Source organism: Malus sylvestris, chromosome 7, assembly GCF_916048215.2.
Source record: "Malus sylvestris chromosome 7, drMalSylv7.2, whole genome shotgun sequence".
Lineage (NCBI taxonomy): Eukaryota > Viridiplantae > Streptophyta > Magnoliopsida > Rosales > Rosaceae > Malus > Malus sylvestris.
In genome coordinates this window covers 5,407,024-5,479,112 of record NC_062266.1, presented here as the reverse complement: position 1 = coordinate 5,479,112, position 72,089 = coordinate 5,407,024, and the positions used below count along the sequence as shown (strand labels likewise).

Here is a 72,089-nt window from a genome sequence, read left to right as displayed (position 1 = left end):
TATTCATCCATTTCTCACTTATAACTCATAAAGACAATATGTTTTTTTGTACATGTAAACACGGAAATTCCTGAAACGAAAGAGACAAGAACACGTGTCCAAAATAATATTTGTATTAATGATTTAGGGGTTACAATCTCTTCTACAAATTTATCCTCTGATTCTATCTTTGAAACGTGTAGATGTAGTGTTGTTGATCCAAGGGCCGTCGAGGCTTGATCTTGGACGAACAGTTGATGAATGATGAACACCTTCTTCAAGGGCCGTCGGGGCTTGATCTTGAATGGGTGGAAGTTCTTCAAGGGGCGTTGGAGCTTGATCTTGAAGGAGGATTTCACGAAGAACAGATAGGGCTTTCTTGATCCTTCGGGATTTGCTTGAGAGCTTCAGAGTTTCGAGGCTTCAAGGCTTTGGTGTGGTGTGATTTCTCTTCCAATTTGGGAGTAGAGAAAGTGTATCTAAAATCCTCCCTTGATTCTTTGATGGAGGAGCCTATTTATAGGCTTTGGGAATGAACCACCACCATCCATTTGTTTTGGTGGATGTTGTAGGTGAATTGGTGGATTGTTGTAGGTGAATTTGGGTGGAGGTTGTAGGTGAATTTGGGTAGGTGAATTTGGGTGGAGGTTGTAGGTGAATTTGGGTGGATTGTTGTAGGTGAATTTGGGTGTATGTTGTAGGTGAATTTGGGTGAAGGTTGTAGGTGAATTTGGATGGATTGTTGTAGGTGAATTTGGGTGTATGTTGTAGGTGAATTTGGGTGAAGGTTGTAGTTTTAATGCAATGGTCAACATTTATTTCACTAAAATTTCAATGTTTACAAATGTAATTTTAATGTGATGGCTAACATTTATTTCAACGAAATTTCAATGTCTACAAATGCCCCCACTTCAAGGCGCGTAGTATACATGTGCTTGTCACGTGTAGAAGATGCGTTTTGAAGTCCCTTAATGTAGATGTCGATCCAAGGGCCGTTGAGGCTTGATCTTGAACTGGTCTGGGAGTTTCTTCAAGTGCCGTTAAAGCTTGTTCTTGAATTTTGTTTGAAATTTCTTCAAGGGCCGTTGAGGCTTGATCTTGGATGAAATTGGACCACAAGGAGCTTCACGTAGTAGACGATCCTTGGCTTTGATAATGGATGAATCGGCACGTATTTTGTTGTGCTTGTTGACTTTCCACAGCTTTGATCTTGAACTAGGCTGGATGAGTTTTCTGGTTTCCTCCAAAGGACTTTCCACAGACTTAATCTTGAACTGGATTTGACTCAAGGGTGGTGGACACTTGATCTTGAGTCAGGGTCGTTGAGGCTTGATTTCGAACTTAAACATGACCACGAGCAGTTTCAGGACATGCATGCTTTGAAAGATCAAGGAAGTTCGCAGCATTTTCATATGAACCCTGAGCAGTTTTGTCAACAGTATGATCTTCAAGATTGATGGGCTCTTCTTCCAGTTGGTGACTTGATCTTTAAGGATTATCGAGGCTTTGCTCTTCGGTGACGGTGCCAGCGAAGGGTTGTTAAAGCTTCTCGAGCCTTTTGGTTAGAGCAACGCTGTCCAGCTTGGATCTTTACTTGAACTCCTCCGTCTGGATTGTGTGGTTATGCAGGGAAGGGCTTCATGCTTCATGATTTATTCCAGCTCGTTGTATTGCATTCTTCTCTGCTTGTTTCTTTTGCATAGCTGAAGCGGTGTGCAACCTTTTGCCTTTAAATGGTTCTTCGGAGCACAATCTCTCAGCGACTCACCCATGCTTGGCAGCTTCAGTGCAAAGCGCCGATGTTAACAGATCCACACTCCTGAAGCATTTGCTGAGGGAATTCGAGACATATCAGCAGTTGAAGATGAGCACTCGAGAGCAACGCTAGGTAAGTAACCAAGCAAAGGTTCCGGGCAATCAGTTCCTGGTTGGACATTTAATTTCAGGTTCCGACTGATTGCATCCTTTCTCCTTGTTCAGCAGGCAAGAGCAAGGGCAAAGGAGAAGATGGGGGAAGAGCATGATATGAGATACCTTTGCTTTCGACCCCAGTGATATGAGATACTTTTGCTTTTGAAGAAGTAGCGGACGATCAGCACATGCATTCGTCGTGCTTGTCTCCATATGCTTCGATGCATCATCTTCATCTGCATCATCTTCACCTGCATCATCTGTTTTCCAGGCAGACGTGGTATACGAAGAGGAAGCAAAAGATGTTGAGGATGAGTACTCGAGAGCACGGCTAGGTGAGCAATCAGGCAAGGTTCCAAGCAGTCGGTTTCTTACCAGGAGCTTGAGTGGAGGTTCCGACATATTGCTTTCTTTATCCTTGTCTTCGCAGTGAAGAGGGAGGACAAAGAAAAGGATAGGGAGAAAGCATGCTATGAGATACTCTTGCTCTCAACCCCAATGATATGGATACCTTTACTCTGGTGTGGCTTGGTTGAAGAGGCGTTTCTAGGGAGGAAGAAAACTGAGTTTTGGTTGCAGATGCCCTCGGCGAGGAAGAAAGGTCAGGCTGGATGTGTTTTCAGGGAGGAAGAAACTGAGTTTTGGTAGCAGATGTCTTCGGCAAGGAAGAAAGGGGTCAGGCTGGATGTGTGTCTTGCTATGGGATGGAGGTCGAATTATATGGTGAGCTCTCAACATCAAGTGGCAGGGTGAGCGTGGCCTTGTCACCCACGCTTGTCGGCAGAAGTGCGGTAGTTGGCATAATGGACCTCACGCGTTTTCAACTTTGTCAGTGATATCTGACAAAGTTGCACGTGATAGCCGAAAGCTGAGATTGTGTCTGAAAAGTGTCGACGGACTTTACGCAGGAAAATCCGGGTTTTGAAATTCGGAGAGTGGTGTCTCTTCGATTTACGAACGAATGGTTGTGCTGCCTCTCATTTTTAAGAGGTGTCAATTGTATTCAACACGCACAATTTGAAGATTGCCTGCCCGTGAAAAATTATCTCTGCTACTCTTTGCTTCATCCAACCTTTTTTCTTTTAGTATTTTTTGAAAATGGCTTCCCCTTTTAACATTTGCTTAGATTTGAGTCTTAGCAGTGACACAGGTGCACCGCGTCAGGGTAATGTATGGCGCCCGTCTTTTTTTTCTTCTAATGGCCCTCTTACAGTTGAGGACTCTGTGATGAGGGATGCAACCACGGCTACGGTTGTAGCTAGAAACCTCATCACTCCTAAAGATAATAGGATACTTTCACGACGGTCCGATGAGTTAGCTGTTCAAGAGTCTCAGGCTCTCAGTGTCCAGTGTGCGAACTCTGTTTCCAACATGGGCCAACGCTTACTTGCTCGAACTCGCCAGGTTGAATCATTGACAGCCGAGGTGGCGGCTCTTAGTCAAGAGATTAGGCAGCTCAAGCGTGAGAATAGAGAGTTGCATGTGCTTGCAAATAGTTATTCGACGAGCATGAAGAGGAAGCTTGATCAGCTGACGAACTCCGAAGGTCGAATTCAAAGTGACCATCGGAAGTTTGTGGATGTATTCCGGAGGCACTTTTTGCCTTCGTCATCTGGAATTCGACCAAGTATTGAGGCTCCGAATAAGCTATCTTCAGTGCCTCCCTCCTTTAGGGTTCCACCGAGTACCAAGGCTCCAAGTACTGAGGCTTCACACAAGTGACATTCGTGAAGGCTTTTTTTTTTTTTTTTTTTTTTTTTTCGTGTAATTTCTCGGAGATATTAATGGACATGCCTTATTTTATTCAGTATGTTGTGTTGAAACGCAAACAAAACGCATATCTGACTAAGATGCATTACTTTCCTATGCACCCACTTCCTTTTAGATGGTGACTAGTGCACCCATTTCTTTTTAGATGGTGACTGGAAGCATCATTTTGTCATCACCACCCATTTCCTTTTCCATTATTGACTTGCGAATAGTAATACACACTCGTGAGTGGCTTGACGATAACACAGTTGGTTTTTTTTTTTTTTTTTTTTTTTTTTTTGTGGCCTTCCTCACTGCATTGCGTTCTTCTCGCATGCGGACCATCTTTTCACTTGCACAATCACCTTATCACAATCTTCATTGGATGCGGATTGCTTTTTTACACAGTCACTGTATCGCATGCGGATCACTGTTTGCACAGTCACTGCACTACATGCAAACCGGTTTTATTTGCAGCCTGATGAGACCAATATATATATACACACGCATTCATACACACATGCATACATACATAGGGCATTGCGTAGTCTTTACATAGACACTGCACCAGCTTACTGCCCTGAATCTTAACTGCACTATCCTGTTTCTTTGCTGCGACGTGCTCTTCTCGTCTGCCGTGTGCAGTTTAGGCTTATGCAGGCAAGGAGTCTGGTCGTCGCTTTTTAGGGGTAGTAACGCTTCAAGAATCTGCCATTGATGGGACCGATCTTCAAGCCGTCCTCTGCCATGATTAAGTAGGCGCCGCTTATGTAGACCTCTTGTATTACGTACGGTCCATCCCACTTTGATGTGAACTTGCTTTTTGTCTTGTGAGTTATGATGATAGGCCTTCGTAATGCAAGGACGAGATCTCCAGTTTGGAAAGACCTTGGGCGGACCTTCTTGTTGAATGCCTTGGATAGCCGTGCTTGGTAGCATTCCAGGTGTTGTTGAGCTTCGAGCCTTCTTTCGTCAAGTGATTCCAACTCTTGAAGGCGCAACTTTGCATTCTCTTCATCAGTCAAACCTTCTTGTATAGCCATCCTAAGTGAGGGGATTTGACTTTCTAGCGGTAAAACAGCTTCCACGCCATATACGAGAGAATAAGGGGTAGCTTGGGTAGGAGTCCTATGCGTCGTCCTATATGCCCAAAGTGCTTCGCTTATTCTTTCATGCCAGTCCCTCTTTGTTCGGCCGATCACCTTCTTTAAGAGGTTGCACAATGTTTTGTTGAATGCTTCCGCTAGACCGTTGGCCGGAGCATGATACATGGAAGACTTATGCTGCTTGAACTTGTATTTCTCACAAAGCTCGTCTACAAGTCGGTTGGAGAACTGTTTTCCATTGTCCGTGATAATGTAACGAGGCACACCATATCTGTGGATGATATGTTCTTTGATGAAACGGACAACAGTTTCCTTTTTTACTTCCCTTAGGGGTATGGCTTCAGCCCACTTGGAAAAGTAATCTGTTGCAGCTAGGATGTAGGCTTCTCCTGCAGATGACTTTGGAGTAATTGGTCCCACGACGTCCAGTCCCCATGCATCGAATGGCCACGAAGCAGTTGTAGGGTGTAATGGTTCAGGTGGTTGATGTATGAAGTTGGCGTGGAATTGGCAAGCTTGGCACCTTTTGGCATGTTCCAGGCAATCCTTCACCATACTTGGCCAGTAGTAACCCATTCTTTTGAGCTGGAAATGTAGCTTTGGTCCAGATTGATGCGCCCCGCACACGCCTGAGTGCGCTTCTTCCATGGCTTGATTGGCTTCTTCCTCACCTAGGCATCTCAGAAGTACTCCTTCGAAAGAGCGCCGGTAGAGTGTTTCTTTGTAGTAGAGGAAGCGAGGTGCTCGTCGACGTATTTCAGAGCGGTGTCTAGGATCATTTGGAAGTTTTCCATACTCTAAGTAGTCAATCAATGGTTGTCTCCATTCTTCAACATCGACTGGAAGTACCGAGATGACATTTGTATCATCTAGTAGCATTTCGGTGGCGAGGGGGATGACCCATCTTTGGCAAACTGGCACGTCTGCCGCTTCGTCTTCTCCTAGTGTCATACTCGAGGCTAGGTTAGCGAGAGCGTCTGCCATTTGATTTTCTTTTCTCGGCACATGTTCTAGTGTTACGGCCTCGAACTTTTGTAGCAGCTGAGTTGCCAGTCGGAAGTACGGGACGAGATCGTCTTTTCTCACCTCATATTCAGTCAAGAGTTGACTAATTATGAGCTTGGAGTCGCCATATACCTCGAGGGTTGTGATTTCCATGTTGATCGCCATTTGGAGCCCGATGATTAGTGCTTGGTACTCAGCGACGTTGTTGGAGCACAATTCGCTTAGTTGGAATGAATAAGGTAGTATTTGCCTTTGTGGCGACATGAATACTACTCCTGCCCCCGCTCCGTCTGCTCGTGCAGATCCGTCGAAGAACATCGTCCATCTCGGGAATATGTCAATGTAGAATACCTCCTCGTCAGGCAAGTCGTCTGAGATTTTCCAATCGGCTGGGATTGGATGATCGGCAAGGAAGTCTGCTAATGCTTGTCCCTTGACGGCTTTAGCTGGGACGTAAATGATCTCGTATTGATTGAGAATCAACGCCCATTTAGCTAGTCGCCCTGTCAAAACTGGCTTGGACATGACGTATTTAACCGGGTCAGCTTTAGCAACCAAGTGGATGGTGTAAGCATGCATGTAATGTCTAAGCTTCTGGATGGCAAACACCAAGGCAAGGCACATTTTTTCTATTGGGGAGTAGTTCAACTCAGCGCCGGTGAGTGTTCGACTCAAGTAGTAAAGCGCTCCTTCTTTCTGGAATTCATTTTCCTGTGCCAAGAGTGCTCCCACTGAACTTTCCTGAGCGGCGATGTACAATATGAGTGGTTTCCCGGGCACAGGCGCCCCCAGGACAGGTGGACTTGATAAATATTTTTTTATGCTTTCAAAAGCGTTGTGGCACGCTTCGTCCCATACGAACGGGACATCCTTTTTCATGAGTCGACTAAACGGTTGACAACGCCCTGCAAGGTTGGAGATGAAGCGTCTGATGAAGGCTAGTCGTCCTTGTAGACTTTTCAGCTCGTGCAGGTTTCTTGGCTCGGGCATGTTTCGAATGGCCTTGATCTTTGATTGGTCCACTTCAATGCCACGGTGCTTGACAACGAAGCCGAGAAACTTTCCTGAGGTGACGCCAAATGCACATTTTAACGGGTTCATCTTGAGGTTGTATTTTCGCAGCCTTTCGAACACTACTCGCAAATCCTTCAAGTGATCTGATCTTTTCTTTGTTTTGACCACCACATCGTCTACATAACATTCTACGTTTTTGTGTAGCATGTCATTGAAGATTTTCTGCATTGCTCGCTGATATGTGGCTCCAGCGTTCTTTAGACCAAAGGGCATCACCTTGTAGCAGTAGATACCTTTTGGAGTGCGGAATGCTGTTAGTTCCTCATCTTCGAGAGCCATACGAATTTGATTGTATCCAGAAGAGCCGTCCATAAATGACAGTGCCTCATGGCCAGTGGTCGCGTCCACCATGATTTCGATGATCGGCAAGGGAAAGTCATCTTTCGGGCAAGCGTCATTGAGGTCCCGAAAGTCTACACAAACACGTATTTGTCCAGATTTCTTAAGGACGATGACGATGTTGGAGATCCACTTAGGGTATTGCACCTCTCGAATGAAGCCTGCTTCGATTAGCTTGTCAATCTCTACCTCAATTTGTGGAATGAGCTCGGATCGATAGCGCCTTTGAGTTTGCTTTATTGGTCTCGTTCCGGGCTTAACTGCAAGATGATGTACAGCGATGACAGGGTCAAGGCCGGGCATTTCCTTGTAAGTCCAAGCAAAGACGTCTTTGTACTCTGATAACAGTTGGTAATACTCGTCTACCTCGTCCGCACTTAGCAACGCACTCACGAAGATAGGTCTCTGCTCCTCTTTTGTGCCTAAGTTGAGTTCCTTGAGATCATCGACTGTGGATTGCCCCCCATCCTCCAGTTGTGGTGGCGCAGCAGTGACACCTTCTTCGGGGATCTCATCTTCTTCGCTTTCTTGGATCGTGATGTGGAAGACATCTTGGAATTCCTCTTCGGTGTCGTCCTCTTGGGCTGGTCGGCATGAAGATTGTCCAGTGTGGATGATGGTGCGCCTTCTTACTTTTAGTGGTCCATTTGTGTCCACCTCCAAGATTGCTTGGCGCTTCATCCTTGAAGGAATTGAGCTTCGAATATCACATTTTTCTGCTATCATGACGAGCTTTTCTTCCTTTGACGTGGTCTTCCTATTTCTAGAAAACTTCTTGTTGTCTTCAAGTCTTTCCAAAGCTGACTGACGAGGAAGAGAGCTAGTCGTGTTGCTTTGCTTCTTAGGTTTTGACAACCTTTAAAAAACAGAGCTTTGGGATGCTAGCATGTTAAGTCTCTTGAAGACGGAGGTTCGGTTTTGACCACCAATGCGGTTAAATGCTGACATTCTGGGTTTTGAACGATTCATCCTATCGAAGACTGACGTCCAAGGGGTGGATTTAGGCTCATCATGATCTTGTTCAATACTCACGCTGATGTGTTGAGTGCTAGCATTTTTCGCTTTGCTTGAAATCTTCACGGGTGCGTTTGGTGTGAAGCCTAGTCCAGCTTTGTTGTTATCAACTCCGTAACCGTGCTTCTTCAACTTCCTTTGAGTCTCGGTGAGGTCACGTTCTTTATTGTTAACGGTGTTTGAAACCTTCTTTCCATGATTCGAAGAAGAAGCAAAGTCGTAGCCAGCTTTCGACATGAGTTTATAGGCGTTTGGATCAAAACCTTCTTCGGTCCTCTGGGTTGGGAGAAAGCTTGGTTCCACCCCCTTTGGTAGAGCTTTTATGAAGCCTTGTGGTAGTCTTGCGACCTTAGTGCCGCCTAGCTGTGTCAGAGGTAAAACTGCATTCGTCTTGAGCAACTTTACATTATCCATATACCTCTGTGCATCGGCTTTGTTTGCTCCAGTTTCGAACGGGGATTGACCATTCTTTCTTCTCGACATCGGGATGTATCGGAAGACGGGTGTGTTTGGTCCATTTGAGGGCGTCTTACTCTCCTTTGTTGTTGCACGTTTAGCCGGCTCATTATCGTCCTTGCTTGAAGACGGCGTAACTTCTTCTTCTTGCTTCTTGGGCATGGCTTGTCGTTCCTGCTTTTTAGGTGTTGCTTTGCCCGTGGATTTGATCTCTTTTGGAAGAGCTTCGAGCACCATGTCTTCATCCATGTAGAACTTGGCGTCTGCGAAATGTGATTCGGCTTCAGTGAATGGTTTGGTGTCGCCATAGATCACCTTCACTCCTTCTCGGTAGAATTTTAAGCATTGGTGAAGGGTGGACGGTACTACTCCATTCGCATGGATCCAAGGCCTTCCTAAGAGTAAGCCGTAGGAAGTTCTTGCATCAATCACGTGGAATATCGTGCTCGACTTGAGTTCGCCAATAGTCATCTCCACTCGGATCATGCCCATCGCTCTTTGTCCTCCTTGATTAAAACCTTGGATTAGTAGACGACTTAGGGACAGTTCATCCGCCTTGATGCCGATTGTAATCATTGTCGACTTTGGCATGATGTTTATGGCTGATCCACCATCCACAAGCATGCGGTTGACTTTGTGCTCCTTTACATACCCAGAGACGAAGAGAGGACGGTTGTGAGGCTTGGATCCTAGCAGCAAGTCTTCGTCGGTGAAATGGATTGCGTCCTCTATGGCACAACATGTGGCACATTCATGTGGCCGAAGCTTCAAGTCTTCGTTCTTGCTTTCTTGCACTTCATGTTCATTGGGACTTTCCAAGGCCGCTGCTAATGCTATTCGCATCTTCTTTGGTAATCGTAGCGCTTCCTCAATGCTAAAGTGTGTTGGCAGACCTTCTTCGAGCGTGAGAGTTTTTTCTCCCTCAGTGGTGGTATCTTTGCTTTTTGAAGGTTCTTCCGTTTCTACTTCGACCATATGGCATGCAGCGATGGTGCACTGTTGGAAGAAGTCATTCGGGAAGTACTCGCGCAAGGAGACAGGAATGCGTGGCTCTTGCTCCACGGGTTCCCCAGCATACGTTGGCTTATCGACTTTTACGTTTCTTTTAGGCTTTCTACTGTTGCGGCGACGGTGTTTTCTCACTTGTTCCACCTTTGGTCTTGTGGCTTGTGGTTTTGGTTTCTTTGTTTTTTTGTAGGTCACCAATGTCCATCCTTCATCATCATCGGTATACGCATCTTGTTCGTTTGCCCCCGGCGATGGTTGTGTAGAAGGCGCCGTGTAGCTTGCACATTGATAGGAATGGTTGGGTGTCGTTTGGAGAGGCACGGGATCGAAGGATCCGAACGCCACTGTAGTAGTATGTGTTGCGGCTGTGTCCTCAAGGTCTAGCTCGATTCTCCCTTGTTGCGCTAGCTTCATAATGAGTTCTTTGAGGACGAAGCATTTGCCCACATGATGGCTTACGATACGATGGTACTTGCAGTACCTAGGATCGTTCGTTCGATTCATTTCTTCAGGGCGCTTGCACTCTGGTAACTCAATTACCTTCTTTTCCAGCAAGTCATCTAACATTGCATCCACGTCTGAGTCAGGAAAAGGGTACGTCTTTTGCTCCAACTCTCTCAAGGTGTTTTTATACTTGTCTTGGGTGCGAGGAGGCTCACTTCTTTTTGTCTCCTTTGCCTTGGTCTTGGAGGAAATCTTGATAGGTGCAGAGGTGGTCTTGATAGGCGCGGATGGGGTTTTGATGGGGGTAGTGTTGACAGTAAAAGTTTCCTTTGCAGGCTTTTTTCCGGTCTTGTCCACACTCGGGGCGAACACCTTATCCTTCTTGAAGTGGGTGATCGGCTCATTCTTTCCGTGATTGGCGATACTCAGCTCCATGTCGTGGGAGCGCGTTGCCAGCTCCTCAAACGTTCTTGGTTTTATGCCTTGGAGAATGTAATGTAACCCCCAGTGCATGCCTTGAACACACATCTCAATGGCAGAGGTTTCAGAGAGCCGATCTTTGCAATCCAGACTTAATGAACGCCATCTATTGATGTAGTCGACGACGGGTTCCTCCTTCCACTGTTTCGTACTGGTCAGCTCCAGCATGCTTACGGTGCGGCGCGTGCTGTAGAAACGGTTGAGGAATTCCTTTTCTAGCTGATCCCAACTGCTGATAGACTCGGGCTCGAGGTCGGTGTACCAGTCAAAGGCGTTGCTTTTCAGCGAGCGCACGAACTGCTTGACGAGGTAGTCTCCCTCTGTTCCAGCATTGCTGCAGGTTTCAATGAAGTGGGCGATATGTTGCTTCGGGTTCCCCTTTCCATCGAACTGCATAAACTTTGGTGGTTGATAGCCCTTTGGCATCTTCAAAGCGTCAATCTTCTTGGAGTAGGGCTTTGAGTATAGTACGGAATCATGTGAGCTTCCTTCATACTGCGCCTTGATGGTGTTGGCGATCATCTCCTGCAGCTGCTGGATAGAGAGAGACCCCATGAGTGTCGCCGCTTGGTCTAGCTTCAGCGTCTCTTCGACGTTCTCCACTGGAGGTTCCTCATCCTCGTCGTTTTCCTTCTTTACCGGATTATCCCCTTGCCTGGCTTTCTCATCGGGCTTTGCATCTAGTTGGTTAACAAGTGCTGCGATTTGCAGGTCTTTTTCCTCCACAGTCCTTGTGAGCTTTGCGATTGCTTCGTTCATCTGAGCCAGCTGCTCCTCAATTGAAGTTGTTCCGGTAACCATGACTTGCATAGCTATGCCGCTGCTCGAGTCGGCATCGGAAAGTAAGGATTCAGAGTACTTCCTCTGGCTTTCCTCTCTTGGCGCCCTGAGCGAGGCCAGGGTGATCACCGGTTCGAACCTCGGGTGCTCTTGTGCCTTCGGCGGAGTTGATGAAGGGGCGGAAGAGGCGGCGGAAAGAGCTTTTGCCTTACTTCGAGTTATGATGCCTGAAGTGATGCCCCCTGTCGTGATGACGCTCTTGTTTCTTGCATTGGCAGCGAGAACAACTTGGGCCTTCCTTGACGCCATTTGTGCTTGTTGCGGATTCAAAGATAGAGATGAGAGGTAGAGACTGTCCCACTGGGCGTGCCAAATTTGTAAACACGGAAATTCCTGAAACGAAAGAGACAAGAACACGTGTCCAAAATAATATTTGTATTAATGATTTAGGGGTTACAATCTCTTCTACAAATTTATCCTCTGATTCTATCTTTGAAACGTGTAGATGTAGTGTTGTTGATCCAAGGGCCGTCGAGGCTTGATCTTGGACGAACAGTTGATGAATGATGAACACCTTCTTCAAGGGCCGTCGGGGCTTGATCTTGAATGGGTGGAAGTTCTTCAAGGGGCGTTGGAGCTTGATCTTGAAGGAGGATTTCACGAAGAACAGATAGGGCTTTCTTGATCCTTCGGGATTTGCTTGAGAGCTTCAGAGTTTCGAGGCTTCAAGGCTTTGGTGTGGTGTGATTTCTCTTCCAATTTGGGAGTAGAGAAAGTGTATCTAAAATCCTCCCTTGATTCTTTGATGGAGGAGCCTATTTATAGGCTTTGGGAATGAACCACCACCATCCATTTGTTTTGGTGGATGTTGTAGGTGAATTGGTGGATTGTTGTAGGTGAATTTGGGTGGAGGTTGTAGGTGAATTTGGGTAGGTGAATTTGGGTGGAGGTTGTAGGTGAATTTGGGTGGATTGTTGTAGGTGAATTTGGGTGTATGTTGTAGGTGAATTTGGGTGAAGGTTGTAGGTGAATTTGGATGGATTGTTGTAGGTGAATTTGGGTGTATGTTGTAGGTGAATTTGGGTGAAGGTTGTAGTTTTAATGCAATGGTCAACATTTATTTCACTAAAATTTCAATGTTTACAAATGTAATTTTAATGTGATGGCTAACATTTATTTCAACGAAATTTCAATGTCTACAGTACAGTTTAAGAATCTTCCTCCTACTGTTATTCATACATATGCTCAGTCAGTTTTCTGTACCGTTTAAGTTTTCTCTCAACTTCCAATTTTCAGAAAGACATGCTCAATTTTCTACAATTTAAGGATTTGCTCTCCTACTACTATTCATCCATTTTTCACTTATCTCAACTTTCAGTGAACTTCAAAAAGGTTTTATGTACCGTTTAAGAATTTTTGTTCTCCTACTTTTATTCATCCATTCTCTCTTTATCTCAACTTCTAGTCAACTTAAAAAAGACATACTTAGTCAGTTTTCTGTATAGTTTAAAACTTTACTTTCTTGGTGTTATTCGTCCATTACGATTCATCTCTGAGTTAAATATCCGACGTGAATCTACTATGTCATTGTATTTCGGATTTAATAAAAAAAAAATGAAAAATGAGGAAGCAGAACTGGAATTTTGCTCCTCTTCGATTGCAACCTGAGCAAGAAAGCAAACAAAGTTGCAAGCCAACGGTGTATTAGAGATTTAAACAGTGAGGCTAGCCATCCATGTACACTATATCTCCCGTTCACCATGCCAAGTATTCAAGTCCTAATCCTCCACAAGCCACGTTTCAGTCATGTCTAAAGTACCACCACCGTCACGGGTTATGGTTTCTCAAACTCACCAGCCGAATTAAAAAAAAAAAAAAAAAAAAAACAGGATAAAAATCCTCGATTCTTCTCAAAAAAATCTCACAATGTCGAACTCGGAGATGGTTGCTGGTAGTAGCAGTGTTGGGGTTGCGGAGAGAAGCAGGCGAAGCGGCCAGCGCAGAGAAGCTCGAGGAAGGGTTGCATGAGGGGGAAAGGAGGGCCAGAGAACGCTATGTGCACTTACAAGGGCGTCAGGCAAAGAACGTGGGGCAAATGGGTGGTGGAAATCCGCGAGCCCCACCGCAGAGCCCGGCTCTGGCTCGGGACTTTCGACACCTCCTATGAGGCTGCTCTGGCTTATGATGCTGCCGCGGCGGCGGCCTGGAAGCTCTACGGTTCCCAGGCGAAGCTCAATTAGCCATATAGCCATCATCAATTGAACCAGCACGGCCTGCAGCATCAAGTATTTCCCTCGTCGGCCAATCCTGGCGTGCCACCTCAAATTTCGAACCAAACCCTTGTGCAGAACAATCTGTCAGGTACTCGGACTAATCCTGCATGTTATGCTGCTCCTGTGAAATATATTGCAGTACCTGTTATTTGCAATAATTATGCGAATGTGAAGGTGGATCAGCCGGAGCCGGGGGGCATGAAAGTGGAGGAGAATATGAGTAGTGGTGTGAACAATGAAGGCATGGATGGGATATTCTGGGGGAAAATGAGAGAGAGCTTTCCGGTGTTTGATGACTCGATATGGACGGAGGCAGCCATGTCGCTTGATCTTCCAGTGGTGGCAGATCAAGGGATTTTCGGCGGCGGTTTCACGGATGGAAATTGCTGGGAAACATTGCCTTCGTCTCAGTGGTGCATGATGTAAATCAAACTTGAAGGGAAGGTATAGAGATCAAAAGTGGTGACTTGGTAAATAAAGTTGCACAAGGTACAGTGCTTCATATGTCATAGCATATATATATATAGTAGGGTGTGTATATATGTATACAGTACAAATAAATGGAAGTGTGTATAAATATCTAAAGGGCTGAAGGTTTGCTGCCTTAGTCTTTTTTATTTTTAGTTTTAATTTCAGGAGTGTACTAAGAAAACGTAATGTGCAGGATATTGTAAAAGAGTCGGAGCTTGCAAGGTTTCTTGTATACATAACAATGTTATGTGATGTGTTAACTAATTTAATCTAATTTGAGGCATCGATCTTTTTCGTTTGTCTATATTAATCAAGCGAGCCTTTTGAATTCTAAGTTAACCAGAAGAGCTTTTTGAGTTTGAGTTAGCATAAGCACAATGGTTAATTATGTGAATGATTTTTGTTCTAATGTTTGTGAGTTATCTAATTCAATCTAATCCAATGGACCATATGAGTCATCTGAATTAGCTGTTGCACAACAGTTGGACTACTTCGCCTATTTCGTCTTATTATGGGATTTAATTCGTTTCTTTTCCTGGTTTGATTCCAAATTTTGATGGATGTTTTCTAGTATCATCATCAGGATGTGGAGGATTTCTCTTCCTATACCTCTTGGGAAGTTTAAGGTTTGAGCTTAATTATCCGTACAACATTTGAGACATTATTTCATCTCTCTCTGTTTTCAATATGTTAATTTGTCCTCTCATTCACCAAGCATCATGTATTTTTGTCAATGTTGGTATTTATTGCCAATTCTGCAAGTGCACTTAATTATTTAATTATTGATTTAACAAAAAAAAATTATTTAATTATTGCAACTGGAGTTGACGAGTCATAATATTATTCTTTATCATATTTGAAGTGTGTCAAAAGGTATAGTAGTTCGACGATTGAGTTCTGATATATAGTTTTGTTCATCCATCTTTCATTCCTTATGCCAGACTAAGCCTTGATGCGTGGTTTCTTATGCTACAGAACTTTGTTTCTTTTTTTGTCTTAAGCATGTACTAGTTATTTACTTCATAATAAATGAGACACTTTTTTTTCTCCATTTGTACAGTCATGCTTTTTTTATCCCTTATTTTTCTTTTAATTCGTTTTGTATGTATGCCAGACACACATTTTTCTCTTTTTGCACTCTTATTTTGTTTTTATCCCTTATTTTTTTTTTTAATTCGTTTAATCTATAGGCTATAAATAAACAAGGGTGTGAAGCAGCAGAAAAATGGTGTGTTGAATTCACTTATGTACTTCATTTATAATGAACTCCTCTTCAAAAAAGGCAGAAAAGAAAGTAACCCAACTATTCACAAGCAATTGGTTTCTTGTGATCATTGGAGAAACCGCCCTCGCCTTGTCTTGCCGCATCATTCCTTGCATTGCAACACCATTTGTTGGTAGACATGCCAAGGAGGCGAGGCTATGTAATCACCCTCCCAAAATCTCTTTTACATTTGAATTTAGATATAAAACAACTTATGCAAACACTAGGTATGTCAGGTGAGTGAAAACTTGTGCAGCAACTCTACATGGTTTGAGGGCAGTCAAAACTTGTCAAAGTGCAGCTAACGATGGAAAGCTAACGATGGTGACTCTTCCAAACTGTTTCAATTTCTGTTCTTGAATGATGTTGCTTGATCTTCCGGTGGTGGAAGACCGTGGCATTTTCGGCGCCAGCCGGTTCGTGGATGGAAATTGCTAGTAACATTGCATTCGTCTCAATGGTGCACGTAAATCAAAACTGAAGGTGTAAAGTAAAGTTGAACTCTTCATTGCTTCATACGAGCATACTATATATTATATACGTACGGAAATGTAGGGGGGGTTTTATAGTACAAAATATAAAAATATATATATGTGTGTGGAGAGAGGTGTGTATGAATATGTATAGGGCTACGGCGCTGGATGGGGTTTGGAGAAAGGTGTGTATGAATATGTATAGGGCTGCGGAGCTGCGTGGGGTTTTCTGCGGTGTGTATGAATATGTGCAGGGTATTGTAAATGAGTCGAAGCTTGCAAGGGGTTTGTTGCAAGTGCTATTGTCCTTGTGTATGCATTGTAATCTAATTAGAGCTGCACACTAAGTTTATCACGTGTGACATGCCCCGACCCTGATATTCTTCGAATATCAGGATAGACACGTGCTGGCCGACACTCAAGGTGACGAAAGCCATTAATTGATTATAAGAGTAATGATTAGAAGAAAACATTCATAAATAACGTCAGAATTTAAGAGTAGTTAACAACATTCATGGAAACATCTAGAATGAACCAGACACAGTCTAAACCAGATTTACAAAAAGAAAGAACATTACAAGATATCACACAAGTGGGTGATGGAGTGCTACTGGTAGGGGAATGCCTCGTACGTCCAGTTGTAGTCCTCGTTTCTATGACCTGAATGGGGGCGTAAAACAAAGGTGAGTAGACCAAGTGCATATGTACGATAATAATGAAACAGTTATCACTCCTAACCCATTATTTATGTACTGAGGAGCGAGCCCTTATTCTATAAAAGGGACTCCCTCACCATCATTAGAGAGCATCGCCGCCTGCTGAGCAACCGCCTTGCCACGAGCATCACTCTTAACCCATTATATATGTACTGAGGAGCGAGTCCTTATTCTATAAAAAGGACTCCCTCACTTTCATTAGAAAGCACCAATTATTCATGTATTGAGGAGCGAGCCCTTATTTTATAAAAGGGACTCCCTCACCATCATTAGAGAGCATCGCCGCTTGCTAAGCAATCGCCTTGCCGCAAGCATCACTCCTAACCCATTATTTATGTACTGATGAGAGAGCTCTTATTCTATAAAAGGGACTCCCTCACTTTCATTAGAAAGCATCGCCGCCTGCTGAGCAACCGCCTCGCCGCGAGCATCACTTCTAACCCATTATTTATGTACTGAGGAGCGAGCCCTTATTCTATAAAAGGGACTCCCTCACCATCATTAGAAAGCATTGCTGCCAGCTGAGCAACCGCCTCGCCGCGAGCATCACTCATAACCCATCACTTATGTATTAAGGAGCGAGTCCTTATTCTATAAAAGGGACTCCCTCACCTTTAAACGTCACAAACCGAGCCAACCAAGGCAACATAAGCCACAAGCAGAGCAGCCTCGCAACATGTGCTACTTCTAGTTGAGCATCATTTCACTTTGAGCACCGCCTTATATCAAGTATCAGTTTAAGACGACGTCTAGTTACTTCGGCCCACATATGGACTGAATTTCAAGTCTCCAGCCAAAAGACTCTCTTGACTGAAGACTTAGGGGACTACTGTTTGTACCATACTTAGGGCCTCCGTATTTAGATCTCATATAAATACTCGGGGGACTCAAATGTAATTATGTAAGGAAGGGGCAAATATGTAATAAGTGATGAGCCCTTATTCTGTAAAATGACCCATCACTCTCCTCATTAGGGGAGGCCAATTCCTAAGTCATACCATCACCCTCTCAGAGCTCTCATCCTCACAGAAAAACTCTCTCTCTCACTCTTCAACATCTCAGAGAAATACAATAATCAGTGTGGACGTAGCCCAAACATTGGGGTGAACCACGATACATCTTGTGTTATTTACATTTCTTGCAGATTCACGGTCGGATTTACGTTGTTCCAAGACCTCCGATTTTGTGCATCAACAATATTAATAACAATCATATTCAACATCATTCCACAATCACCTCAAGTAACCCATTCCATGAATCAAGGAGACACGATATTAACATTTAATTACGTTAGTCAGTCAACCAGATCACATATCAATGCACGAAATTTAATAAAGGAATTCTACATAATTCCCTGCCTGGATTCCAAGTAATCACATGATAAATCTAATTTATATTCACAAGGTAGGTAATTCCCATTTACTCAAATCCAGGGTTATAGTCTAACTTATGGAAATGAGAAAGAGTAAGAATTCCAGACCACTCAATAGAATCCAACAAAATCGGGTTCCGGACCACTCAACGGAACCAAAATACCAAACGGTTTCTCATAATCTACCCAAACTTGTCATATGTAAAATCAGTGCCTACATCAAGGGAATGATGCACTGGCAAATCAAAACTTGGTTAAGATGTGACGCTCGGGTGAGTGATAATAATACAAGAATGTGATATTAAATAAAAACAGACCATCGATCACAATCTATAAACATCGAGTATAGAATCATGCTTTGTGAAATCATAATCAAGTCGTTGAAAACTCCGAATGAGTCACCTAGACATCCAACGACTTTTCCCATTCAAACCACCAAGATTCTAAAAAATCATCGTTCATATGTACATTAAAAACTAGGGCTAGAGAGACGCAGTTCGGCCAAAGCCTACATAAATAACCAAACAGGAAGTGGCCCTCCAAAGAGGATTAACTAATCAGAGCCATCCTTGAAAAAGTAACCAAGTAGGCAATGACCCCCCAATGCGGATTAACCAAGCAGAGTCACTCCTACAGCTGTTAGGAAGTGATTACCCAATACGGATTAACCAAGCATGATCACTCCTAAGCATACATAGCTATAAGGATCGCCCAACACAGATTAACCAAGTGCAATCCATATATAGTATGGTCCCCTAACGCGGATTAACCAAGCAGGACCACTAGTGACCCCCAATACGGATTAACCATGCAAGGTCAAGATAATCAGGTAGGTAGTGACCCCCAATGCGAATAAACCAAGCATAATCACCCATAAGTATAAATGACCATAAGGATCGCCCAATGCGGATTAACCAAGCGAGATTCATATATAGTATGGTCCCCCAATGCGGATTAATCAAGTAGGGTCATAGTCCTCTACTAGCCCTCAATTTACAGAACATTTCAATATGTAATTCGAATCACTTTTCCACAAATATTACCAATCCATGAATCAAATCACATTTAATAAAATAGATCGATGGCATTTTATAAAATAATCACATTTTAATAGAAAACACATTTATAAAACCATGTCATATCCGCAAAGGATATTAATATCAAGAATCGGGTAATCACCATATCACATATATTAATGTCACTCACTGAGACAAGTCTGCAAAGCTTCACTGAGTTTCTAATAATACCAATTTTTTTTAATTCAAATGGCTCGAGACATGTTGACCAAAAGTCAACTCTTAGTCAATAGTGAGGTCCACACCTTAGCAATTTAACCCTGAAGATCCGCCTATCAGATTTCTAATCTGTAAGCTCTCAAAGTCCCCATTACACTTCTAGAACCACATACTAAAATCCCATCACGATCCGATGGTCGGATCTCCGCCAATTACTAGAATTAGGTGGCGGTCAACAATTTATTTTACAAACTTAGAAATCTAATTTGGGAAGATTCATACATTGGATTCCCGATCCATCAGTTCCCAACATCCTCAAATATTACGTATTATAATGTATTAAAGTTTGGTGACAATCCAACGGTCGGATCGTCGATTTATATTTTGATCAAGGGATGTCTCATAGTGAAATTAGGTTCAAACGATCAAACCACGTCATACGAATATTAACTACAAAATCAGGACATCTATTTGAACTTAGAAAGGCATCGTCGGCCCATTGGCCACTCGCGGTAGTGAGTGGCGGTTTTTGGCGAATGGAAACCCAATTTTCCGACTAACTTCAAAAATTACCAAATTTCACAAAAATGTAGATCTCAATGAGTATATCAAGTTTCATACCTATGGCCAAGCCCAATTTGACCGAATTGACTGAAACCCGTCGAAAACCCTAAGATGAGTGTTCTTCGTTTCGACTTCCTTGGTGTTCCAAAACCCCTACAACTGATTGGGTCTTGTTCCTGGGTCCAAGGGGAGTTGATTAAGGGTGGTGGTGGGTGGTGAAACTCGTCAGATTGGAGGAATCACCGTCGAGCACCTCCGATGCTCCGATGAGGTTCTACACGAAATGGAATTTAAAAATCTTCAAATTTGTGTGGAGATGGTAGATGGGGAGTTGTGGAAGATGTTTCAGATGTTGGATGGTGGTGGTTCGACGAAAAAAAAAATGGCAGAAAACCCCGGAATGTGGTCAGTTAGGGTGCACAGGTGTGTTAGATAGGGAGGGTCTTTCTTCCTCCTTTTTTTTCCATTGGTTCTCCTTTCCTCCCCCATTTCTAATTGGCCCCTTTCCCACACTGTGGGAGTTTTAAAATAAATTAAAATCTATAGTTTAGTAATATAACTTCAAATATCTGTAACTATACCATTAAAACCCGGACTCGCAAACGGCTTTCGCCTATGCATTCGTGGCTTCGAGATCTTTTAGAAAACATTGCTTGTGACCTCAAGAGGTCAACGAATTTTAAAGATTCATTACGAAATTTCAAACCGATAACTATTCGATTTAATTCCATAAATTAACTGAATTAAAATTAACTAATGAAAATAACATAAACGTGAAATACGGATTTAAATAATGAGATACGTAAATAATAATGAAATTTCAGGGACGGGATTTCACACCTTTTGTCACACTCCGATCCCAACATACGTCCAGAATCGACGTGTAACAGTAGACTGTAGGGGGATGCCATGAAATACAACCGACATACTAAAATGAAATTAATAATATTTACAACAACTATGCAATAAAGATTACTCTCACTAGGGACAACATCCATAGTCTTCCAAAGGAAAGTCGAAAATAAATACGAGGAAAGATAGGGGTAACCTAACACTCCTAGCTGTCTGGCAACAATATGCTACTCCAAAGGCTCCACATATCAACTACACCTGCATAATCGCCCCTATACAGTGGGAACGGTGCACCCGATAAATCAACAACCCAGATAAGCCGCGAAACTCGTGTGAGTGACAATAATGCAACGTATGTGATAATATGAAAACGTATCCATCAATCACGGTTTATAACATAAAATATAAACTCAATACTTTATGAAATTATAATCAAGCCATTGAAAATCCCGAAAGAGTCACACACACATCCATCGACTTTTCTAAAACAAACCACAAAGATCACAGTCAATAGTTCATACAATACACTAAAAAGTAGGGTTAGAGTGACACAGTTCGGTTGAAGCCTACATCTTCGAAGTTGTCTTAAATAATTCAATCTAAGGAACCAATGAATCAAATGATGCAATTTTGGAACACTCAACAAAATATGATATTTTATTTCTCTAATTTTATCAATTTTTATATAACATGGGTAGAGAATTTGCATGAGTTGGCCATTGGTGAAAGACGGTAACTTTTCAAATCTTGGTGTTACAGATTGTTACATGTTTTTCTAAATAAAAACGATAGTTTTATTGTAAACTACACTAACAAAGGGGAGAAGAGTTTGAATTGGGACACAGTAGGTAAAAAAAGATTCTAATCATCAAGACAATTACCATTTTATTTTAGTTGTTAGGTGACTAATCAGCCTGTTGGGTTGTTAATGGGTAATTGTTAAGACACTTTAATTTGATATCACTATAATATACATGTGAGATTGATAGTGGTGATGATGGTGTTAGATGAAATTTTAACAACTCAATGAGTTGATTTGCCACCTCTGCTTATAGGACCATATTAATTTACGACACTTATTTTCCATAATTATTTTGATCGATTTTCAAGTTCAATGAACATTTTTATCTTTACGAGGTGCCTCAAATTTAGAGACCTGATAAAAACTCTTTATTTATTTATTTTATTGGACAAAAGAAGAAGTGTGGTTGACGCACTTTGCTACTAACTTTCATTATAGTCTTAGTTCGGATATACTTGGCTTGACGCTGTCTCTTTCTCCCTTTCTACTTTTTCATCATATCTTGTTCCGCTTTCCATCCATTCCCTTGCAATGCAAGCAAAGTTCCCATGTAAAGAGAAATCAACCACCACAACCACTGCTACTCTATATAGTAATATACATGATGAAAGAATCTAACGGCCTCAATTTTCCAAGTTTTTCATATATAATAGCTACCGGGCGCTACCGATGATATATGTATATCTTTGAATTGTAAATAATGGGGATCTGTTTCGCGAAGCGGAAGAAATCGACGGCAGAGATAGTGCCGCAAAAACAACTGACGACAACAGTCCGACTGTACGGCTCTCCCAGCAGCACAAACTACATCCGATTTGCCCTCAAATACAAGGAGGCGGCTGTCTCACTTCGCTGCGTGGTGGTAGCCAGATCTAACGACGACAACGACGACAACGACGACAACGACGAAGATTATAGAAACTTGGAGGTGGCGATGGAGGTGGAGGAGGGCGGGTCATCGTCGGAGCCAGCTGAGAGGGTTTCAGGGCCACCCAATACTCTGCTGCAGTTGATGGAGGACAGATTCCCTCATCCGCCGCTTCTTCTTCAAACGGGGTCGTCCTCTGAAACCCAAACGACGTCGCTGGTGGCGGCGGTTGTGAAGCTGACTGAGCTGCAACACAGGAGCCTGGCGTGGCACTTGGAGAGGTTGGTGAGGTGGGTTACGGATCTGTTGAAGCGTCCGGGTAAAGGAAGAGGAGGGGTGGTTGATCCGACGGTGGGGAGTGCTCGGATGGAGTTAAGGAAGCTGGGGAGGAACTACTCGCAGCTTTTGGAGCTGATGTTGGAACACGCTCAGATGGAGGAGAGACTCCTCTTCCCCATCTTCAACTACTGTGATCCAGGTCACATCTTTTTTTCCTTTTTCCAGAAGAATATTTACCAATTAAACTTTTAGTTTTTTTTGGTATATATATTTTTAGGATTGCAAAAATAAAGGTATATGTAGGAATCTTCTATAAATATTTTCCGGCACCTAAACTTCTTGTCATTTGTAAGAATTTCCCATGAATATTATTTTGATGGAGTAAAAAACCATAAGATTATATATGTAAGTGAATATGGAAAGATTTTTCACACATACGCCATACTGTATAATGACATAAAGGGAAAAAGAATAAATTGCCATAAAGCTCGTCATTTTCGAAATTTGAATATAAATTTTTTTATTTACAAGTGAAAAAATACTACTAGATTGTAATACTAAGTGATATAATAATAAATTATTTTAAAAACCCAGCAAATGTCATAGCTTAGCTAAAATGTTGAGTTAAAACAAGGGAACTGTTATTAGCATTCTAAAAATCTCATTCTACACTCCTAACAATCGTATATTTCTTTCTGATTATAAATTTTTTTTAGGGCAAAATGAAAATTTTAAAATGTTAATAACAATTATTATTAAATAAAGTTAAGATGGTAAACTAACCAAATAATTATGCAGGAATCTGTAAAGCTGCGAATGAAGAACACGCAAGGGACCTACCCATCATGAACGGCATCAAAGAAGACATCAAATCCATTGAGGTTCTTGACATTGGGAGTCGTGACTACAAAGAAGCTCTTTCTAACTTTTCTAAGCGCCTCAAATCACTACAGGTGATCCATGTTAACTGCTTCTTGTTATTGTTTTATTAGTGTTATACAAAGCTAACTAGTTAGTAATTTAATATAATATTAATTGCATGTTTAAATTCATTCCATAATCTTTTTTCATAATTCAAACTATTTATTTTTCTGGGTCTTCATTCAAAGATCTTTCTTACAGAATTTTATCCATATCGAAAAGAGTTTCAATATCAAATTGGGACAAAGAAAAAATAGACATGCACAGTGTTGCTAAAAACACAATGAAATGTTTGAGTAAACTGTCATTTAACCCCCTGAACTATCACGTGAGTTTCAATTTCCCTCCTGAACAATTTTTTTAGCCAATTGATCCCCTAAACTATGTTAAAGTGGCCAATTAACCCCCTACCGTTAAGTATCTTTAACTCCATCCAATTTTCTGTTAGAAAGTGTCATGTGCTTGGCAGATGACCACCTTTTTAGATTTTATGTCTAAATCTTTACAAATAAAACATATAAAACAAATATTAAAAAAAAAAAAACTTACAAACCCTAAACTTAATCATTCAAAATAATAGAAAAGGTAAGGCTTTTTATATTAACACTCCACAAAATGTTGAATGCACCCCATATTAAAATTTAATATTAAATGACTTATTTACTCCACTATGCAATGACAATTTTGACCTTATTAGGTTTTAAAAAAAAAAAATTATAAATACACCCCAAATCACTTTTAGCGTATTATTTATCTTTTCAACTATCAAAACCCTCTCATCCTCCATTGTTGAACAAAATCCTAACCAATGAAACTACAAACATGTTGATTGAGAAAAATTGTTTTTGACGAATGAAACACGAAATCGATGTTTCTGAAGCTTCACATGAGGTAAGACTTCACGTTTTTCATTGTTTTAGTGATTTCGATGACATCGATAATTATTTAATCTTGCGTTTGCTGCATTATTTTTCAATATGAACCCTAAAAGATGAATATGAATATGAATATGAATATATAAGTTTAAATAATGCAGCAAACGCAAGATTAAATAATTATCGATGTCATCGAAATCACTAAAACAATGAAAAATGTGAAGTCTTACCTCATGTGAAGCTTCAGAAACATCGATTTCGTGTTTCATTTGTCAAAAACAATTTTTCTCAATCAACATGTTTGTAGTTTCATTGGTTAGGATTTTGTTCAACAATGGAGGATGAGAGGGTTTTGATAGTTGAGAAGATAAATAATACGCTAAAAGTGATTTGGGGTGTATTTATAATTTTTTTTTTAAAACCTAATAAGGTCAAAATTGTCATTGCATAGTGGAGTAAATAAGTCATTTAATATTAAATTTTAATATGGGGTGCATTCAACATTTTGTGGAGTGTTAATATAAAAAGCCTTACCTTTTCTATTATTTTGAATGATTAAGTTTAGGGTTTGTATGTTTTTTTTTTAAATTTGTTTTATATGTTTTCTTTGTAAAGATTTAGACATAAAATGTAAAAAGGTGGTCATGTGCCAAGCACATGACAGTTTCTAACAGAAAATTGGATGGAGTTAAAGATACTTAACGGTAGGGGGTTAATTGGCCACTTTAACATAGTTTAGGGGGTCAATTGGCTGAAAAAATAGTTCAGGAGAGAAATTGAAACTCACGTGATAGTTCAGGGGGTTAAATGACAGTTTACTCTGAAATGTTTATAACAACAATCAAATAAAATGATTTTTTATTTGGACGAATTTTTGTATGGAGTTGTAAAAAATGAAAGGTTTGGAACTTTGGATGATGAGAGAATATTATACAGTGGGGTCTACGTGATTAGCACTGTATTAAGTCATACAATATAATATTCTACACATAATAATATTACTAAATATATATTTTATTTGGACTTAATATGTAGGAGCGTTATAGACAACACTTTACGGAGGAGGAAAGAGAAGTATTGCCGTACATGGAGGCAGCCGAGCTGAGCAAAGAGCAGCAGCGGAGACTATTGGACGAGTGTTTGGATGTGATGCAACAGTCACACTCATCGCATTTGTTCAATTTTCTCCTTGAAGGGCTACTTCCATGTGAAGCCATGCACTACTTGGACTTGATCTCCATGTCCACCAACAAACAACGAACAACTTCTCTGCTTCACATGATCATTTAGCTACTTATAACATCTTCCTCGTGCATATTTGTTGATAATTTGTTTTTTTAATTTTTCTTTTTTATGATTATATAGCACGAACAATATTTCATTGAGAAAGTTGGTGAGACTTAGATAAACTTGTGCAGTTCGAGACTTACATAGATAACTAGCCACAAACTCAGATATGCCCCTATCGATCTTGTTGGTCGGTGGTCTACTAAAGCCAAATTGGTGTTGGAGTAATAATAGAAAATATGGAAGTAACACAAAAATTCCAATAATAATAATCATAAAAGAAATTCACAATATCAATTATATATGAAATTAATATAAACAACAAACTTTAAGGATTTGGATTGTTTGACGAGAATGATTAGGTGGAATCCTTTCCTGATTTCTCCAGATTATTGTTGCTCCTCAGAGAAGAAACCAACGTCAATGTCAGACTTCCCACCGGAGCTACTGTTCGACATCCTATCAAGGCTTCCGCCCAAGGATTTGATTCGATTCCTCAGCGTTTCCAAAGCTTGGAATGCCATCATCCGCCACCACCACTTCATCAAAGCTCATCTTCAACGCTCCATCCAAACCAATTCCTTTCGCACCATTTTAGTCAGGTCAATTGGCTCCCCCTCATCAGATTATTTTTCATCGGCTGTCAACGGCAGCGAAACGTTCCGGACAGTCGTTAAAATTGAGCGGCCGTTGAAATCCCCTGAGAGGTATCAGATACTGGGGTGCTCGATTCATGGAGTGGTTTGCATTTGCAATAGTCTCCGTACTAATGTCGCTTTGTGGAACCCGTCAATTCAAAAGTTTAAGATGATTCCCCTCCCAGCCATTGAGCAGCAGCAGCCATCATCAGATTTACATACATCCCTAGGGTTCGGGTATGATTCAGTTTATGATGACTTTAAACATTTGCGAATTGCGGAGCTTAGTAAGGGAGTCTTTGTGAGTTCTGAAGTTAGTATTTATAGCCTCATATTGAACTCATGGAAAAGGATCAAGAACTTGCCTCGCAATGATTTTAGTACACTGAATGTGTATGACACGGCGCTGGAGTTTTCAAATGGTGCTCTGTGTTGGCTAATGCCGAACAGATTAGATATGTATCGATTCATAATTCTGACCTTTGATCTTGCTACTGAAAAGTATCGGGAGTTTGACACCCCGGTGGATGAGGATTACAGTACCGTCATGGAGTTGGAGGTTTTAGGGGGCTCTCTATGTGTTTCTGTTCATGATTGGGACACCGGAAATGATGTTTGGATTATGAAGGATTTTGGAGGACCTTGGACCCTTCTGTATTCTATTAAAAAGGAAACTATGACTTGGTTGCTTAACTATTGCCCACCTTTGGTCTTCGCAAAGAACGGTGAAATGGCTCTTTTGAAGAAGGACGAGGAAGCATTTGTTTGGTTTGATTTAAAGGGAAAAATCGGATACCAAGATAATATTTGCGGTCTGCCACTTCGCTTTGATGCAAAGATATGCGAGGGCAGCCTTTGTCTTATTGATGGTGATCCCGTGATTGGTGGGAGGCAGTAGTTCTCTTCTACCTCTAATTTCAACCAGTGAAGGGATAAATTTTTTATTGTGACGGGAGCACGAGACGTGTTTTTATGTAAGTGGTGGGAAATTTTATTTTTTAAATTATTAACTTTTTAACACACATATCCTACCATTTGTATAGTGACACGTGGTGTACCAACTCATGTGTTGGTTACACTAAAAAATCTCTCACAAGGGTTTGTAGAGGTACTCAAAGCAACAAAAAATGACCTTAATTACGGTGGAAGGTGGGTAATTGGCTTGATAGGTTGAAATACAAGTACGTGAACTTATGTGCCTTGCTATGTACGCTTATTGATCTCTCATCTTTTGGCTAAGTGTTTTTTCTTTATTGTAACAGTATTAACTAGATAGTTTGCTAGTTGTCAGAATTGTTTCAAATCAATCGTTACCTTTCTCGTATGTTTGGTTGGTTGGTTTTCTTCTTGTGTCTGAATAACTGATGATGTGCTGCAATTTCCTGGCATCCGATTGACCGTGTTCCATGGTCTTTTCTCTTGATGTTTGTCCTGTTTCTGTTGAGAGCTTTGTAAGCATATTAATATTCGGAGGACAATTAACCATTTACGGATCAAATTAATGACATGCTTCAGATTCCCTTTTGAAAAAGGAACACACATTTTTCGTGCAACCTTGCTGCAAGGCCTTGAACATGCAACGGAACATGAATGTATGATGTTTTCTTGTTTGTCTCTTTTTGAGGGAGGACTGTCGTAGGTTTTTCTTTTAATTCGTTTACAGCACCTCCACCTCTAACAACCCACTCCACCCCACCCAATAGGCTGGCCCAAAGTGGAAGCCAGCTTTAAGGCCAGCACATAATGGATTGAGCAAGAGACCGGCTTACATGACGCCAGGCTGGCGTCAGCCATGTGAATTTTTTTTTTTACCGTTGGCGCGTATGATTCAGGGTGCGCATTCAAGCGTTAAAAAAAAAAAGTCAAAATCTTAAGGGTCACGTGTCCACATTTAGGCTGTTGGATTTCGTTTTAAAATAAAAGATTTACACACACACACACACACACTTAAACCATCTTTCACAAAAATTGTACTTTCGGAAATGACACGTGGCATGACAAGATTGGTTAGAATTTCTATCCGAAATTTAAAATTTTTTTTTATTATTTTATAAAATTTAATATGAATTGACTAGACTCTTGCCCAGCTCATTTTTTAGGAGTGGAGATGCACTTGACCAATTACTGTTCATTGAAGTCAATTACTATTCATTTGGGTGGATTAAATGGACTTTGGGCCAACTCATTTTTTAGGGATGAAGTTGCTCTTAATCGGTAGTAGACACATTTTCTCTCATTTTGCACACTCTTATTTTCTTTTGTCCCTCAATTTTCTTCTAATTCGTTTAATCCGTAGGCCATAAATAACAAGCATGTGCAACAGAAAAACATTGTGCTGAATTCAGTTACACAATTCACTCATTTATAATGAAATCCTTCTCTTCAAATTCAAAATAGGAAGAAAAGAAAGTTTATAATGAAATCATTCTCTTCAAAAAGGAAGAAAAGAAAGTGGTGATTGACAATACAAAAACAGAGCCGTGATAGTGGTTAATATGTTAAGAATTAATTCCACATCAAGAAAAATGGAGATTTGCATGTGCTTATAAGTAGTTAGGCTACTCCATCTATTGTCAATTGATTTTATGGTAGAAGCTCAACTTCTTCATAATAGAATGCTATATTCACACGAAACCGCCCTCGCCTCACCTCGCGTCGCCTTGCCGCGTCATTCCTTGCATTGCAACACCATTTGTTGGTAGACATGCAAAGGAGGCGAGGCTATGAGTCACCCTTCCCCAAAATCTGTTAAAATGCAGCTAAAGATGGTGACTCTTCCAAACTGTTCCAGTATCTGTTCCAGTATCTGTTCAACCATGTCGCTGACTCTCTTGATCTTTAGGCAGCGGTAGACCACGGGATTTTCGGCGCTGGTGGGTTTCTGGATGGAAATTGCTGAGAAACATTGTATTCATCTCAATGGCTTGGTAAATAAAATTGAACTCTTCAGTGCTTCATATGTCCATACCATATATATATATATATATGAGTATGTATATAGGAGAGATCCTAGTTTTTGTCAAAATATCTATGGAGATATATTGAAAACAAGAAAAGGAGAAGAGAAAAGAGAGATATGAAAGAATAGATTTCTTATCTGTTTATAAATAAAGAAAAAGAGAAAATAAAAATGAAAGTCCGTACTTGGGGTGTCAATAACTTCTTCAAGTATCTCTAGGAGACTCAATATGAGTCAAACAACAATACAAATGGTTTTGCGGCACTAATATAGTTATTAACATGAAAATTGAAAATCTAATACATGTTTCAGCAAATTTCTCAAATATTTCTAAGATATATATTGTGAGTCCCTACTATCACAACAAATGGTTTTGAAGTACTAAAACGTATTAATCTATCTTGTTGTGTCTACACCATTTGTTCCTTTCCATTAATCTTAGGTTAAAGTTTTATAACTTTAATTAATATTCGAAATAATTTTATAACTTAATATCCGACGTTGATTTCATTATAATGTTAATATAAATTTAACCCTTAAAAACGGATACCATCATCCGAATACCTCCATAGAGAAAGAAAAAAAAAATACCTTCATAAATCCCAAACACTTTATTTTCCGAATATTTTGAAAAAATAAAAATAAAATGAACATGTTTATCTTGTTATTCAAATAAAAGGTGCAAAATTAATTATAAACAAAAATTTGTTTTAACTGCCAACAAGTTTCTCACTTATCTCAACTTTCAGTTAGTTTTATGTACAGTTTAAGAATTTTCTCTCATACTGTTATTCATCCATTTCTCACTTATAACTCATAAAGACAATATGTTTTTTGTACAGTTTAAGAATCTTCCTCCTACTGTTATTCATACATATGCTCAGTCAGTTTTCTGTACTGTTTATGTTTTCTCTCAACTTCCAGTTTTCAGAAAGACATGCTCAATTTTCTACAATTTAAGAATTTTCTCTCATACTATTATTCATCCATTTGTCACTTATCTCAACTTTAAGTGAACTTCAAAAAGGTTTTTTGTACCGTTTAAGAACTTTTTTCTCGTACTATTATTCATCCATTCTCTCTTAGTCTATGTAAAAGCTCTGCTACCTTCTCTAGTATCGATTCTCTTGTGTAAACTCATTTACCACTCATCCCTCTTTTATTACCTAACCCTTTGTCACTGCAAAAAAAAAAAGAGATCGCAAGACGTATAACCTTGCCCGACAATGTGAAATCTTGCCCGCCTCTCTTTGTTTTGTCTTTCAATTAATAGATCTGGTGTTATAAGTATTCCCCAGTATATATTCAAGTCATTTCCAGTCTTTTGATGATCCAAAGTTCCATCAGTTCTCAGATATGGTTCACTTAGTGGTTTTATTGTCATAAGAAGATTAAAAGTGAATTAAAATTGATGACTTGATCAGATCTGAACCTCCACTCTTTAAGCATACAAGATAACGAACTAAAAGTCCTTGATCTCAAGGCATAGTAAAGAACTTAATGTAGACGTAACCCATCTACGACAATCCTTTGATAACAAGAAGTCAGAATAACTTGGGGCACAAGTAATCGGCTCAAATACACTTGTTCTACATCTGCCATACAGAGATGGCAGTGGCATGCCTTAGCACTTAGTTAGTTTTGATTGCAAGCCTCAAGGCATACGCCTAAGGCCCCACAAAGACACATTTCAGAACTAACTTTGTCCTCCTCTTGCAGCATCTCGGCAAGTCAGAGCCCGACAATCAACCAAAGTGCCAACTCCTTAGGAAGCTGTGTGCTCGAGCCAGGGACCTTGCCCAGCCAAATTTCCTGCCCGAATAGGAAGAATACTGATTTGCAGAGCTTGTGTCTGAAAGGGAAGGATTGGCAAATCGCTAAAATCCATCTCTCTATCTCATCTCCCTCTCTATGCAAATCCCTGAAATCCCTCAACAAATCCTCCCATCTCTCTCAGCCCATTCCGTGAGTTTTGGCTGAAGCACAGCCAAACACACAAACATGAACAATGCCTTTTTCAACCTCTACTTTAGAATAGACTGGCAAAACCGTAAATATTTCAAAATCTGTTCTGAGACAAAATTACCCTCCTAACTTTTAATAATTACCTTCCAACTCAACCACAACTTTGATGATAGTGGTGTAAATAAAGCAAAATCGAAACAATTTGATCCCTCCCTAATTTTAGAATAAAGAATGTTTGTAGAGGGGCTTGTAACCCGTGTGTGAGGTAAATCATCTAGTTCTTATGAATAGGTTGTTCAAAGCTACATGATTTGAACGCATTGACCTTTTAGTTATGATTTATGGATCATTAAGTTAGTTTCTCAGATATTCGTTGTTCTATCGGTGGTTATTTTGTTTATTGGGGCTTTAATCTTATCTTTTGGTGTTCCAAAGAGCAGTCCATTATTGCTCATTTTAGTGCAAATCTGAATACCGCTCATTGTCTCACTCCTATGAAAAAACAGCATGGTTGTCTTACTTACTTTATGAACTTGGCTTCTCATTGCAGTTTCTAATGCTTCTCTATTTGTGATAACCTCAGCGCCACTTATATAGTTGCCAATTCTGTTTTTTTTGCTCGCACTCGCCATATCGAGCTGATTATCATTTTGTTGAAAAAGTAGTATTGGAAAACCATCGTGATCACTTTGTTCCTTCTGCTAGTCAGCATGCTGATATGCTCACCAAGCCTCTCCACAAGATGTGCCATTGGCCCTTATTGTGAACTCAAAATATATTGTATATTTAAGAACGAATGAAATCATCAGAAATTCTTTTTCTACACTATACGACACCATGTCAAGACTTAATTTCTATAAGAAGTGGTGCATTACCAAATCCTGAAACTATAAAGCAATCTCGAAACCTAATAACAAGAAAACAATCTTTATTTTTATTCCACTAAAAAAACCTTAATAAATTACTATCTACTAAAACCCAGCAAAAAAGCACTGTTTATCGTGTGAGAGAAAGCACTGTTTATTAACAGTGTTTTGACGCTTTTGCCCCTATTTTGTTTTCCCGCACACTATCTTTTGTCAAATTCTACAGTGAAATGACGGAACTGCCCATGAAGGACGCATGTGGATCGTCTGAATGAAAACCTGTCGACACGCTGTGTTGTCGTTCTCTCTCTTCGACAACACTCTTCTTCTCTGACGAAAAATCTCACCAGAGGTCCAGAAACCTCCAGTTCTTCCCATCAAACCAATTCGTCGGTCATACAACGAAGCCGCGGAAGGTTTCTAGGTGCTGTTTTCAGTTTTTGCTTTGGATAGGTGCTGTTTTCAGATTTTGTGCATCTTATTTTCGAAGTGATTCATCGATGCTTTGCACATGTTAGTCTTCTACTCATTTGTTAAGAATTGTGAATAATAGTTGTTAAATATTATGGCATTATAAAATCCTTGCTTCTGTAATTGTGATATGATACAGTATATTTGCTTTATTTAATTATAATTTTCGTGTGATGGAAAATTTTAAATTTGATTTATGTGTGTATGATTTTATCCCTTCTCAGATATCCATCTTTTGGTTGGAGGGACTAAACTTATGGGGTGTGATATCCATGCACCCTTTTTTACCTCTTACACATTTTTTTAATTTTCGACCGTCGGATCGGATGAATTGAAGAAAATCAAAGAATAAAAATCAATAAGGGTGTATGAGAAGTAAAAAATGGTGTGTAGATAGCACACCCCAAACTTATAACATGTGGTATTAATTCTCAAAAATTGTGGCTGTGATTTGGAAACAATCGGTAACTAAAAGCAAAAGGTTTTTTTTTAATCAACTTAATACCGAGGGATTCAAAGAGTATTGTTATAACGTACTGAATTTCATCACCATATCTGAATATACAATTCTTAGGAATGGACGCTCCACTCCTGTGCATTTGTATAAAATTTACTTGATTATCGAATGTTACCATTTCTTACAAAAAAAATTAGAATGGGGCAGGAGTTAGTTTATGTGAGGATTTATGATCCTAAATTCAATGCAGGTTCAAATGAACAAGAGGAACATAAAGGCAAAGAAGAACAGGCAGGTGACAATTACCAACGATGAAGAAGACGGTAATGCCATCGGGCTCAACAGACGGAGCTCCTTCAAGCTTGAGTCCAACAGAGGTTGCACCTCTCAACTTGAGTGGCAAATGAAGAGCTAGAAGGAACATCCACTGATTCCCAAAGCCTCTATGCAAGGGTGAGTGTATAGCCCATACACTACAAATGTTGTTTAGTTGACTTAAATTGGTTATTGTAATTGACTCAAATTTGTTACAAGGTTTCAGGAGACTCTGGTTTTTTTTGGATTTTAAGACAGAAATAGTGAATTTAATTATAAGTTGGTCTCACCCTGCAAAATTTGGTTTCCCTTGCTTCATCTTTTCTTGTAGAAAAATGTAAATTTGATGTCCTAGTTTCCGAAATGTTGTTTAATCTACTGATTAGATTTCTAGGGATTTGATTTCATTGACTTTATGGGCATTTGCATCAATAATCAATAAATTTAAAAAGCCATTGATTGCATGATCTGAGTAACCTTGACACACTGCTCAGGTCAGCTATGGCTTTTGGATGGTTAAGGAATAAGTCGTAAACCTCATATTTTTATTTTTCTCTCTTCTTTCCTCTTTATTTTTTTCTTGGTACAAGTTTTTATTTATTCTTTTATTTTGAAATATTATTCTCTTGGTTCCAGCTCTGAATTCTGGTTGAGGGCTATTTTTGTTGGTATGGGGAAAGTGCTTTTGTGTGTTTTTGTTATCCACCGAGTGTACAGATGTACCAAAAACCCGCTTCACGATCAAGGTTTTTCTTTCTTTTCTTTGTTTGATTCTTGGAATTGAATATAAAGATTAGTTTTTTAGATACCTATTATCTTAATTTTCATATGTTTCCCATTTTGTACCATGTAATAAATCAAATTTGATAATGTGGGTGTGGGGTGCTAGATTTTAGTTAAGATCATGGATTGGTGGTTCTGATTTGAATCATAAAGTGATATTGAACAACTTTTGTCATCTTTATCGATGTAAATGAAACAATACCGTAATATATTTTGCATGTAAATAGCCCAGTGTTTCGTAATTTTTTGTAAGTAGGTAATACCATCTTAAAGTTACAGAAACTACCTAAATGGTATGCGTTGATCTAATCTTTTTTTCATGTATATAAAATCAAATCTATGATTTTTAGAATGTGGTCTGTATTGATAAATGTTTTTTGTGTGTACAAATTTTCCAAATCTTTACAAATGTAAATAGTATTAACTTAACAATATTTTATGTCTTCCAAACATAATCTTTTATACAATTTCTAATCTCGCAGCAACGCGCAGGCTTTGATTTTTAGTAAAATACTAAAAGTACTCTAACATAAAAAATAAAAAATAAACCTAATTCATAACGTCTGGTTTGACATTGCAACTGTTTATCCACCAAATCCTCAAATATGCAATTGATTCCAAACCGGACTGGATCAAAGGTAATAACCCCTTCAAGCTTACAACTAAGGTAATAACCTTTATGTTTCTTTTATCTTTTACTGTGGAGTAATGTTAGAAAAATTAAATTTGGAGATTAAGTTTGTAAATTAGATGATGTGTCATTAATAAAAAATAAACACGTGAATCAACACTTAAATGATAATCTAATCATCAACTTCTATGTAATTTAATTTACAAAATTTTAACTACAAATTTACCTAACATCATCCTTTTTTTAATGATCATCATTTCTCTATTAATATTTGATTTACATGTCATCGGTATTTAAGATTACGTGTCTTACTTTTCTTTCAATTTTTGGCGCTAATTTTGGATGAACCCTTATCCTATCAAGAACTCAATTCCAAGAGTTGGGCTACCCATTGAAGTGAGCGAGAAACGTTTGACCTTCCTCATACCATATACTCTCCTATAATCTTTACCAGAGAAACCAAACCTAAACCCTAAACCCTAAACCCTAATCCCTAATTCCAGATCTGATTTCTCCAGATTATTGTTGCTCCTCCGAGAAGAAACCCACGTCAATGTCAGACTTCCCACCGGAGCTACTGTTCGACATCTTATCAAGGCTTCCGCCCAAGGATTTGATTCGATTCCTCTGTGTTTCCAAAGCTTGGAATGCCATCATCCACCACCACCACTTCATCAAGGCTCATCTTCAACGCTCCATCCAAACCAAGTCCTTTCGCACCATTTTAGTCAGGTCAATTGGCTCCCCCTCATCAGATTTTTTTTCATCGGCTTTCGACGGCAGCGAAACGTTCTGGACACCCGTTAAAATTGAGCGGCCGTTGAAATCCCCTGAGAGGTATCAGATACTGGGGTGCTCGATTCATGGAGTGGTTTGCATTTGCAATAGACTCCGTACGAATGTCGCTTTGTGGAACCCGTCAATTCAAAAGTTTAAGACGATTCCCCTCCCAGCCATTGAGCAGCAGCAGCCATCATCAGCTCTACATATATCCCTAGGGTTCGGGTATGATTCAGTTAGTGATGACTTTAAACTTTTGCGAATTGCGGAGCTTGTTAATAGTAAAGGAGTCTTTGTGAGTTCTGAAGTTAGTATTTACAGCCTCAAATTGAACTCATGGAAAAGGATCAAGAACTTGCCTCGCAATGATTTTAGTACACTGAATGTGTATGACACGGCGCTGGTGTTTTCAAATGGTGCTGTGTTGGCTAATGCCTAACAGATTAGATATGTATCGATTCATAATTCTGACCCTTGATCTTGCTACTGAAAAGTATCAGGAATTTGACACCCCGGTGGATGAGGATTACAGTACCGTCATGGAGTTGGAGGTTTTAGGGGGCTCTCTATGTGTTTCTGTTCATGATTGGGACACCGGAAATGATGTTTGGATTATGAAGGATTTTGGAGGACCTTGGACCCTTCTGTATTCTATTAAAAAGGAAACTATGACTTGGTTGCTTAACTATTGCCCACCTTTGGTCTTCGCAAAGAACGGTGAAATAGTTCTTTTGAAGAAGGACGAGGAAGCATTTGTTTGGTTTGATTTAAAGGGAAAAATCGGATACCAAGATAATATTTGCGGTCTGCCACTTCGCTTTGATGCAAAGATTTGCGAGGGCAGCCTTTGTCTTATTGATGGTGATCCCGTGATTGGTGGGAGGCAGTAGTTCTCTTCTACCTCTAATTTCGACCATTGAAGGGAGAAATTTTTTATCGTGATTGAAACACGAGACGTGTTTTTATGTAAGTGGTGAGAAATTTTATTTTTTAAATTATTAACTTTTTAACGCACATATCCCATCATTTGTATAGTGACACGTGGTGTACCACCTCGTGTGCCGGTTACATTAAAAAATCTCTCATAAGGGTTTGTAGATGTACTCAAAGCAACAAAAGATGACCTTAGGTGGAAGGTGGGTAATTGGCTTGATAGGTTGAAATACAAGTACGTGAACTTATGTGGCTTGCTATGTACTAGGCTTATTGATCTCTCATCTTTTGGCTAAGTGGTTTTTTCTTTATTGTAACAGTATTAGCTAGATAGTTTGCTAGTTGTCAGAATTGTTTTCAAATCAATCGTCACCTTTCTCGTATGTTTGGTTGGTTGGTTTTCTTCTTGTGTCTGAATAACTGATGATGTGCTCCATTTTCCTGGCATCCGATTGACCGTGTTCCATGGTCTTTTCTCTTGATGTTTGTCCAGTTTCTGTTGGGAGCTTTGTAAGCATATTAATATTCGAAGGACAATTAACCATTTACGGATCAAATTAATGACATTCTTCAGATTCCCTTTTGAAAAAGGAACACACATGTTTCGTGCAACCTTGCTGCAAGGGCTTGAACATGCAACGGAACATGAATGTATGATGTTTTCTTGTTTGTCTCTTTTTGAGGGAGGAATGTCGTAGGTTTTTCGTTTAATTCGTTTACAGCACTTCCACCTCTAACAACCCACTCCACCCCACCCAATAGGTTGGTCCAAAGTGGAAGCCAGCTTTAAGGCCAGCACATAATGGACTTAGCAAGAAACCGGCCTATTTGACGCCAGACTGACGTCAGCCATGTGAATTTCTTTTTTTTTTTGCCGTTGGCATGTGGGATTCAGGGTGCGCATTCCAGCGTTAAAAAAAAAAGTCAGAATCTTAAAGGCCACGTGTCCACTTTTGGCCTTTTGGATTTCATTTTAAAATAAAAGATTTATACACACACACACACACTTAACCATCTTTCACAAAAATTGTACTTTCAGAAATGACACGTGGCATGACAAGATTGGTTAAAATTTCTATTCGAAATTAAATTTTTTTTTATTATTTTATAAAATTTAATATGAATTGACTAGACTCTTGCCCAGCTCATTTTTTAAGAGTGGAGATGCACTTTCATTGCAGTCAATTACTATTCATTTGGGTGGATTAAATAGGCTTTGGGCCAACTCATTTTTTAGGAATGAAGTTGCTCTTAATCGGTAGTAGACACATTTTCACTCATTTTGCACACTCTTATTTTCTTTTGTCCCTCAATTTTCTATTAATTCGTTTAATCCGTAGGCCATAAATAACAAGCATGTGCAACAGAAAAACATTGTGTTGAATTCAGTTACATAATTCACTCATTTATAATGAAATCCTTCTCTTCAAATTCAAAATAGGAAGAAAATAAAGTTTATAATGAAATCATTCTCTTCAAAAAGGAAGAAAAGAAAGTGGTGATTGACAATACAAAAACAGAGCCTTTATAGTGGTTAATATGTTAAGAATTAATTCCACACCAAGAAAAAGAGAGATTTGCATGTGCTTATAAGTAGTTGGGCTATTCCCTCTATTGCCGATTGATTTTATGGTGGAACCTCAATTTCTTCGTAATAGAATGCTATGATCACACGAAACCGCCCTCGCCTCACCTCGCGTCGCCTTGCCGCGTCATTCCTTGCATTGCAACACCATTTATTGGTAGACATGCAAAGGAGGAGAGGCTATGTAGTCACCCTTCCCCAAAATCTGTTTTACGTTCGAACACTATCTATGGAAAGTGAGTGAAAACTTGTGCAGCAACTCGAGATGGTTTGAGGGCAGTCAAAACTTGTTAAAATGCAGCTAAAGATGGTGACTCTTCCAAACTGTTCCAGTATCTGTTCAACCATGTCGCTGACTCGCTTGATCTTTAGGTAGTGGTAGACCATGGGATTTTCGGGGCTGGCGGGTTTCTGGATGGAAATTGCTGAGAAACATTGTATTCATCTCAATGGCTTGGTAAATAAAATTGAACTCTTCAGTGCTTCATATGTCCATACTATATATATGAGTGTGTATAGGAGAGAGATCCTATTTTTGGTCAAAATATCTATGGAGATATATTGAAAACAAGAAAAAGAGAAGAGAAAAGAGAGATACGAAAGAATAGCTTTCTTATCTGTTTATAAATAAAGAAAAAGAGAAAATAAAAATGAAAGTCCGTACTTGTGGGTGTCAATACTTCTTCAAGTATCTCTAATACAAATGGTTTTGCGGCACTAATATAGTTATTAACATGAAAATTGAAAATCTAATACATGTTTCAGCAAATTTCTCAAATATTTCTAAGATATATATTGTGAGTCCCTACTATCACAACAAATGGTTTTGAAGTACTAAGACTTATTAATCTATCTTCTTGTGTCTACACCATTTGTTCCTTTCTATTAATCTTAGGTTAAAGTTTTATAACTTTAATTAATATTCGAAATAATTTTATAACTTAATATCCGACGTTGATTTCATTATAATGTTAATAATAAATTGAACCCTTAAAAACGGATACCATCACCCAAATACCTCCATAGAGAAAGAAAAAAAATACCTTCATAAATCCCAAACACTTTCTTTTCCGAATATTTTGAAAAAATAAAAATAAAATGATCATGTTTATCTTGTTATTCAAATAAAAGGTGAAAAAATAATTATAAACAAAAACCTGTTTTAACTGTCAACAAGTTTCTCACTTATCTTAATTCTCAGTGAATTTTATGTACAGTTTAAGAATTTTCTCTCATACTGTTATTCATCCATTTCTCATTTATAACTCATAAAGACAATATGTTTTTTTGTACAATTTAAGAATCTTCCTCCTACTGTTATTCATACATATGCTCAGGCAGTTTTCTGTACCGTTTAAGTTTTCTCTCAACTTCCAATTTTCAGATAGACATGCTCAATTTTCTACAGTTTAAGGATTTTCTCTCCTACTACTATTCATCCATTTATCACTTATCTCAACTTTTAGTGAACTTCAAAAAGGTTTTATGTACCGTTTAAGAATTTTTTTTCTCCTACTATTATTCATCCATTCTCTCTTTATCTCAACTTCTAGTCAACTTCAAAAAGACATACTTAGTCAGTTTTCTGTACAGTTTAAAACTTTACTTTCTTGGTGTTATTCGTCCATTACGATTCATCCCTGAGTTAAATATCCGACGTGAATCTACTATGTCATTGTATTTCGGATTTAATAAAAAAAAATGAAAAATGAGGAAGCAGAACTGGAATTTTGCTCCTCTTCGATTGCAACCTGAGCAAGAAAGCAAACAAAGTTGCAAGCCAAGTGTGTATTAGAGATTTAAACAGTGAGGCTAGCCATCCATGTACACTATATCTCCCGTTCACCATGCCAAGTATTCAAGTCCTAATCCTCCACAAGCCACGTTTCAGTCATGTCTACCTTCCTCCGTCATAAAAGTACCACCACCGTCGAATTAAAAAAAAAAAAAAAAAAACAGGAAAAAAATTCGAACCAAACCCTTGTGCAGAACAATCTGTCAGGTACTTGGACTAATCCTGCATGTTATGCTGCTCCTGTGAAATATATTGCAGTACCTGTTATTTGCAATAATTATGCGAATGTGAAGGTGGATCAGCCGGAGCAGGGGGGCATGAAAGTGGAGGAGAATATGAGTAGTGGTGTGAACAATGAAGGCATGGATGGGATATTCTGGGGGAAAATGAGCGAGAGCTTTCCGGTGTTTGATGACTCGATATGGACGTAGGCAGCCATGTCGCTTGATCTTCCGGTGGTGGCAGATCAAGGGATTTTCGGCGGCGGTTTCACGGATGGAAATTGCTGGGAAACATTGCCTTCGTCTCAGTGGTGCATGATGTAAATCAAACTTGAAGGGAAGGTATAGAGATCAAAAGTGGTGACTTGGTAAATAAAGTTGCACAAGGTACAGTGCTTCATATGTCATAGCATATATATATATAGTAGGGTGTGTATATATGTATACAGTACAAATAAATGGAAGTGTGTATAAATATCTAAAGGGCTGAAGGTTTGCTGCCTTAATCTTTTTTATTTTTAGTTTTAATTTCAGGAGTGTACTAAGAAAACGTAATGTGCAGGATATTGTAAAAGAGTCGGAGCTTGCAAGGTTTCTTGTATACATAACAATGTTATGTGATGTGTTAACTAATTTAATCTAATTTGAGGCATCGATCTTTTTCGTTTGTCTATATTAATCAAGCGAGCCTTTTGAATTCTAAGTTAACCAGAAGAGCTTTTTGAGTTTGAGTTAGCATAAGCACAATGGTTAATTATGTGAATGATTTTTGTTCTAATGTTTGTGAGTTATCTAATTCAATCTAATCCAAGGGACCATATGAGTCATCTGAATTAGCTGTTGCACAACAGTTGGACTACTTCGCCTATTTCGTCTTATTATGGGATTTAATTCGTTTCTTTTCCTGGTTTGATTCCAAATTTTGATGGATGTTTTCTAGTATCATCATCAGGATGTGGAGGATTTCTCTTCCTATACCTCTTGGGAAGTTTAAGGTTTGAGCTTAATTATCCGTACAACATTTGAGACATTATTTCATCTCTCTCTGTTTTCAATATGTTAATTTGTCCTCTCATTCACCAAGCATCATGTATTTTTGTCAATGTTGGTATTTATTGCCAATTCTGCAAGTGCACTTAATTATTTAATTATTGATTTAACAAAAAAAAATTATTTAATTATTGCAACTGGAGTTGACGAGTCATAATATTATTCTTTATCATATTTGAAGTGTGTCAAAAGGTATAGTAGTTCGACGATTGAGTTCTGATATATAGTTTTGTTCATCCATCTTTCATTCCTTATGCCAGACTAAGCCTTGATGCGTGGTTTCTTATGCTACAGAACTTTGTTTCTTTTTTTGTCTTAAGCATGTACTAGTTATTTACTTCATAATAAATGAGACACTTTTTTTTCTCCATTTGTACAGTCATGCTTTTTTTATCCCTTATTTTTCTTTTAATTCGTTTTGTATGTATGCCAGACACACATTTTTCTCTTTTTGCACTCTTATTTTGTTTTTATCCCTTATTTTTTTTTTTAATTCGTTTAATCTATAGGCTATAAATAAACAAGGGTGTGAAGCAGCAGAAAAATGGTGTGTTGAATTCACTTATGTACTTCATTTATAATGAACTCCTCTTCAAAAAAGGCAGAAAAGAAAGTAACCCAACTATTCACAAGCAATTGGTTTCTTGTGATCATTGGAGAAACCGCCCTCGCCTTGTCTTGCCGCATCATTCCTTGCATTGCAACACCATTTGTTGGTAGACATGCCAAGGAGGCGAGGCTATGTAATCACCCTCCCAAAATCTCTTTTACATTTGAATTTAGATATAAAACAACTTATGCAAACACTAGGTATGTCAGGTGAGTGAAAACTTGTGCAGCAACTCTACATGGTTTGAGGGCAGTCAAAACTTGTCAAAGTGCAGCTAACGATGGAAAGCTAACGATGGTGACTCTTCCAAACTGTTTCAATTTCTGTTCTTGAATGATGTTGCTTGATCTTCCGGTGGTGGAAGACCGTGGCATTTTCGGCGCCAGCCGGTTCGTGGATGGAAATTGCTAGTAACATTGCATTCGTCTCAATGGTGCACGTAAATCAAAACTGAAGGTGTAAAGTAAAGTTGAACTCTTCATTGCTTCATACGAGCATACTATATATTATATACGTACGGAAATGTAGGGGGGGTTTTATAGTACAAAATATAAAAATATATATATGTGTGTGGAGAGAGGTGTGTATGAATATGTATAGGGCTACGGCGCTGGATGGGGTTTGGAGAAAGGTGTGTATGAATATGTATAGGGCTGCGGAGCTGCGTGGGGTTTTCTGCGGTGTGTATGAATATGTGCAGGGTATTGTAAATGAGTCGAAGCTTGCAAGGGGTTTGTTGCAAGTGCTATTGTCCTTGTGTATGCATTGTAATCTAATTAGAGCTGCACACTAAGTTTATCACGTGTGACATGCCCCGACCCTGATATTCTTCGAATATCAGGATAGACACGTGCTGGCCGACACTCAAGGTGACGAAAGCCATTAATTGATTATAAGAGTAATGATTAGAAGAAAACATTCATGAATAACGTCAGAATTTAAGAGTAGTTAACAACATTCACGGAAACGTCTAGAATGAACCAGACACAGTTTAAACCAGATTTACAAAAAGAAAGAACATTACAAGATATCACACAAGTGGGTGATGGAGTGCTACTGGTAGGGGAATGCCTCGTACGTCCAGTCGTAGTCCTCGTTTCTATGACCTGAATGGGGGTGCAAAACAAAGGTGAGTGGACCAAGTTCATATGTACGATAATAATGAAACAGTTATCAAGATACTAACCCCCAAAGTTTATATAAATGAAAACTACTAGCATAATAAGTGATGGATTTAATAAAAATCCTAGCATGCCAAATGTCTCAAAACTCATATGTATAGCGGAATATCATCGCAGAAATTAAAACAATAAACGTATCATAAATCATCTCGTAAACGCGGTGTGCTGCTAGAAAGATCACTGAATATATATATATCTCCCGGCCCAATGCCTGATCCGTGGTCTCTGCGCCCGTAGCCAGAGATTACCAACTCCCGGCCCAATACCTGCTCCATGTCCCTCAGCCTGTAGCTAGGGATTATTTCTCCCGGCCTAAATGCCAACACCAGTTTCTCGCCCCAGGCGGCATAGTGTCTACTAGGTACGCACAAAATAGTTACGCCTTTCTTAAATAACCACTTTATCGTATAGGTTACCGATAATCGTCTATACTATAAAGAGGGGTTCAAAAACATGTTCTAGCATCCTATCGTCATCTATCAGATAGTCTACCAGTTCATGGTTTTTATAGAAAATATGATATATATTAAAATATAGCTCAATATAAGCTAACAATTATTTCCTCACCAAAACACGAGACGAAATCAATAAATTCAGTAAACATGATTGATATAAATCAATTCACAAAATTCGTAGGCATGCTAATCATTTATGCAATTACTATTAAATCATGTAATTTTAGAAGGGGTCCACTCACAAATATTCCTTAGCAGAAGAGTCGTGCGAATAAGGATACATAATTTCTCCACTAGCAATTTTACCTAAGAACAAGAATGTAATAATTAAATAAAAGGATTTTCTAAAAGATTGGTTTAAACTAATAAAATAAGGGAATTGGGTTTGGATGGGTTTAGGGTTTGGAAAAGGGGTTTGGGCTTAAGCCCAAACATATATTTAATAACACACACACACACATGCACGACATGCATGTGCATGCCTAACACACACCCACAGGCACAAGGCCTTAAGGCCTCACTGACAGAAAACAGGGCTTTAAGCCCTTGATTTAAATCCGGCCCAGGGCCACTCAAATTAGGGCCCGAGCCCTTTGGGTTTTAAAACTAAACAACTAAAAATAAAAACTGAATGGGTTAGGGTACTGGGCTAAGGCAAAACGGGCTGGAGGCCCGCAGGAAAGGAAATGGGAAAGGCCGGTTGGCCTTGGCTTGCCGAGAGAAAAGGCCGGAGCTGCTACAGCTTCGGTCACCTGAAAACTGGAGCTTCAAGCTCCGATCTAGGTAGGATCATGAAGAACAAAGAGAGAGGAAGAGATTTATACCTTCCAAATATCGTAACTCGGTCGGAGGTGACCGGGAAAGCCCTCAGAATGCACGGGTTCGCCGGAAAAATGGGTGTGCTCACCCAAACCGTTTCCAAGGTAAAACCTACGCAAAAATGGAAGGTTTAAACTTCCAAATCACAACCAAAGTTCAACCTGGGTAAGAGAATGAGGGATCGAGACTTACCCGTACTGAAACAGGAAGAAAACTCGTCGGAGCTTTGCTCCGAGCCGTCTATCTCGCTGGGCAGGGATCCCTGGTTCGCTACAAGTCTCTCCTGGAAATGCTAGGGTCTTCGCGAGTCCAGGGGGAGAGAAAGATACGAGAGTTTGAGAGAGAGAGATACACGGGAGAGTGAGAGAGCTTCGGGAGAGTTGAGAAGGAGAGAGTTACGGGAAAGAGAGACAGAGAAGAAGAGAGTCACAGGGGTGGGGGACAGAGAAAAGGAAAAGAAATGGAGTTGGATGATTGACACGTGGCGGCTTGGGGTGAAAATAATAAAATTTTCAATTATTTTGGGGGTGGTTGTAACAACGTGCTTAAGGGATTGAAGTCATAAGAGATTGGGATAGACTAGACTTGTAAAGCTATCAAGGAATCTATTTGATCGGATATAAAGCTGGAAGTAATCCCGGTATGAATAGGTTTTAACTATTATGATATGATAACTTTGGTTTGTGGTGATAAGAAAGGCCGGCCTTGAGAATTTGGGGGCCCTAAGCGAGCCTTCGAAGCGAGGCCCTAAAATTCTCTAATCTCCGGTTCTTTGTATATTGATTTGTATAAAAAAAATTCGCTAAATACATAAAAAGTTCTATTTTCACATCAAATATCATTAAAAATTAGGGCAAAAGACTGTTTACTACTCTAATGTTTCGTGGTTTTCAACATTTAGTACATCAAGTTTTTTTCGTCCTAGAGTCATACCTAAAGTGTAAATTTTGGGACAATCTCATAAGTCCGTTAGTCAAATTGTTAAGTCTCCCGTTAACTGTGACGTGTCACCCATGTGGACAATGACTGAGCGTCACGTGTCACCCACGTGGAAATTAAAAATAAATTATTTATAAAATAAATAAATAATTATATATATATATTAAAAATAAAAAAAAATCCTTCATCTTCCCTAGATTCTGAGGAAGAAGAAGAAGAAGAAGGATAAGGAAGAAGAAGGAAGAAGGAGGAAGAAGAAAAAAAAAACTGCAGATTCAGAGGAAGAATAAGAAGAAGAGGGAGAAGAAAGAGAAGGAAGGAGAAAGAAGGAGGAAGAAGAAGAAAAAAAAAATTGCGGATTCGGAGGAAGAAGAAGAAGAAGAAGAAGGAGAAGGAAGAAGGAGGAAGAGGAAGAAGAAAAAAAAACTGCAGATTTGGAGGAAGAAGAAGAAGAAGGAGAAGGAGAAGGAAGAAGGAAGAAGGAGGAGGAAGAAGAAGAAGAAAAAAAAAACTGCAGATTCGGAGGAAGAAGAAGAAGAAGAAGGAAGAAGGAGGAAGAAGAAAGAAAAAAAAAACGGAATCTGCAACCCAGATTCGGAGGAAGAAGAAGAAGAAGAAGGAGAAGAAGGGGAAGGAAGAAGGAAGAAGAAGAAGCAGGAAGAAGAAAGAAGAAGAAGCAGGAAGAAGAAAGAAAAAAAAAACCGCAACCCAGATTCGGAGGAGGAAGAAGAAGAAGAAGAAGAAGAAGAAACAAAACGTGGATGACACGTGATGCCTAGTCATGGAAGAAGAAGAAGAAGAAGAAGAACAAACAAAACGTGGATGACACGTGACGCCTAGTCATTGTCCACATGGGCTCCACGTCACAATTAACGGCAGATTTAACAGTTTGACTAATGGATGTATGAGATTGTCCCAAAATTTACACTTTAGGTATGACTCTGGGACGAAAAAAACTTGATGTATTAAATGTTGAAAACCATAAAATATGAGAGTAGTAAACAGTTTTTTTCCCTAAAAATTAATATCAAAAGAAGATAAATATACAAACATTATTTAAACATTACACAATTCACGTTTTTAAACATAAATGTACTAAATGTTTGCAGTCGAGAGTTTAAGATTGAGAGTGAAGAACACCAAAACTTGATGATCAAGAGAGTAAATAACAATAAAACTTGATTGATGAGTATAATAAATTCAACGCCAATTGTTTCTCTTGTGTATTTTTTTTCTTCTAAAATCAACATCACACTAACGAATTGAATATTAAAATAATCCATTGAATAAAAAGTTATTGAAAAGAAAAATATATAATTCAAAGTTTTGATTACCTTAAAGTACAATCTTTAAGACCATATGATAGTTGGTTTAAACATTCAATAGAAATAAAGAGAATGAGAAGCTGGTTTAAACATTCGATAGAAATGGAGAGAATGAGAAGTTAAAAGAAAAAATATTGCAAAGAAACTTGAGTTTTATAACTTTATATGCATTTGGACAGATGGATTGATAGTAAATTTGAAAAACAAGACAAATCTAGTGATTAAAAGACAGCTTCGTGTTTCGAACTCAACACCCCAAAGAAAAATGAAGCCAACATTTACACTGCACTAACAAATGAATTATGATATTTCTTAATTTTTTTTTGTATTTATATGTTAATTACAAGATATAAAATTTTTTTGGGGCCCTTCCGAAGAGGGGGCCCTAGGCTGGGGCCTACTTGGGCTACCCTCAGAGCTGGCCCTGGTGATAAGGTTATTTGTTTATACAATTTGATTAGGATTACATGATGGGAAGTAACCTAATCAAATACCACCACTAAGGATATATAATAGAGGTCCCTGCATTCACTCTGATTACGCAAAACAGAGAGAACAAGCCCTATTGTTTGTTAATTGCATACAGTAGTGTTGAGTGTAGAAGAGCTCTAGTTTTTTCTGCTACAATGGCTTCACAAGGTTAGTGGTTAATTGTATTTGTGATTTGCTTATTTCCGCTATTAACTATATTACATGCATGTGTGATGTGAAAGAAATACAACTATCGAATTCAGTCTAATCTGAGGCACCAAATGAGCTTTATGAGTTCTGAGTTCTGAATTATTTTGTCCTTCTTATCAACCAGACGAGTGTTCTAAGTTCTTAGTTAGACCATGTGCAACGGTTGGATTATTTCGTTTGTGGGTTATTCTTCAATTCAATGTGTGATACCATATGAGTCATCTGAATTAGTTATGGCATGATGGATTACTTTGCCTATTTCGTCTTATTATGGGATTTAATTCCATTTATCTCCTTTCCTGGTTTGATTCCAACTTTTGATGGGAAGTTTTATAGTCTGATTTGGAGAATTCCTCTTCCTGCCTCTTGGGGAATTTTAACATTTGAGCTTATCCGTACAACAGTTGAGACATTAATTCATATCTATCTCTGTTGGATCAGTTTTCAAGCCATGTTTGTCCCTTTTATTGTATGAAGATCCTCTTCGGATTATTAAATCGTACTCGTTTATTGTACATCGTGCGGTCAATTTTCGTCAGGTACTATTCATGTTTAATTTTTAAAGAAAAATATTTAAAATGATTTCTAACAGTACGATATACGATGAACATACACGATTTGAGGATCCCCACGATCCTCACAATAAGAATTCGAAGAGGATCCTCACAAAACGTCCTCATTCCCTTTTGTTCTACAAGTATATCTTTATCAATGCTGGGATTTATTGACTATTCGGCAAGTGCACTTATTGCAATTGGAGTTGATGAGTCGTAATTTCAGTATTTACCCTATTCAAAGAAAGTGAGTCAAGGGTATAAAGTTCTCATATGTACTTAGATTGAATTGAATAACTCACAAGATTTAGAATAGAAATCAATCACATAATATAGAAAGATGAAATAGATAAAATAATTCAACCGTCGCGTCTAATCTAACTCAAAACTCAGAAAATTCGCTCGGTTAATATTGAAAGATGAAACAGACGAAATAAGGCAACCGTTACGCCTAATTTAACTTAGAATTAAAAAAGGCTTGCCTAGTTAAAATAGAAAGACGAGATAGAAAAAATAATCGAACCATCACACTTTGTTTAACTCAGAACTCATAAGCCTAGTCGGAGGACAACCAATTATAGATAAAATTAAGGAAAAATTAGTATCCGGTCCCTAGTTCTTACTGTTCATTGACTAAGACCTTATTAGTTCTCAAATTTTGATTCAAGTCCCTAGCATTAATGTGATAATGAATTTACATGTTTATTATATAATTTTTTAATATAAAAATTAGTAATTAATTTAGGGTTTAATACTCACACCTCTATTAAACTTCTAATTAATTTTCAATTCAAACATTTCCAAAATAATAAAAAAAATTAAATTAAATTAAGTTTGTACCTATTAGTTTTTTTTTTATATATAAAAAGATTCTCAAATTTTTAATCTTAAATGTACCCATTCATATAATTTTTAAATTTTTTTAATCTTAAATGTACCCATTCTCAAATATATCAAAAATTTGTTATATGTAAAATGTACCCTTTTTTTAATATAAAACCCTTTCAAATTTTTTAATCCATGTTTAAACTTATATGGGTACATTCTTTTTCGTTGATTTGAGAATGTATCCATGTTTTGGTACAATAACTTTTTTTGTTAATTTTGGTTAATGTACCCATACATATATGTACACACACACACAATATAATAGAGAGTATCATTTATATTTTATTATTTTTAATCCTATAAATTATGGTTTTTATTTAAAATCTCATTAATATAAACAATTACAAATTTCAATTTTTAATTTTTAATTTTAAAAATATAGTAACTTACATTATTACATTAATGTCAGGGACCTCAATCAAAAACTAAAAACTAACAAGGTTTCAATCAAAGAATATTGATAGCTAAGGACCGCATCCAAAGTGTCCCTAAAATTAATGACATGCTTCAGATTCCCTTTTGAAGGGGAGCACGCATTTTTCGTGCAACCTTAAGGCCTTGAACATGCAGCGAAACATGAATGTATGACGTTTTTTTGTTTGTCTCTTTTTGAGGGAGGACTGTCGTAGGTTTTTCTGGTATGATTTAGAGAGAAAGACTTAAAACGAGTTCATGAAATTTGTGGTCTGCCCCGTTGTTTTGATACGACTATTTGTTTTTGTTTGGGGTGGGGGGGTGGGGGGGGGGGGGGGGGGGTGGGAGCCTATGTCTTGTTCATGGAGATCCTGTAATTGTTGGGATGGAGCTGCAGGTGAAAGGTTCCTGGTTCTGGCTGTTGAAGAAACATAAGATGATCAGAACTATGGAGGAAAGTCGTTAATTGGTGCGACAAGGGTGAATTTGGTGGTAACAGTACTTGGTTTGTTAGTTTGCGTACGTGTTTTCAAAGCATAACATTACAACTCTTACTCGTTGGTGTTCTGGTGTAGGAATTATAGCCCTGTAAATTGTATTTTATATCGATTGATCGATTGTCTTGAATTTGTGTAAAGTTTAAACAAAGATCATCATCACAGTTAAAAAACGTGGAATTTTCAGACTCATGATGGATTGTTTGATCTTGAATTATTCACAACTTTTCGCTCCCTTTTCTCTCCTTTTAATGTTTTGCATATCTGTTTTGCGCTGATGGCAGTCGAGTTGCTTGGGGCCTTTTTATGTACGGTCTCTCTATACCTTGGGGTAAAGGGTTCCGTCATGTTCTTGTGGACGTGATTTTGCTGTTGTTCAGCTTGTTCTTGTAGAGAATTGCTGTTGCACCCCAATGGAAGCTTTATATTTGCCTTGCAAGACTCTATTACACAGAGATTGGGTCTGTCTCTGGATAAATGAATTACTGTTTCTGAGACTCCTCCTTGTTCTTAGAGATAACGATTTGATACGAATTTCTAAGCCGAGAGATGTTGTCATGTAGTTTTTCGCTTATTTTAGGCATTAAATTTGATATCTGGTTTGGAGACCCCATCATGCCCCGGCCTAAAGCTCGTTGTTGGTTTGCTACCCACCCTTAGAGAGTGGGGTGCCCTACTAACCCGAGTAGCATAGGGCGTGCTTAGTGCGACCTCACACCCCATACGGGGGTTTGTGAACAGATTTCAAACACTTTTACCCACCTGGGTCGGGCTCCACTTCCATCAATCACCTTAATGCCCTGCCTAGTTACAAGCACACGCTACTAGGCTCGGCAATATAACTGTGTGTTGTAACAACTTATAAGCAGCTGCGTCAGTAATAGTATTGTTCGATGTGGGATTAGAGTAAGAGCCTAGAGGTAGATCTATATTCCCCGTTCAACGTGTTTCTTTTATTCAAGCCGCATGCCTCTAGTGAATAAGAGGACAAACAATGCCTTGGACATTCAGAAACAAAAAAGATAAAAACAGAAACTAGAATAATAAAACACCGTAGATATTATTGGCACTCTAAATAATATAGACCAGAAGTTGCAAATTCAGGCGAAGGTATATTATTGGCACTCTAAATAATATAGACCAGAAGTTGCAAATTAAGGCGAAGGTGACAATTTCAGGAAGCGGGTCTCTCTTAACTCCTCTAACGATTTCCATAGCATTTTAAAAATCAGAAAATTGGTGGGAACCTCGATCCTTCCCTCGTTCTGCTGTCTCGGGAATACTTTGCAAAGTATGATTACAAAATATAACATGTATAATATGGTGGAGTGGACTCTGCAATGGTGGTCTCTGATTCTACGAAGGAGAAGGAAAATCAAAATGAGATGGTATATTAGTTGCTAGTTTGCAGAGAGAGCTGATCAGTAATGCCCTTGTCATTCAAGTAAAAGGGATCTTAACCAATTGCTATTTTGTTTATGCTGGTAGAAATGAAGGATAAAGAATTGGAGCCAATTGTCAAGTTCCATGCATCTCTTATCGGCGGTGAAAATTGGGAGCAGAGGAATATGTAAAGCATAGTTGAAAGCTGCTGCTAACGTTTTGGTTGTTTGAGCATTAAGGGAGTACAATGGATTGTTGCTAGAGTGAAATTCCAACCTTGAGGACAAGGTTGTTTTCATGGGAGGGGTAATGTTAGGATGCTATTAAGCACTCGCCACGTCACATGCCATATCGTCCTTTGTAATACGATTTTACTAGTCCATGTGTAATATTTGTTAGGAAGTTGGTTTGATCTTTAGCCTGCAACAATTTATATAATGTGTTCTTGTGCAGAGAAAACTGTGCTGAAGAAGTTGATTGTAATCTGGTTCTTCAGTAATTGCAATTGTTCTTGTGTATATGAATCAAGGTTCGAACAGGGTCTAAATTATGAAATTTTGGCAATTATGATCGTGAGGAGGGATGATGCTAGTGTGAGGAAAGTCGTTGGCGCGACAAGGGTGAATTTGGTGGTGCAGTTGTAAGTATGGAAACTTATGCTTTTTCCTTTTTTTTGGTGAACACTTACGCTTCTTGCTTTGGACTGATCTTATTCATCTCTCTGCATGAATCTTTTTCATTTTTTGGTAACAGTACTTACTTTGTTAGTTTGCATACGTGTTTCCAAAGCATGACATTATAAGTCTTCCTCGTTGGTGTTCCGGTGTAGGAATTATTGCCCTGTAATTTGTATTTTATGACCTCATAGTGCGCAAAAATCACTGTAGGATCAAGCGAATATTGATAAGGGGCAACTTCAAGCCAACAAAACTCCTTGCTTTGCGAGGGTCGGGGCGCGTGGGGAGACGTCTATTGTGTGCAAACTTATCTTTGCTTTACAAAAATATTGTTTCCACGACTCGAACTCTTGCCTTTCGGCCACAAATGAGCAACCTTTCGATCAAGCGAATGTTGATATCCATTCTAAATTCAACTGCTGGTCGTTTGTCTTGAATTTGTGTAAAGTTTAAACATAGATTATCTAAGTAAAAAAATATAATTTTCAATCTCTTGATAGATTGTTTGATCTTGAATTATTCACTATTCTCACTCTCCTTTTTCTCTAATTAATATTTTGCATATCTGTTGTGCGCTGATAGCAGTTGAGTTGCTTGGGGCCTTTTTACGATCTCTCTATGGCTAGGGACAGCGGGTTCCGTCATGTGCTTGTGGACATTTTAATTTTGGAAATACATTGAAAACAAGAAAAAGAGAAGAATATAAAAAGAGAGAGAAGAAGAATAGTGTTCTTATATGTTTATAAATAAAGAAAAAGAGGAAATAAAAATGGAATTCCGTAATTTTTGAAGTTATTAACTTTTTTACACACATATCTTACTGTTATCACCATGTGTTCCAGTCACACCGAAAAATCACTCATTTGATAGATTCAATATGAGTCAAACACCAATCCAAATGGTTTTGTGGCACTAATACAGTTACTAACATGAAAATTGAAAATCTAATACATGTTTCAAGAAATTTCTCAAATAATATTTCTAAGCTATATATTGTGAGTCTATGGTCCAATTGACATCGTCAAGCCACTATGTCTTGTTCGGTCCACGAGATGTGAAGGTGTATCGTGACCTCAAAATCTCAGAAATACCAACAATGGAGGGGCGACGATTGGAGTCAGTCTACGTAATGTCAGCAGAATCTGCATATGTAGATAGGACAAGGAAAAATGAAACATCAGATTTATGGCACATGCAGTTAGGTCACGTTAGCTATCACAAGCTAAATGTGATGATGAAGAAGTCAATGTTTAAGGGGCTACCTCAACTTGACGTGAGAACGGGCACGGTTTGTGCAGGATGTCAGTATGGTAAAGCACATCAATTACCATACGAAGAGTCAAAGTTTAAAGCGAAAGAGCCATTGGAGTTGGTTCATTCCGATGTGTTCGGGCCCATCAAGCAACCATCGATACATGGTGACGTTCATTGATGACTTCTCCAGTTATGTGTGGGTTTTCTTTATGAAAGAAAAATCTGAAACATATTCAAAATTTAAAGAGTTTAAGGAGACAGTTGAAGGAGAAGTGGGAAAGAAAATCCGTTGCATACGCACGGATAATGGAGGAGAATATACCTCGAATGCATTTTCCTAGTATCTAAGAGATTGTAGAATGCGTCACCAGTTCACATGTGCCAACACGCCACAACAGAATGGCGTAGCGGAAAGAAAGAACCGGCATCTTGTAGAAATATGTCGAAGTATGCTCCATGACAAGAATGTACCAGGAAGGTTTTGGGCAGAAGATATGAAAACTGCAGCTCAAGTAATCAACAGGCTTCCTCAACCAAAGTTAGAATTTGTCTCACCCTTTGAAAAACTGTGGGATATGAAACCTACAGTTAGTTACTTTCGAGTATTTGGCTGTGTATGTTATGTATTTGTTCCTGATCATTTACGGAGCAAGTTTGACAAGAAAGCTGTTAGATGTATCTTTGTGGGATACGACAGCCAAATAAAGGGGTGGAAATGTTGCGATCCAACAAGTGGAAGATGTTACACTTCACGAGATGTGGTGTTTGATGAAGCGTCTTCTTGGTGGTCCTCAGAGAAGGAGGTGCTACTAGACTCCAGAGAATTTGGAGAAAAGCTGCAACAGAAGATGAGGGAGCATACTATCCAACTCCAACTGACGTGTATCAACAACCAAATGAAAATGGTGGGCCTAGTGAAACAGAAGAATCAACTCCACAATCTCAACTCCGAAGGTCAACAAGAACACGAAGGTCAAATCCTAAATATGCCAATGCAGCCATAATTGAAGAAGCAACAGAGCCTGAGACGTTCGAAGAAGCATCGCAGAGTTCTGAGTGGATGACAGCTATGAAAGAAGAGATCAATGCACTTCAGCAAAATCAGACTTGGGATATCGTGCCAAAGCCAAGAGATGTGAAATACATATTCTGCAAGTGGGTTTACAAGATAAAGCGCCGTCCAGATGGGTCAATCGAGAGGTACAAGGTACGATTGGTAGCTCGTGGTTTCTCTCAACAATACGGACTAGACTATGATGAAACGTTTAGTCTAGTGAAAAAACTTACAACAGTAGGAGTCCTACTTGCAGTTGCAGCCAACAAAGACTGGAATCTATGGCAGATGGATGTGAAAAATACTTTTCTTCATGGAGAGCTGGATCGGGAGATCTACATGATCTAACCAATGAGATTTCATAGCCAAGATCATCCTGAATATGTGTGTAAGCTGCGAAAAGCACTCTACGGATTGAAACAAGCACCCATGGTGTGGTATGGTAAGATTTCTGAATTTCTAACACAAAGTGGTTATTCAGTAACACCTGCAGATTCCAGCTTGTTTGTCAAAGCCAATGAAGGAAAGCTAGCTATCGTGCTAGTGTATGTGGATGACTTAAACATAATCGGTGATGATGAGGCAAAAATTCTTTGGACGAAGGAGAATTTATCAGTCCGTTTCCAGATGAAGGAACTTGGTTAACTCAAGCATTTCCTTTTTCTAGAGGTTGATCGCACACAAGAAGGAATATTTCTCCATCAACAGAAGTATGCCAAAGATTTGTTGAAGAGGTTCGGAATGCTCGAATGCAAGTTGATTTCAACGCTGATGGAGCCAAATGCCAAAATGTGTGCACATGAAGGAAAAGATTTGGAAGATGCGATGATGTATCGACAATTGGTAGGTAGTCTGATCTACTTAACCTTGACTCGACCTGACATTTCTTATGTAGTTGGTGTGATGAGTTGGTACATGAAAAATCCAAAGAAGCCTCACTTGGAAGCAGTTCGACGAATACTGAGATATGTGAAGAGTACAATTGACTATGGTCTTTTGTACAAGAAAGGTGAAGACTGCAAGTTAGTTGGTTACTATGATGCTGACTATGCAGGAGATCATAACACCAGGAGATCAACAAATATGTATGTGTTTAAGCTTGGTTCTGGAACAATTTCTTGGTGTAGCAAGAGACAGTCGACGATTTCATTACCAACCACTGAAGCTGAGTATCGAGCAGCGACAATGGCAGCTCAAGAGAGTACATGGTTGATACAGCTAATGAATAATTTACATCAACCAGTGGATTATGTAGTTCCGTTGTATTGTGACAATCAGTTGGCAATTCTTTTGGCGGAGAATCCGGTCTTTCATGCAAGAACTAAACATGTTGAAGTGCACTATCATTTTATCAAAGAAAAAGTTCTGCAAGAAGAAATTGAGATGAGACAGATCAAGACGGATGATCAAGTTGCGGATTTGTTCACAAAAAGTCTAGGTACATGCAAGCTCGAAATGTTTCGTCGACAGCTCAACATAGTACAGTGAATGAGAGCTGACATTGAGGGGGAGTGTTAAGAATCAATGTCAGCCCAAAAGTCCAACGCAAGTTATCATACAAAGCCCAAATGATAAAGCCCAAGTCCTATCTCAAGCAATTTGTTGAAGCTTGTAGAAACTTCTCAACATGTGTGGAATAGATGATATTTTGTGGCAAGTTTGCTGCAAAGCACTTTGTGTGGTAGGGAATTAATTAGTTTAAATAAATGTGTTGTGTGTATCTCATATAGCTTGCTATAAATACCCAAGTACTCTAGCCTTGTAAATCATCGAGAAGTGAAGAAGAAAATAAGACTACAAGTCTTATAGTGTGTTGAGTGTTTGTGAGAGTTGAGAGCTTTCTATGTAATATTTTCAGTTTAATAAAGTCTTTTGTTGTGTCTCAAATTTTCGAGTGAATTTCTTCTTTGACATATAAAATTTAGAGTTGTTTATTCTAAATTTTTCTCAACATTGTGTGCATCTTTGTTTGAGTTATTTGCTAGATACTTAAGTTGGCAACCTCAGGCTGAGATGACTCAATGAACTGAGGTAACCCAGAAGCAAGGGAAGGAAGATGAACAAGGCAATATGGCAAAAATAAAAAGTTAGAACGATTGGCAAAAAGTGGTTGTAGGATGTGGAGTCGAGCCGGGCAGCACGCTAGGTAAGGGCATCCTCATCTGCGGGATCTGGGCAGCCGGACAGCTGTTGTACCCCATCACGCCCTGGCCTAAAGCTCATTGTTGGTTTGCTACCCACCTTTAGAGAGTGGGGTGCCCTACTAACCCGAGTAGCATAGGGCGTGCTTAAGGCGACCTCACACCCATATGATGGTTTGTGAACAGATTTCAAACACTTTTACCCACCTGGGTCGGGCTCCACTTCCATCAATCACCTTAATGCCCTGCTTAGTTGCAAGTCCACGCTACTAGACTCTGCAATGTAACTGTGTGTTGTAACAACTTATAAGCAGCTGTGTCAGTAATAGTATTGTTCGATGTGGGATTAGAGTAAGAGCCTAGAGGTAGGTCTATTTCCCCCGTTCAACGTGTTTTTTTTATTCAAGCCGCGTGCCTCTAGTTCATAAGAGGACAAATAATGCCTTGTAAATTCAGATACAAAAAAGATAAAAACAGAAACTAGAATAATAAAACACCGTAGATATTATTGGCACTCTAAATAATATAGACCAGAAGTTGCAAATTCAGGCGAAGGTGACAATTTCAGGAAGCGGGTCTCTCTTAACTCCTCTAACGATTTCCATAGCATTTTAAAAATCAGAATATTGGCAGGAACCTTGATCCTTCCCTCGTTCTGCTGTCTCGGGAATACTTTGCAAAGTATGATTACAAAACATAACATGTATAATAGGTGGAGTGGAGTCTGCAATGGTGGTCTCTGATTCTATGACAGAGAAGGAAAATCAAAATGAGATGGTATATTAGTTGCTAGTTTGCAGAGAGAGCTGATCAGTATTGCCCTTGTCATTTAAGTAAAAGGGATCTTAATCAATTGCTATTTTGTTTATACTGATAGAAATGAAGGATATAGAATTGGAGCCAATTGTCAAGTTCCATGCATATTATATCAGCGGTGAATATTGGGAGCAGAGGAATATGGAAAGCATAGTTGAAAGCTGCTGCTCACGTTTTGGTTGTTTGAGCATTAAGGGAGTAACATGGATTGTTGCTAGAGTGAACTTCCAACCTTGAGGACAAGGTTATTTTCATGGGAGGGGTAATGTTAGGATGCTATTAAGCACTCGCCACATCACATGCCATATCATCCTTTGTAATACGATTTTACTGGTCCATGTGTAATATTTTTTAGGAAGTTGGTTTGATCTTTAGCATGCAACAATTTATATAATGTGTTCTTGTGCTGAGGAAACTGTGCGGAAGATGTTGATTGTAATCTGGTTCTTCAGTAATTGCAATTGTTCCTGTGTATATGAAATTTTGGCAATTATGATCGTGAGGTGGGATGATGCTAGTGTGAGGAAAGTCGTTAATTGGCGCGACAAGGGTGAATTTGGTGGTGCAGTTGTAAATATGGAAACTTATGCTTTTTTCTTGTTTTTTTTGGGAATACTTATGCTTCTTGCTTTGTGTTTGCACTCAAAATATACCCATTTTTACTTATTTGGGCAATTTGGGTAAAATATGGCATTTGGAGGATTAATATGCAAGAAAGCTAACTTGGAAGGATATTTAGATGCAAGTGGAAGGGTTGGACATTATAATATTGTTTCTCCAATTCGTTTGGGTGGTGGAGATGTGTATGCCTTCAAGTAGATTGGAAAAGCATTCAGACATTCTTGCAGGAGGCATGTGAAGAAGACAGCTTGCTTCTTTTTATTATTAATTTATTACAAGTGGTGGAGATATGTGGTGGAGATTCAAACTTGCTTATTCTAAACATTTCACAATACAAGCTGCCCAAGCTTCTTTCGGGCAAGTACAAAACCTCAGCAGGAGGGTTTCCTCCAGACCTCTATAAAAAGGAGCAGAAGCACAAGGATTATGGACACTCAAACAAACAAACAAAAGCACAAACTCTGCTCAAACCAGATTTGCCAAAAGCCTTCTTTTATCTAAGTTTATTAGCTCTGCTACTCACTTGTAGTATCGATCTCATTTGTAGTTTTTATGTACTCATTTCCAGTCATATAAATTACAAGCAATCTGCAATATTAGCCACTTTCCCTTGTCATTTATATTTCCAAGCAACCTTGTCATTTACATATTGTTCTATCTCTCCATATAAGTAAAGTCCTTATTTTTAAGGCAAAGAAAGAACCTTGATTTGAGCAACTCCCACTCAAATGGCACAATCTCTTGATTTGAAGTCAAAAGGCGCAACCTCAATCATTCAAATCCCGTCTACTAGCGGCATCTAGTAGTGGCACGCCCGCACCCACCAATCTCGTATGTGCAGTAAATCCCCGACTTGCCCGCAAGGCCCCATGGCGGATTTAGGGAGCGAACATATTTTGGCACGCTCGGTGGGACCCTTATATGAAGTTAGATCATGAACAATCCTTATGTTCATGATTTTTTGGAGGATGACGGTGTGGAAGAGCGCCCAAGCTATGGCTATCACATAAAGCCAACCTATGAGTTGCCAACTTATGGGTACATGGCTGAAAAGTACTCAAGTCCCATGGAACATGATTGTCGGCCAAATAATGGCCATCAAATAAATAATAATCTTGCAGATTGGCCAACTTATGGCTATGATGAAGGTTATTATTCTTTTGAAGACAATCATATTCATGAATACTATGATAGGCCAACAAATGGCTTTGAGTATCAAAATGCTTCCAATGAGTACATAGAGCCAATATATGAGATGCCAACTCATGATCATCCGGATGAAAAGCTCTACAAAGAGGATGTGGGCAAATTAGAGAAGATGTCCAAACTCCATGTGGCAAGCATCGAATATGGTGAAGAGGTGACTAAGTGTTTTAAAAAGGTGGAGGAAAGCTATACAACTTTTGGAGAAACTTTGAGAAAGTTGATAGATCAAATGTGTCAAATCCCCTCTACAAAGCACACTCACCCTACTACAACCAAGGAAGAACAAATCATACACATTGATGAAGGCCAAACAATGGCCCCACCCAATGAAAAATCCATGAAAATGGATATGGTTGTAGGAGACCAAGCTAAGATGGAGATGATGGCTATTGTAGGCCAAACACCAACGCTCGGGGGGCATGAGCCCACACCTCATGTGGAGCCCGAAGAAGAAGAAAATAGCTCATACACTCTTCCCCGCCAACACGAGCATGTTGTCCGCATCGAGATCTCAAGGAGGACAAAGCTTGGGATCAAACATGAATGGCCACCTCCTATGGTTCCCAAGCTATATGGCATGGCCAATTTAAATGACGGGTATGATCTCTCTACACTCAATTTTAAAAAGAGAAAAAGATTTGAGTGTTGAGAGAAAAATAACACTTGAGCAGCCAAGGGGCTTCATCCAATTTGCCCGAATGGCTTTCTTTTGTGTTATTCTTTTGTGCTTTTTCTCCAGTACCCTTCTCCTCCTTTTCCTTCTCTTTCCTTTTCTTTTTTCTTTCTTTCTTTCTTTCTTCCTTTCTTTTCCTTCTTGTCTCTCTCTCTCCTGTCTTTCTGCTGCCCAAAACACTTTTATATCTATGTATCTATATTTATTATATTTTCTTATATGATAAAAGTGTTTTGCCCGACAGGGGCTGTATGTACATGTATGTTATAGTGGGGGATGGAGTGTATATATATATATATATATATAGTAATATATTTTATAAAATGTTGCCCGAACGGGCTATATATATAGTTTTTTGATATATATATTTGATATGTTAAATTGCTTAGCCCGAAAGGGCTATGTTAATATATATCTATATATCTATATATCATATGTCAAAAAGGATAGTGGAAGTTCTTTGCCCGATTGGGCTTGTCATATATATATATATATATAGTATATTATATTATATGTATAGCTTTGAAGAAAAGACAACAAAGAAAATATAAAAAAATAAAATAAATTTGGTTTGTTTTAATTTGCCCGAGAAGGGCTCTCTCTCCTTTTTGCTTTTAAAAATCTGGGTACCCTTTTTTCACTTAGCCCGAGTGGGCATTTCTATTGCCGGACTAAGGGCTTTCTTTTTGTTGTTTTGGTTCACCCAAAGGGGCTTTGTCTTTATGTTCTTTATGTTTTACTGTTTTAGTAGCCTGAAAAGTCTTTTTATTTATTTATTTTTATATCCACTTGCCCGTCAGGGTCTTTAATTTCCTTTTTCTGTTTGCCCGAAAGGGCTCTATTTTCTTTGTGTGTTTCTTGTGCTGTTACAAAGAAAAAGATATAAAAATTAAAAATTCCAAAAATCACAAAAACGTGTTGCTTTCTTGCTTTTGTTTTTTCTTTCTTGCTTTCTTTACCCTTTTTTCTTGTTACGGGGCTTTATAGAAAATATAAAAAAACTGAGCAGTCACCCAAAAGGTCATTTCCCTTTCTTCTATTTTTCTTCTGTCCGAATGGACGTAGTTAGCCCGAACCCAAAACCATCCAATGACTACATTTTCCACAAATTTCACCCAGAATCTTGGAATTGGAGGTTTTATAAAAGCCAAATCATGGCTTTCCTGTGCAAAAATCTATCAGACAGCTTCTCAATGGCTATTGCAAAAGAGCAGGGGGTTATCTTGCCCGACTGGTGGTGCCCGTTGGAACCATAGTCATGCCCGACGGGCATGGCATCTTCCTTGCTGACTCTTACATCGTCGCCAACAGATTCTACATGTTTCCCCAACTCTCACCAGCACTTATGACCAAAGCTCGGGGTAATTCGACAGCTACCATTAGCAGCTACAAGAAAGCTCGAAGAAGATAGCAGAAGATAGATGTTGCAGTTTGCTCGACTGGGTTCCCTTTGCATCTGCCCAACAATCTTTCACTACTCAAATACAGCTGAGGGAGCTTTATATTGAAGATTTTGTCACAGAGCCTCCTAAAGTCTCAGCAGCTATTACAGAAGGAGCATATTGCCCGATAGAGCTATAATCTTGCCCGATGGGAATGAAGTCTTCTCTGCTGCAGGGTGTTCTGTCAATCAGACGTGGGGCCCCATGTTTGATTTGGCATACATATTTGAAGTGTTCTTGCCACAACGGATGTAGCTTCAATGATATGTTACCAAGGTTGCTAATGTTGAGGCTGACCTGGTAGAAAAGGTTGAAAGAAACATTCCTAAAGATGACCCAAGAAACCCAGCTGAGATTGGTGACAATGTTGGGGATATTGCTGTTCTGTGGGCATCATTGTTCGTTTCATCACAACCCTTACTAGTTCTTTGCCATAACCATGGAGGATGTGGGCAGTGCAGCGCTAAAAATAGATAAAGAAGTCCGCAGGCAGTCCAATATCATTCCAGGTCTCATGGAGGGTACTGCTAGGCCCGATGGTGTTACCTGTGTCAAGATCCCCACTGAGGCATCCATCAAGGAGATGATCCCACCAGATGGCAATATCTGCTTCTAACCCTGGCAGTGCATAGAGCAATACTGAAAAGTACATTAAGGCTGGTGCTTCAAAGCATGCAAGGAGCCTTGAGCCGAAGAGTTCATACCCACACAAGGCAGCAGTGGTTGATTTCACCCACTCAATGACGCATCTGGGCTATCACTCAACATCCTTATTAAGCCAGCGGTCATATAGAATGTCGAGGCTGCACTTGTGGGCAATGATTGGGTGGTGGCCCTCAGTCATGGTGAAGGATCTGGAGTGCGGGAGCAGCGGGTTGCTGCCTACTCTCCTCACTCTGTACTCCTTGAGGTGTCTGACGACGGAAGACGGCAGCTTGATCAGCGAGTTTGAAGTTCAACATTTCTCTAACCTCACCGAAGTAATCACAGCTTTTTCCCATAGAGAGAAACAATATAAAGGAGAAACTAAAAGCAGAGATAATTAAAATGGGAAGAGGGATGATCTATGTTTAGAAGATAATAATCTTTTGTTCAAACAAGAAGACGTGTGATCAGATTTCTCAATCTAACTCGCCAGTTCGGAGATGCTGCAATTCTTGCTCGAGGATCGAACTAGAAGGTTATGTACACAGGATTGGAAGAACTGGAAGAGCAGGGGCCGCTGACCTGGCTTACACATTTTTTTGGTGAGCAGGATGCTAATAGTGCAACAAATCTCATCCAAATTTGGAAAAGGTTCGTGAACTAGCTTCCTGTGATGATGGGTTTTTAGATGACTCTGGTGTTGCAGAAGATGGTTACTCCTCCTGGCCATTCTCGACCATGGAGCATATGACCATGTGGCAGTACCTACTAGCAGGAACAAGAAGAATGACTCTCGGCTCTTTCCAGCCCCATGAACCACTGAGCTAGCTAGAAGAGATTGCATGGGAGCTGATGCAGTCATTTAAAATGAAAAATCAAAGATCAACAAAGAGGAGATCGGAAGCTTATGAAAGCTTAATTAGTTTGAAGGTGAAGTTCTGTGTCTGTTTTCTACTTTTCCTTTTCTCTCTCTCTCTCTCTCTCTCTCTCTCTCTTACTTTCCCTTTTCTTTCTTTATCTTTTCCGTTCAGTTCCTTTTTATTTCTTTCCCTTTCTCCCTCTCTTCTTTTTCTTTCTCCTGTCCCTTTCTTGCCCGAAAGGGCATTTCTTTCTTTCTTTCTCTCTTGCTTTTTCTTTACTTTCTCTTTCTTTTCTGTCCCATTTTGCTGACAAGGGGTCTTTCTTTACCCTTTTTTTTTATTGTTCCTCTCTCCTTCTTTCCTTTTTCTTTTCATTCTTTTCTCTTTCTCCTTGTCTCTGTCATGTCTCCCTGTTTTCTTTACTTTGCCCGTTGGGCTTTGTATATTATATATATATATATATATATATATATATGTATATTTATATATAATATTTGAAGAAGAAAATAATCTAAGTGCTTTTGCCCGAGAGGGCTAGATATATATATATATATATATATATTATATTTATATTACATATAAAAAGAGGCCAAAAGAAAAAGACAAAAAAGAATAGTTGCCCAATTTATTTCTCTCTTAACTCTCTTTTCCAGTTTGCCCGACTTCGGGCATTTTTCTAGTTTACTATCTCGGTAACCAGTGAGGATGCTCCTATGTTTTTTTGGTATCAACAAGAAGGATGCACAAGTCAGACAACATTTTTCCAATGCTAGTTGCACTACCCATTGCCTTGCCCCTCTTGCCAAAGTTTAGCAATGACAGAAGGATCGAAGAGGTAGACGTGCCTCTTCCTTCGACATCAATCGTGGCAGCCTTGGGGTTGTAAGTTTCACAAACTTTGCTCAAATTTGTAAAACTTGGGGGGCACTGTTTGCACTCAAAATATACCCATTTTTACTTATTTGGGCAATTTGGGTAAAATATGGCATTTGGAGGATTAATATGCAAGAAAGCTAACTTGGAAGGATATTTAGATGCAAGTGGAAGGGTTGGACATTATAATATTGTTTCTCCAATTCGTTTGGGTGGTGGAGATGTGTATGCCTTCAAGTAGATTGGAAAAGCATTCAGACATTCTTGCAGGAGGCATGTGAAAAAGACAGCTTGCTTCTTTTTATTATTAATTTATTACAAGTGGTGGAGATATGTGGTGGAGATTCAAACTTGCTTATTCTAAACATTTCACAATACAAGCTGCCCAAGCTTCTTTCGGGCAAGTACAAAACCTCAGCAGGAGGGTTTCCTCCAGACCTCTATAAAAAGGAGCAGAAGCACAAGGATTATGGACACTCAAACAAACAAACAAAAGCACAAACTCTGCTCAAACCAGATTTGCCAAAAGCCTTCTTTTATCTAAGTTTATTAGCTCTGCTACTCACTTGTAGTATCGATCTCATTTGTAGTTTTTATGTACTCATTTCCAGTCATATAAATTACAAGCAATCTGCAATATTAGCCACTTTCCCTTGTCATTTATATTTCCAAGCAACCTTGTCATTTACATATTGTTCTATCTCTCCATATAAGTAAAGTCCTTATTTTTAAGGCAAAGAAAGAACCTTGATTTGAGCAACTCCCACTCAAATGGCACAATCTCTTGATTTGAAGTCAAAAGGCGCAACCTTAATCATTCAAATCCCGTCTACTAGCGGCATCTAGTAGTGGCACGCCCGCACCCACCAATCTCGTATGTGCAGTAAATCCCCGACTTGCCCGCAAGGCCCCATGGCGGATTTAGGGAGCGAACACTTTGGACTGATGTTAATCTCTCTGCATGAATCTTTCACCAATCTCGTATGTGCAGTAACTCCCCGACTTGCCCGCAAGGCCCCATGGCCGATTTAGGGAGCGAACACTTTGGACTGATGTTAATCTCTCTGCATGAATCTTTTTCATTTTTTGGTAACAGTACTTGCTTTGTTAGTTTGCATACGTGCTTCCAAAGCATGACATTATAAGTCTTCCTCGTTGGTGTTCCGGTGTAGGAATTATTGCCCTGTAATTTGTATTTTATGACCTTCATAGTGCGCTAAAGGCACTGAAGGATCAAGTGAATATTGATAAAGAGCGACTCCAAGCCAACAAGGCTCCTCGTTTTGCGAGGATTGGGGCGTGTGGGGAGACTTCTATCGTGTGCAGCCTTATCTTTGTTTTGCAAAAAGACCGTTTCCACTACTCGAACTCTTGGCCTTTCGGCCACAAATGAGCAACCTTTCGATCAAACGAATGTTGATATCCATTCTAAATTCAACTGCAGGTCGTTTGTCTTGAATTTGTGTAAAGTTTAAACATAGATTATCTAAGTATAAAAATATAATTTTCAAACTCTTGATGGATTGTTTGATCTTGAATTATTCACTATTCTCGCTCTCCTTTCTCTCTAATTAATATTTTGCATATCTGTTGTGCGTTGATAGCAGTCGAGTTGCTTGGGGCCTTTTTGTGGTCTCTCTATGGCTTGGGACAGTGGGTTTCGTCATGTTCTTGTGGACATTTTAATTTTGGAAATATATTGAAAACAAGAAAAAAAGAAGAAAAAGGAGAGAATAAGAGTAGTGTTCTTATCTGTTTATAAATAAAGAAAAAGAGAAAATAAAAATGAAAGTCCGTATTTCTTAAGTTATCAACTTTTTAACACACATATCTTACTATTACCATGTGTTCCAGTAACACAAAAAAATCACTCATTTGAGAGATTCAATATGAGTCAAACAATTTATAACTTAATATCCGACGTTGATTTCTTGTATTGTTAACATAAACTTAACCCTTAAAAACGGATACCATCATCCAAATACCTCCATAGAGAAAGAAAACAAAATACCTTCATATATGTCACACACTTTCTTTTCCGAATATTTTGAAAAAAATGATAAAATGAACATGTTTATCTTGTTATTTAAATAAAAGATGAAAAAAATAATTATAAACAAACACTCTGTTTCAACTGTCAACAAGTTTCTCACTTATCTCAACTTTCAGTAAGCTTCACACAAAGACAAACTCAATCAGTTTTATGTACAGTTTAAGAATATTTTTCTCCTATACTCTTATTCATCTATTTCTCACTTATAACTCAGAAAGACAATAAGCTTTCTGTATAGTTTAAGAATTTTCTCTCCTACACTTATTCATCTATTTCTCACTTATAACTTAGAAAGACAGTAAGTTTTCTATATAGTTTAAGAATCTTTTCTCCTGCTTATTCATACATATGCTCAGTCAGTTTTCTATACCGTTTAAGTTTTCTCTCAATCAGAAAGACATGCTCAGTTTTCTCTAGAATTGAAGAATTCTCTCTTACAGTTATTCATCCATTTCTCACTTATCTCAACTTGACTTCAAAAAGGTTTTCTGTACAGTTTAAGATTTGTTTTCTCCTAATGTTATTCATTCATTTTCCCTTATCTCAACTCCAATCAACTTCAGAAAGACATACGTACAGTTTAAAACTTTTCTCTCCTAGTGTTATTCATCCATTACAATTCATCTATGAGTTAATACAAATATGAAAAATGAGAAAGAAAAACTGGAATTTTTCTCCTCTCCGATTGCCACCTGAGCAAGAAAGCAAACAAAGGTGTAAGCCAAGTGTGTATTAGAGATTTAAATAGTAAGGCTACTCAAGCTAGCCATGGACACGATATCTCCCGTTCACCATGCCAAGTATTCAAGCCCTAATCTTCCACAAGCCACGTTTCAGTCATGTCTGCCTTCCTCCGTCATATAAGTACCACCACCGTCTCGGGTTATGGTTTCTCAAACTCACCATCCGAATTAAAAAATAATAATAATAATCACGAAAAAAATCCTCGATTCTTCTCAAAAAATTCTCAGAATCTCGAACTCGGAGATGGTTGCTGGTAGTAGCAGTGTTGGAGTTGCGGAGAAGAAGCCAGGGAAGTGGCCAGAGCAGGGAAGCTCGAGGAAAGGTTGCATGAGGGGAAAAGGAGGGCCGGAGAACGCTATGTGCACTTGCAAGGGCGTCAGGCAAATGAGCTGGGGGAAATGGGTTGTGGAAATTTGCGGGGCCTGGCTCTGGCTCGGGACTTTCGACACCTCCCATGAGGCTGCTCTGGCTTATGATGCCACCAACCGGAAGCTCTACGGTTCCTAGGCGAAGCTCAATTTGCCAGATCAACAAGCCCCTAAATATCACCGTCATCAATTGAACCCGCACCTGCAACATCAAGTATTTCCTATTGAGAAATGATTTCCTTTTATTAATTTTAAAATTAGTTACACTGAGGTATATATATATATATATATACCTAGATTTACACAGGTAAAGAAAATAGTTACAGTGGTAACTATTCTAACAACTAACCAACTTTTACTAAAGCTAACTTTTACTAGATTCTTTTACAACAGTAACTTGCTCTTCACACCCCCTCAAGCTAAATGGAGAAGGTTGAAGTGAAAGCTTGGACCGAAGCTGGAGAAATCTGGGTCTTGGCAGGGATTTAGTGTGAATAACTGCTAGTTAATCCGCACTACAGACAATCTGAACAGTAAGAAGCTTAGCCAAAACAAGCTCTCGGATGTAATGATAATCGATTTCAACATGCTTTGTGCGAGCATGAAAAACCGGATTGGAGGCTAAGGCAATAGCAGAAACATTATCACACCATATTTGTGGCAAAGATGGCAACTGGAACCCAATATCAGTTAAAAGTTGACAAATCCAAGTAATTTCAGCAAGGGTATGTGCAAGGGATCGGTACTCAGCTTCAGTGGAGGATCGTGCAACCGTGTGTTGTTTCTTTGCACTCAAACTAACAAGGCAAGAACCAAGAAAGATGCAAAAACCACCAGTGGATCTTCTATCCCAAGAGCATCCTGCCCCATCAGCATCTGAAAAGACTTTGAGAAGTAGGGGAAATGTAGTTTTGGGAAACCATAAGCCATAACCAAGTGTTCCTTTTAGATACCAGAGTATGAGTTTTACGGCTTGAAGATGAGGTTCTCTAGGATAGTGCGTGAACTGGCACACCAAGTTAACTGCAAAAGACAAATCCGGCCGAGTCCAAGTAAGGTATTGGAGGGCTCCAACAATGGATCGATATTCCTTTGGATTGGACAATAAAGAACCGGTGTGATCAAGCTTGGCTGAGCTAAGGGGAGTGGCACATGGCTTTGCCCCATCCATTTTGGTTCTCTTGAGAAGGTCTAATATGTATTTGGATTGATGAATGAAAGCTCCTGTGGTTGATTTCTGAACTTCCAAACCAAGAAAATAATGAAGATCACCGAGATCCTTAATGGGAAATTGAGAGCTCAACTGAGAAATAATGTTGTGGCAAACAATAGAAGAAGGTCCAATCACTATGATATCATCCATATAAACAAGAACCAAAACCAAAGTGGGGTTGTGCAACACAAAAAAACTATGATCAGAGTGTGAAGCTTTAAATCCCATGGAGAAAAGAGCAGATTGAAGTTTTTCATACCAAGCACGAGGTGCTTGCTTTAAGCCATATAAGGATTTCTTCAAGTGACAGACATGAGTAGGATTATCTTGATCAATGAACCCTGTTGGCTGAGCCATATAGACATTCTCTTTCAAATGACCATGCAGAAATGCATTACTGATATCCAACTGATGGAGAAACCAATTTGATTGGACTGCAAGAGTAAGAATGAGTCTTATAGTCACAGGTTTAGCAACTGGGCTGAAAGTATCACTATAATCAATGCCCTTTTGTTGATTGTAACCTTTAGCAACTAGCCGAGCCTTGTAACGATCCACATAGCCATCTGGTTTCCTCTTAATCTGAAAAACCCATTTACATCCAACCAAATTATGAGTAGAGGTAGAGGAAACAAGTTGCCAAGTTCCTGTATTTTGCAAAGCATTAAATTCATCCTGCATTGCAGCTCTCCACTGAGGATGTTTAGAAGCTTGGATATATGTAGTGGGAATAAAATCATTGTCCAAATGAGAGGGCACATGATGTTTGGCGACAGTAAAGGCCTTAGGTTTGTATATCCCAGACTTGGATCGTGTTTGCATCAGATGAACAGATGAAACAAGAGGTACAGGATGTGGTTCAGGGACTTGGAGATGAGAAGAGTGAGATGAGGAAGGTGATGAGGGTGCAGTAAAAGATGCATGAGAAGACAATGGCGCAGGTTGAGTATGGGAGGAAGGTATGGGTGGTGGAATAGGGGAATGGGGAGGAGTAAATGAATAAACGTTGGGAAATGTGAGGGAAAAGGGTGAGTAAACTTTGGTGGTATTTAAAGGGGAAGATTTAAAAAGATATGGATCATGAAAGGGAAAAGTTTGTTCATCAAAATGAACATGTCTAGATAGATAAACCCGATTAGTGAAGGGATCTAGACATCGATAACCCTTGTGAGCTAAACTATAGCCAATGAAAACACACATCTTGCTCTTGGGTTCTAACTTGGAGTTGGTATATGGTTTCAACCAGGGAAAGCATTGACATCCAAAGACCCGAAGAGAATTGTAATCTGGAACTTTCCTGAAAAATTGTTCCCAAGGAGAGGACTTGTTGACTGGAGGAAGTCGATTAATAAGATACATGGCAGTAAGAAAAGCTTCAACCCAGAATTGATGAGGAACTTGTGATGCAATGAGAAGAGTGCGAGCAGTCTCAACAATATGTTTGTGCTTTCTTTCAGCACAACTATTTTGCTGAGGAGTGTAGGGGCAACTGAGTTGCTGCTGAATTCCATGTAAAGAAAGGTGATGCTTGAAGTTAGAACTAATAAATTCACACCCTGAGTCTGATCTTAAAGTGCCAATCTTGTGTCTAGAAAGATTATTAACAAGAGCTTGAAATTGCACAAAAATAGGAAACACTTCTGATTTATGTTTGAGAGGATACAACCAAGTGTATTTGGTAAAATCATCTACAAATATGACATAAAAGCGATAACCACTAATAGAGCATATTGGAGCTGGCACCCAAACATCCGCATGAACCAATTCTAGAGACCTAGAAGTAGTACAGAGAGAATCTTGAAATGGTAACTTGGCACATTTGCCTAAAACACAATTTGAGCAAAACAATTGCTGAACAATATTAGAAATAGGCAGTGAAGACTTGGATAGCAATGACCGAAAAGTCTTGAACGTTGGATGCCCCAAACGTTGATGCCAAACATGAGAGGAGGTCCTTATTGCAAAATGAGCATGAATCTTTGTTGCAGTAGAAGAAGCAGAAAATGGATAGAGACCACAACTGACAGGAGCTCTAAAAAGCATCCTCCCCGTAGTAAGATCCTTGACATTAAAGTCAAAAGGATTAACGGTTAATAAACACCAATTATCACGCAAAAACATATTGGCAGAAAGAAGATCATGCTTCAATTGAGGAACATGTAACACATTCTTTAATTGAAAATTGGCAGAGGGTGTTTTAAGTAAAGTAGAACCAGTATGGAGAATTGGAAAACCTTGGCCATCTCCAATATAGACTTTATCTGGACCAGTGTAGGGCCGCGGATTCTGAAGATTGTGAATATTGTTGGTCATATGAGAGCTTGCTTCGGAATCAAAGAGCCATGGTGGAGAAGAAGAGGTGTTGGAAGATGCATACATCGCAAGCTTAGCTGGTGGAACACGCCCTTGAAAATTTGGATTCATGCGGTTGGAACAATCAATAGCCAGATGTCCAGTGTCCTCACAAATTTGACATGGAGTGACAGAAGAATTGAAAGATTTGAAGCCACGATTTCCACCTTGATTGCCACCACGATTGGTTGAGGAATTATTGAACCGATTGTATCGATTACTGTTGTTGTAGTTCATCTGAGAGTTGAGCATTTGAAGCTGTCGGAATAGAAGCAAATGCCTGATACAGTTCAAATGAACCTTGAGTTTGCTTTCGGCAAGCAAGAGCCATTTCTTTGCTGAGAAGAAATCCATGTAAATCATCAATAGTAGTGTCAGCAAGACGAAAGTGAATTGAATCCATGAAGGAATCATATTCATCAGGCAATCCATTAAGAATTAGGTGAAGGAGATCTGAATCGTCAACTGGTGCACCGGCTGCAGTGAAAGCATCCGTAATTTCTTTGATGCGTTGTAAATATTCAAAAATGGTGGAAGTTCCCTTTGACATCGATTGCAAATTCGATCTCAACTGATGAATATGAGAACGAGAGACTCCACAAAATCGCTTTTCAAGATTTTGCCAAAGTTCACGGGCTGATTGAACACCAACAGTAAAGGGAATCAAATCCTCAGAGAGAGTGGAATTGATCCAAATGATGATGTTTTGATCTTTTTCGTACCAAATCTCAAAGGCTGGATTCGGAATTGAGGACAGATTTCCAGAAATATCAGCAAGAAATTGAGGCGGTGGCGGTTCAGATCCATCAACAATACAGGTGAGCTTGTAGCGGCAGAAGATCGGCTCGAAAAGAGAACGCCAAACAAGATAATTGTGACGCTTGAGTTTTGTTTGAATCATACTCCCGATGTTTTGAATCGTGATAGAGTTGATCGAAGGTTGAAAGAAGGAGTTAGGGTTTATGTTCGTCGGAGAAGAATGGAGATGAGCAGGCTGCGAAGAAGAAGGATTCGCAATCGCCGAAGAAGAAGCAACAGGGGCGGCCACTGGAGAGGAAGAATTAGAAGAATTTGCTGCCATTGATGAACAAGACTGAAGGTTGGCAGACGGAAGCAACTGTGTTTGGTAGGTAGGAAAATAAGCAAGAAAATAGCCAAAGAGGATCGAAGTCGGTGGACTTAGGCGAGAGATACCATATTGACAAATGATTTCCTTTTATTAATTTTAAAATTAGTTATACTGATGTATATATATATATATATATATACCTAGATTTACACAGGTAAAGAAAATAGTTACAGTGGTAACTATTCTAACAACTAACCAACTTTTACTAAAGCTAACTTTTACTAGATTCTTTTACAACAGTAACTTGCTCTTCATGTCCCTCGTCCGCCAATCCCGGCGTGCCACCTCTTATCCTGCATGTTATGTTGCTCCCGAGAAAGATAATGCAGTACCTGTTATTTGTAATAATTGTGTGAACGTGAAGGTGGATCAGCCCCCCGGAAATTATAATTCTCGCCGGGCTGAGACCCAGCTGAAGCAGGGTGGCATGAAAGTGGAGGAGAATATGACTAGTGATGTGAACAATGAAGGAATGGATGGGATATTCTGGGGGGAACATGAGCGAGAGTTTTCCGGTGTTTGATAACTCGATATGGACAGAGGCATCGCTTGATCTTCCGTTGATGGCAGATCAAGGGAATTTTGGTGGCTGTTTCGGGGATGTGCATCAGTTTGGGGATGTGCAGTAGTACTTCGATTCAAAGTAGTCCCAAACATTCTCCATAATGTAATCCAGAAATGACTCAAGAACTTGGTGTCTCGATCAGAAGTGATGGACTTAGGTACCCCATGCAATCGAACAACCTTCCTAAAAAACAGTTTGGCTATGTTTGATGCATCAGCGGTTTTTCTGCAAGCAATGAAATGAGCCATCTTGGAGAACCTGTCAACCACCACAAAAACTAAATCCATTCCCCTTGGTGTTCGGGGTAGTCCAAGCACAAAATCCATAGCAATGTCCTCCCAAATATCGTTAGGAACAGGTAAAGGCATGTAAAGACCCGTATTTTGGACTTGCCCCTTTGAAACCTGACAAGTGTAACACTTCCTCACAATGGCTCCAACATCCCGTTTCAATTGTGGCCAAAAGTACCTTTCTTCCAAACTTGCTATCGTCTTGTCACGACCAAGATGACCGCTTAATCCTCCTCCATGCAAATCTCGAATAAGCTTTTCCCGCAAGGAAGAGATAGGAACACATAATTGGTTACCCTTGAACAGAAAACCTTCGTTGAT

The 72,089-nt window shown here is 39.2% G+C and overlaps 2 protein-coding genes, 3 long non-coding RNA genes and 2 pseudogenes across 5 annotated transcripts; all 7 read left to right on the top strand.

Moving 5' to 3' along the window:
• Positions 1 to 59: 59 nt before the first annotated feature.
• On the top strand, positions 60 to 835 carry LOC126628025 (uncharacterized). Its single transcript, XR_007625210.1, has 2 exons — positions 60 to 596; positions 634 to 835. It is a non-coding gene; the product is annotated as an uncharacterized LOC126628025 (long non-coding RNA).
• Positions 836 to 13,271: 12,436 nt separating this feature from the next.
• LOC126629072 (dehydration-responsive element-binding protein 2D-like) lies at positions 13,272 to 15,842 on the top strand (annotated as a pseudogene).
• Positions 15,843 to 21,963: 6,121 nt separating this feature from the next.
• Positions 21,964 to 25,719, top strand: LOC126628017 (uncharacterized). The gene is made up of 3 exons (XM_050297590.1): positions 21,964 to 22,713; positions 23,313 to 23,467; positions 25,346 to 25,719. Exons 1-3 carry the CDS (start codon positions 22,068 to 22,070, stop codon positions 25,598 to 25,600), a joined length of 1,056 nt encoding a protein of 351 aa, XP_050153547.1. The 5' UTR covers positions 21,964 to 22,067; the 3' UTR covers positions 25,601 to 25,719.
• A 128-nt stretch (positions 25,720 to 25,847) lies between these two features.
• On the top strand, positions 25,848 to 27,559 carry LOC126628011 (F-box protein CPR1-like). Its single transcript, XM_050297586.1, has one exon. It carries the CDS (start codon positions 25,952 to 25,954, stop codon positions 27,131 to 27,133), a length of 1,182 nt encoding a protein of 393 aa, XP_050153543.1. The 5' UTR covers positions 25,848 to 25,951; the 3' UTR covers positions 27,134 to 27,559.
• Positions 27,560 to 32,334: 4,775 nt separating this feature from the next.
• Positions 32,335 to 33,547, top strand: LOC126628023 (uncharacterized). The gene is made up of 2 exons (XR_007625208.1): positions 32,335 to 32,538; positions 33,204 to 33,547. It is a non-coding gene; the product is annotated as an uncharacterized LOC126628023 (long non-coding RNA).
• A 1,688-nt stretch (positions 33,548 to 35,235) lies between these two features.
• On the top strand, positions 35,236 to 36,352 carry LOC126628012 (F-box protein CPR1-like; annotated as a pseudogene).
• A 14,304-nt stretch (positions 36,353 to 50,656) lies between these two features.
• LOC126628026 (uncharacterized) lies at positions 50,657 to 57,231 on the top strand. The gene is made up of 2 exons (XR_007625211.1): positions 50,657 to 50,732; positions 56,631 to 57,231. It is a non-coding gene; the product is annotated as an uncharacterized LOC126628026 (long non-coding RNA).
• The last annotated feature ends 14,858 nt before the right edge of the window (positions 57,232 to 72,089 follow it).

Bases quoted from the DNA above. Each gene is read 5' to 3' on its own strand.
- LOC126628017 (XM_050297590.1), top strand. From the start codon at position 22,068: ATGGGGATCTGTTTCGCGAAGCGGAAGAAATCGACGGCAGAGATAGTG. The intron at 22,714-23,312 runs GTCACATCTTTT...ATAATTATGCAG, and splicing joins CTTCAACTACTGTGATCCAG to GAATCTGTAAAGCTGCGAAT. The intron at 23,468-25,345 runs GTGATCCATGTT...CTTAATATGTAG, and splicing joins AGCGCCTCAAATCACTACAG to GAGCGTTATAGACAACACTT.
- LOC126628011 (XM_050297586.1), top strand. From the start codon at position 25,952: ATGATTAGGTGGAATCCTTTCCTGATTTCTCCAGATTATTGTTGCTCC.